This window comes from Aptenodytes patagonicus, chromosome 7 (assembly GCF_965638725.1).
Source record: "Aptenodytes patagonicus chromosome 7, bAptPat1.pri.cur, whole genome shotgun sequence".
In the NCBI taxonomy this organism is placed as follows: domain Eukaryota; kingdom Metazoa; phylum Chordata; class Aves; order Sphenisciformes; family Spheniscidae; genus Aptenodytes; species Aptenodytes patagonicus.
The window spans coordinates 22,541,842-22,613,930 of NC_134955.1; the positions used below are offsets into that span (position 1 = coordinate 22,541,842).

At 40.1% G+C, this 72,089-nt stretch overlaps 1 protein-coding gene across 4 annotated transcripts; it reads left to right on the forward strand.

Moving 5' to 3' along the window:
• The first annotated feature begins 28,842 nt into the window (after nt 1-28,842).
• Nucleotides 28,843-59,786, forward strand: EHF (ETS homologous factor). Of its 4 annotated transcripts, XM_076344330.1 has the most exons (10): nt 28,843-28,941; nt 30,039-30,078; nt 47,225-47,324; nt 49,837-50,082; nt 50,401-50,460; nt 52,850-52,918; nt 53,010-53,078; nt 56,084-56,143; nt 58,626-58,821; nt 59,662-59,786. In XM_076344330.1, the coding sequence occupies exons 2-10, from the start codon at nt 30,058-30,060 to the stop codon at nt 59,759-59,761; spliced, it is 921 nt and encodes a 306-aa protein (XP_076200445.1). In that variant the 5' UTR covers nt 28,843-28,941; nt 30,039-30,057; the 3' UTR covers nt 59,762-59,786. The 4 variants fall into 4 exon arrangements, with proteins under 4 accessions (XP_076200445.1, XP_076200449.1, XP_076200448.1 ...); XM_076344334.1 differs by lacking the exon at nt 50,401-50,460; XM_076344333.1 differs by lacking the exon at nt 30,039-30,078.
• The last annotated feature ends 12,303 nt before the right edge of the window (nt 59,787-72,089 follow it).

Below are 72,089 nucleotides of genomic sequence, written 5' to 3' on the forward strand. Positions count from 1 at the left end.
TTTCAAGGGCGAAAAGTTTACCTTTAGCCCATATTGCTTTTTTCCTTCTCTAAAAGTGTTGATTTACATAAGCATGATTCTTGGACCACCTTAAGCAAACCTGGTATGTTTAAGCACTAGAACTAAGGAGATGCTCACTCTTTCTTTCACGATCATAGCATGTAAGAGGGGCTATCGCATTTTGTTCAGAGCTCTCAAAGGACAGGAATTGACATTCTCACCATTTGCATCTGGCAAAGGCCAGGATGCAGAAAAGTGCCAGGCCTAAAGTCATGCAGCCAACTACTGCGGGTGTGCTCACCTGATTAGGTGGCATCTCTGTCTGGCTGAGCACAGTGCCTCTGACATCCACAAAAAAACCATCTAGGTTCTAGCCCAGATGAAGTTGCATTTAGGTCTGAAATGGCTGTAAAGTGATTTGAATGTTCATGGATGCTTGGCGTTATTAGACGCAACAGATCAGAGACACCAGGAGTGGAGAGAATGAATTGGAGAATGAAATTAGTATATCTAACACAAAATGTTACTTGTTTTTTTTAGTATAAATTAAGAAGAGCTTTAGTCAGCCTGGATCAAAACATCCTTGTGCCCCATAGGTCCATGTTATTTACCAGTCTCTCGAGGATGCCTTCATAAACAGCAAGAGTTAAAAATTTTGGCACATATGACACCACAATGCTCCTGACACATACTATTTCTAACACTGAAAAGACCTCGTCTTCAATATGTTTTAGCTGGGCTTTGTACTAAGATTTTCCTATCTTCAAAAATTTCTCAATGAGCATTCTCATTTGGGATGAGGGGACGGAGGGAGAGCAATTAAATGAGACAAATAACAGAGGCAGAATTTTGCAGGATCCCTTTGGTTTTTGTCTCATGCTTTTCTTTTATACTCTCTCTTCATGTGAAGGCATTTATTTGCTCCATTACTGTGGTGTCAGAGTGCCTCATGAGCACTGTGAACCATGCTGCTATTGTGTGCATCTCACGCGAGTGGTGCTGCACAGCGTGGCCGTAAGGAGAAGCGACTCTGATGTAATGTAATGCTCTTGCAAGCTGTGAATACAAGGAGAAGTGCCTCAGAGGGAGCACCACATTTTATCTCCCCAGCGCAATATGGGCCATGCCAAGACAGACTGCTACTGAGGCTGGTAGAGGGGGCCACCCAGGTGCAGTGTCCTGGCTAGCCATTTCAGAGCAGCACATTGTACCAGGAGACTTACCTTCAGCTACATAAGATGATGTTTTACAAATGCGACTGAGACTTCATGTGTGGGCTCCCATGTGGCAAGGCCTTAGCCCTAGATGACCCCCTCCTTCCTTCTCCCCGCTGCACTCTCCTTTAACTAAATAATCTCACTCTGTTTCCCCCTTGATTCTTTTTTTATTTCCTTCTTCTCTCTCTCTCCACATTTCTTTCAATATGACAGAATAACGGAATTTGCTTCTACCAGTGGGGAAAAATGCATAAATGCTGTGGCAGGTCCGTTGCAAGCAGATCCTGTCAGAAACCCAGTCCACCATGTATGAGGCCAGACAAATGAGTTTGTGCAATAGCTTATCACTTTGTCCAAAGCAACAGTCTGATTTCTTGCAATGTGGCTTTTGCATTGATAAAGCAGCATACAGACTGTGAGATTGTTCAGACAGTAAATTCTTGGTAACCTTGTAAACATCAATAACTTTTTAAATAAGGAGTAACAGTTACTGTACAGAAGGGATCTCAAAGGCTCTGTAAGCAAAATGTCATAGGTATAGCCCAAAGAAATAACTCACCAAAAAAAAAAGTTTCCTCTCCTTTCTATCCCATCCAGTGAAGGTATTTAAAGAAATTCCCAGTTCTCAAGGACGGGGGGAAACCCAAACTTCTCTTTTGATGCAGTGTTGTAGACATGCTTCTGTACTTGTGTCTTCACAAGGCAGAACCAGGCTCTGCTGTGTGCCTTGCCTTGCACAGAAGTGCCTGAGCCTTGGTGCTCAGCTCATGAACAAAGCCTCACAGTTTTAAATAAGATTGACTGAGATCTCGAGAGGAGCAGGAAGAAGTTATTATTGTATTAGCCCATGACAACATCTTTGACAGTTTAAATAAAGTGCCAATCACAGAGCTTTGCAGTCCAATTGGAGAAGTACTGCTGATGAGTGCAAATCGACACTGAAGATTTCCACAGTGCGATGGTTCTGATTGAAATGCAGCTCAGATTTCAACTGGCTCAAATGAACTTTGTTCACAAACTGGGTTCATCTGACATTTCCTCAGTTTATGGCCCATTATTATTTTTATCTCTCACAATCATCGGAGTGAGTCCAAAGAGACTTTGACTTACAGTATATGGTTTGGAAATTGTGCTGGTCGTAATACCATAAATACTAATCTAGTTTTTTTTATTTCAGCTACAGCAGCAGAAAACCTGATTAACCATGTTTCATCCATTCAGAACTGACCAACACCAAACAACTCAAGGGCAACTTGCCTATCATAGCAGAGCATGTGATGAGCACACTAGCACATCTTTATCTCTGCACATGTAGAACTTCTGAACAAGAATCGTGCCACTTTGCCTAGAATAGCAGAACTTTCTGGGAGATCTAGCCAGAAAAAGACGTCCTGCTTAACGAAATGGTGAACTGACTGAACTAAATAACCCTCTTCCTCTTTCACAGAAATGTCCCCTCCAAATCCTGACATACTTCTGAAGAACTGAGAAACAAAAAATCTGAAGGCTTAGTAAGATGCAGGAAATAAGTGAAGCAGTCCATCGCTACCTCATCGACTGTGCATCGCCCCATGGGTTATCAGGCATCTCAACCTGATATCTGCACTGAGGACAAGCGAAAAATGCTCCAAAAATCTAGGTGGTTAAGTAGGCTGAAATAGTACTGTGATGTGATTTCCTTTTGGCTTTCTCAGGTACTTTTCCTAGGGCAGATGTTCACAGACATGACTCTCTGTGAACTTCTTCCATGGCAGCCAGTGGGGAGGGCAATTCAGAGCAAGAACCAGGGCCTCTCCCAGGCTCTTTTGTAGCAAGGGAGGGCTTGGACCAGGATGGCATGACTCTTGGGGCCACTGACGAAATTGTCCTGTACAAAAGAGAGTAACTTGCACAGATTCCTTGCACAGCTGCCTTAGGAGCTAAACCCCCATGGAGCTGACCAATGGAGACGTGAGCATTTTAGATGTTTCTCACATTTCTGCATGTCTAAAAAAAAACCCACCTCAAGGTCTTCCTGCAATGATCTGCTGCTCATAGCCTGCAGTAACTGAGTGTGCCTACCTTCTGCAGCACGGCAACCTAAATGTGATCAGATCATAGGTACATTTGTCTAAACTATCACACTTCTGATAGCACCCTGGTGCTCTGCATTTACCAGCAGTACGAGTAAGTTAGTTACCTAGGCTTTTGCTGGGTTTTATAGCATCTACGCCCACAAGCTTTATCAGTCTCCTGAAAACGTACAGATTTCCACTCTTTTTCTCTGTAATCCCACGTGAAGACACTACTACTGACTAGAGACAGAAGAGTCTGTAAGTGATAACACAATTAGTGATATTTTTAACCACAAGTTCCAAACATCTCTTCTGACATATCATTCCCTTGTATCCTAGGGATCCTCTCACCAGACAGGGTGGGGTTGGAGAATGATGGAAGCACTGACAAGCTCCTTGGCATTGTGTGTGATGATCATTATATGTTAAAGTTTCACATGCTGCACATTTTCTGCTCTAAAAAATTTTTGTGAGAAGCCATTGTTGAATGTTTTCAATATTGGAATTCAAACTGGTGACAGAAAGAAATATTGAGGGGGGGGAGACCAAACCCAAGGCTTGACCAGGGCCCTGGTGATGAAAGGTAGGCAATGCTTGAGCTTTTTTGAGTCCATCTGCCAACAGCTGCTTACATTTGTAGCTGGAGGTGGGTCGGAAAGGAAACATTGGCTCTCCAGCCAGCCCAGCAGCATGGCTTTGACTTCTCTATAGAAAAGGCTGCTTTGCTACATCCACTTTGGTGCAGAAAAGGGTTTGTGCACTTTTTAACTGAAGCAATGGGAGTTACTACATTATGGGAGAACTTTTTGCTTTGTCTTTTGCCTTCTGCTTGACAGAAAGGAAGCAGGGCCACAGAGTTCCCACAGGCATTGGTCTCTTAGGCTGCAATCCAGTTCACCAGGATGGTGAAATGCTTCTACTTTTAGCCACTCTTCTTGTGTAACTATATTAGCCACCTCCCAGTTTTAGATGCTATGAGTGGGAAGTTGTTCCAACAAACAACAGTATGTGGCTGTATCCATGCTAAGGAATGTCGGGGCGGGGGGCGGGGGGAGAGAGACACACACATTTTTCTCATGTCGACAGAAATAAAGGACAAAATGCTTTACACAACCTTCTGTTGTTTTTTTTTTTAAAGGGAAGCAAAAATCAAGGGTTTGTCTTTGACCTTTGAAGTATGATGGACATTCCCCTATAGACTAAGCTCAGAGGTGTTAGGAAACAATAGTGTTGATCGATCTGAGACAACTTTGTTGTTAGAAAACAGTAGCACAGATCAATTTACTGCTATAAAAATTATCACCCTTTAAAAAGATCTTTCATCTGTAAATTAACAAGACCCATTAAAAAAAGCAAAATAAAAGTGCCTATTTCTCTCAGAAGTCCAGATGGCCAATAGTCATGTAGAGGTCTGTGTAGACTTACCAGAATCAAGGATCTCAAATAAAGTCCAGTAAAAACAAGGATTGGAAGGTAAAGGATCTCAAATTTATGCTGACCTGGGAATCATCTATTTGTGTTTGGTATGATTCATGATTTGCCCCACCACCCCACCCCCAAAAAACTTTTTCACCTTTCTGTGTCAAAACCGTGGGAAAATAAGGAAGGTTGATTTAAAGACATGCATACGCATAGTAGATTTATTAGTTTTAACGAATCTGTCTGTGTCTTGGAACAATACATTTAATCATTTTTCAATTGAGGCCAATTTTCCTTTCTTACTCACAGGAGCATAGGCAGGCTTCATTCATGAAAATGGTTCTTTAGGTAAGTCTGAATAAATCTATACCTTTCTTCACAGCTTGTAGATTCTGTAGCTTTGTAAGCTTGAATCCCCTTTATTTAAGGTCATTGCCCTAACAGCAGGGCTGTAAAAGCAATCTTCCTCATGCTTTTTCTCAGAGAATTATTGCAGCTTAATGAGTTAGTCCATGCAGTGTGAAATCTGCTTAATTAAGCTTAAAAGAACATCACCCTACAGTATGGTTGTCTCATAAGCAATAAAGGACATGGGGTCTTCAGGCAGAGAGAGAATTTGAAAGTCTAATCCTGCATCCAGCACCCTGAACTGAAAGGCAGTTTGCGTTGTAGCAGACTTGGCTGAAGCTCTCTCTCTCTCTCGTGCTGCTCTAGGCAAGTTTTGGCGGCATTGTTGGGTTTGGATGCCTCCAGCATGGTGGGTGAGGAAGGGTGACTCTGTGAGTCCAAGTGAGGCTAGCTAGTGTGCTTGGAACCTGATATTTTGGTGGCTGGAAAAATATAACCTTAAAAAATGAGGATTTTTGGCTATCTTTTGAGTAAAAACTGTGAGTCTGATTCTTCTATTTTGGGCAGCATGACAAGTATGTGATTTTATGGTAGTCAGCCTGTGAAGCTGCTGAGCGGAAGGTGCTATGTGATTAAATAACTATTAGTTTTTAGAACCAAGTACAGGGAAACATGTTGTATACTATCTACCTTGGCACAAAACAGAGCCTGGTGCAGATCATATACCTTATCCCAAATCTACCAAGCCAAAACAAAGGAGATGGAAGGACAGTGAATATATCCTGGGAAGGGGAAGCCCCACAGAAAGCATGCAGCCAATTCTGAAAGTTGTGTGTGTGGTGGAGAAGAATGACCCACCCACCCTCTTGACTCTCATGTCATAGCTGATGCCATGAGTTCAAAAACTTTTGTTGCTGTCTTTCTTTGCATAACTGCAGTGGATAATCATGCTGCTGCTGTTGTTGAAGCCCAGCTGCCCCATTTGCCTCAGTGATAACCACTTACAGCAGCACTTTCCACAGGCAGCCCTTGCTGTAGAAAATGTTTCCTTTTACGGGTCCTTTTGTCATTACAAAGCATTCACATTTGAACTAAAAATCCCAGGGACCTTAGTACAGTGGGAAAAACTGTAAATGTTAAGGCAGATTAGTGGCAGAGGAAGGACTGCAGAAGTGGGCATGCTGCGAAGTTTTATGCGCGTGACAGGAAATGGATCAGAGGAAGTATTAACATGTGCTGTTTACACGCTCCACTTTACAATGGGGATGTGGGAAAGTGGCTTTCAGGTCACTACGGCAAATAGGGAACCATTCTGGAAAGATTGTCACTGTGATGCTGTTCAGGATTTTGTAAAAGCAGCAATGGAGTCAGTCCTTGCTTTAGCTCAGGAATTCCTCATTAATGAGGTCCATCAGTGTTGTAAGTGGCGACTGAGAACTATGTTTGTGGTAAAATAGGAGAGTAAGAGGACAAGCAAAGGCGCAGGGTCTGTGAAGGACAGGTATGGAAGCATATGAGTGTAGAAATGAGGAGACAGAGGGAAAAAAGTGACAGCACACATAGCAAGACTTACCTAGAAATCCTGGGAATTGTTGACCCAGTCTACTCTTCTGTTCTGATGCAGAAGCAGCATCTAGATAACACCTGGCAGTTTTTGTCCATACAAACCACCACTGGAGAAGGTCCCTCAGGTTCCCTAAATAGTCCATTACCATACTCTCAGACAGCATGGATCCAGGCTGGAAGGTGGCCACGACAGCAGGAACACCTTCACTCCTGTGGAAAAAAGTGTTTGTTCAGACTTTAGCTACTACAAATGATACAAGTTTTTTCCATTCACATGAGAAATGAGAGCAATGTAGCATCCTCTGTTGTCATGGTGTGGCACTGGGACAGAGCTGTTCCACTTGTTTGGTCAATGCCTGCCAACGGCAATCACACTTTTGGCCTTCTCATGTCCAATTTGTCATCCTATTTGACCTGGCCTTCTGTAAGAGCTCTGAAAGGATCAGACTGCAAGACTATATGACTACAGCTGTGCAAAAATTTGATGGAAGATAGATTGAAATCTAGGCTAGGGTAAATTAGCTTTGCTAAATAGGAAGTTAAATATCATCCTATTACTCTTGAGAATTAAGCTAATGTGATTTTGATGCTAAATGAGAACACTGAATTGCAGGTTTTAGGTGCTTTAGCATACATACATCAACTTTGCACTCTTAACCAATTCACGTCCTCTTTCCTGTATAGGTAAATGACACTGAAAGTTCAGGCAGGAAGCCAGGGAACTGACTGGGAGCTAACAAGTATAATGTTAGTTTCTGCAACTATTGCTATATTTTTCTTTATAGATGGACCTCAGCTAGGATTATGATGTTATACAGCACTCTTTAATTTTCCACTATGCTGGCTTTACAGATCTCTTCCAAACCAACTTTTAGTGAAAAAGATTAGAAGGCACATCCTTATTGCACATACAATTCCTTTTACAACATTGAAATACTGTCAGGTCTTAACATGCTCAGGCTGTACCACAGCCAAGTCAGCTAGTAATCAGTTGTCATGCTTTGAGAACTTTTGCTTGTAAGGTGTGACTGTACATTTCCGTGAGGGAAGAGCTGCGAGTGAGGAGCTCTGGGAGGGTAGAGGCAAGATACAACGGGGATCTGCTCTCCTGCATGTATGCTAAACACCTAGAAAATGAGGACAATGTAGTTGTTCACTTTTGCTGTTGGGATTTTCAATGGTGTTTTTGAAGCTTCATTTTTTTTCCTTTGGGAAATCTCAGAGTTTGCATTAGAAGAGCATTAGCTGTGCTATAGATGAGACACAGCTTATGCCAGTGGGATAGAGGTCTTATCAAAGAGTGCTTTTGCAATGACCAATAATGTAAGATTTACAGCCACGAGGACCACTCATCCTTCTTGCTTAATTTTTTTAGTCAGTAGTTCATATTAAGCATTGTGCTATCTCTTTTTTTTATGTAAATCTGTGAACATTACCATCTTGGAAGGCATCGCTAGCATCTTACATATTTTTTAATATGCATTTCACTTTTCAAACAGGACCATTCCCTTTATTTCTCTATTGCACCTGGAAGAAGTCTTTAGTGCTTAAGCTGACTGCAGTCCTCCTTCACTGAGGCACCTGATGAAGTAAATTTTAGAGTGTGATTCCCATTAAGATAAATCACATCTTTTACGATACATGCATGATTAATTATAGGAAGGTAGGTAGCATCTACATGGTTTATCTGTCACTGCAATATTATTCTTGAAAGGAATACAATAACCATCCATAACTTATAATTTTTAGAAGAGAATATGTTGAAAAAGCTGAGCAGAAAACAGGTTTGGATGGCACAATTTGCTCACAAGTCCTGTTTAAAAAGCGCCTATAGAACAAGTATAAAAGATGGAGAATTACCAATTGCAAAGGCTCCTTTCTGCTCATTCAGCATGTTGTTAAGTGTTCTAAGCTCCAAGAGTTTGACTGTGCTTCCATTGAAATTCTGTCCACAATTTTTATATGTATACATGCCAATGCTTGTTAGTACTTCACAAAATGGAACACTGCTCCGAACCTTCTTATGTATCTTACTCAATCAGCCACAAATGGCGTAACTTGACTGTCTGCAGTAGCCTTACCTGAGATATATAGATGCATTTTGCCACCATCCCTCTTACTAGGTCATTAAAAAACAACAACAAAAAAACCACCACCCCCAAACAACAAACAGAAGAACAACAGTGTGATCAAGGAAGGAATTATATGTCTCGTGATACTGAGAAACCTCCAACTCACTTCAGGCAGAGAATTTTTCAATAAAGCATATCATTAGAAAGTAGTCTAAATTCATCTAGAGCATGACATTGTTACGTACAAATCTCACAGCCTTTGCAGTTTTAAACCACAATGTAGTTATCTTTAACTTATGAAGCTTTTTTGTTTGACTGCAGGGTAGAAAATATTGGTTGCTTGTTTAAAGCCTACTTCCATAAAAAACCACCCAAAATAAAGGAAAAAAACCCCAAACCTCTAGAAGGATACATGCATGTCTGGAATCCACAATGATATGTAAAGGAGCAAGATTACTACATTAAATATACTCAGGCAGTCATTGGTCCCAGGCTGAAATGAGGAGCAGGCTGGACTGATAAAATAGATTCAGCCAGTGAGGCAAATTCTTACTTCTCTTAGCATTGGCTCCAGGTCTGAGTTCACTACTCCTCCTGGAAATTTCTGCTTGGAATATGCCGTTACTGTTTGGCAGATGTAGCGGAGGCTAGGTGGGCAGGTGTCGGGGCCATGTATATTGCCTTCCCAAGCAGGTAGGAACTGTCAGTGAGGCATGTAAGCTCATGGGCTAACCCCCCCTCTTTATGGCTCCTTGTTGCGAAGCAAGATCCAAGTCCCTAGGCAGAAGTTAAGATTTTTTTTTTAAATACTAGTCATTGCATTTTCTGATAACTACTTGCATGCAATACTGGTGAGGAATCTCTCCTTTTCCCTCAAGAAAAGTACCTTTTACCAAAAATTGAGCTATTTTATGAAAAATATATCAACTTCAAGAGAATATTACTTGAAATGGCATTCTTGGTCAAATCAGACAGCGAGGAACCCTACTTGGTTCAAGTAGGTGAAGCTATGTGTCAACAGCAGGATGCATACACAGTTTCTTACAGCAAAAGATGTCCAAGATTATACTCGAGTTAAGAGAATACTTCATCCATTGAATTGTTATTTGGCAGTTAAAAAAAAATGCAGAGGTCTTGATTTGTTACTGAAGGAATACACAAGTGCCAAAGAAACATCCCTACACTTAATTAGAGCGGAGATTTCAAAAGAATGCCAATGTCTGTTGTCAGAACTGTGAAAACACATACACACAGATTCTTGTTTCCTTGTGCAATGCTACTATTGTGTAACTGGTTCCCAGCAAGGTAAACAGCGAAGGTGAGACAGCGAGAGAGAGAGCGTGGACAAACAGGTATTCATTTGTCAAAGCCATTTTGGTGACTGTAACTACAGATAGATTTGATGTGGTACATCCAGTGTTGGCTATAAGTAACCGTTAGGCGTGATGGAGCCCTGCTTTCCTGGAGATGGCTGAAGACCTGCCTGCCAATGGCAAGTACTGAAGGAATTCCTTATTTTGCTTTGCTTGCGCGTGCAGCTTTTGCTTTACTTATTAAACTGCCACGTTTAATCTCAACCCACGAGTTTTCTCACTTTTACTCTTCCGATTCTCTCCCCCATCTCACCAGGGGCCAGTGCGTGAGCGGCTGTGTGGTGCTTAGTTGCCGGCTGGGGTTAAACCACGACAAGCGTTAATTCTCTTCCTGCAACTTCTGTGCAAGGCCTATAGGATCCATTGCTATCATCTGTTCTCTCCCTGATACCTTTTGTTTTTATTTCTTACCAAGATGAGCAAAAAAAAGGAAATAGCTTGGAAGAAACCACATTACGCAAACCTGACAGTCATCTCCTACTAAATTACACACTACTGTACTCAACTTCTTAGACGCTCCATTAATAGGTAAATGCTGTTAAAATCAAAGGGAGGACAAGAAGCTGTGACCCCATTTGAGGAAACAACTTAAAGACTCAGCGCAGCCTGCCACTAATGTAATTGTCAAAGCGGCTGATTTTGGAGTTTCTTTTCAGGTGTCCCTTGGATTTTCCCTGCTATAGAAATGTTAAATGATGTTCACTGACTCAATATCAGACTCTGAAACTACTGCTAGAGGTTTTCTCTTTTCTAAATTACAGAATCATTGGCATTGTGTGGAATTGTAACTCATTAGCCTAATTCTGCTGAATGTTGCACTTAATTCTTCTGAAGTCTAATGAATTATTTGTGTGCCAAATAGGCTCAGATGCTTAGCATCTTTGTGTTGCTATGTTGGTGTTGCAGAAATACTATGCAAATGCTAGACTGAGATCCATTCATTGCAAAACAATCAGATGAGCTCACATCACAATCAAATGAGGCTCACATTTGGCTTCTTGTCTTTGAAGTCTTGTTTTTTTTTAAGAAAGCTTTTGTGTGTGTAAGCTCATGTGCATCTTTCCTGTTTACTTCCTTGTTTCTTTTGAAGCTATTGGCCAGTTTTAACTATATTTGACACATGTAGTCCCAAGGACACCACAGGTTCAATGGTCAGTTGGGGGGGGGGGGGAAGAGGTGACCCTTCAAGTCTCTCAGTAAAGACAACACTGAGGAAGTGTTGCAACATGTATAGGAGAGAATCCAGATGAGACACATCTATAGTTAAGAGTCTTGCTGTGGAAGTCTCTCAGGCACAGCACACACGGGTTTTGAGAGCTGTGCCAGAAGACCCAAATGCACAGGCAACAAGGATTTCTTGTTCTCACTGCCTATAGTGTTGCTTCTTCTGACTTCATCCTTTTCAAGAAATTCAGTGCTTTAACAAATGAAGATGGGGGCGTCCTCTGACTGGAGAGAAGAGGAATGCTTAAATATGTATGAAGACAGAGTGTCAAGGATGCATTTTTCAGAGGAAACACTGAATGTTTCCCACTGAATGTGGGCTGGTATAGAATTGCAACAGGTTCAATCTAGAGAATTTGGGGGCTTTTTTAGAATTAAAGTAATACCCTGATTTTTTTTTTTTTTTTTTTAAGGCATGTCATACCTGGATCTGCTCCTCCTGGGGAATTTAAATCAAAACCATCCTTAAACTACATGTTTCCCCAGACTCGCAGACTCATTTTTATGTTATGTGATGGGTTGCACAGAGTACATACGTTCAGTGAGACAGATCTGTTCTTCTGTGAAGAGCAAGTCAGAGGTTCCCAGAGTTGTGCAAAGTGAGTTAGAGGCAACAGTACCTCCTTCATTCTTTGCGAGGTGATGACAAAAAACCAGAGAGCAGGAGAATCACGGCGTTTAATTTTGGCTTGTTCTCCACCAGATGGCGCTCTTTCCCTTGTCCTGAGGTGGTTGTTCACGCCCAATCAATTAATAGCTAGCCATATTAACCCCTCTGCAGCTCTTTATCTGTCTACACCCATACTGTGCACCGGGATGCATTGCACAGAGTGACCGCCTTGGCCAGGCCCGCTTTTGCAGGTCTGACCTGCAGTTGTGCATGACTGCTTTACAGGATGTTTGGAGTCTGTTTGGTTCTTCAAAACCTTATGCTTCATTGCGAAACTGTGATATTGCAACTGAGTCCAATTGCATTGCATCAGTACATCCCAATGCCTTGTTACCACCATACATATTCACCCTTATGGACAACCAAACCAAGAAATGAGGTCTCCTCTGTGCAGTTCCACACACCAGCATGACTGTTAGAGGTCACGATGTATTAATCAAGCATGCGATTATGACCTGCAATGGAACGCGTTAGCTCTTTGGAAATCATGTATTGGTTTCTCCAGACTAGGTCTGTATCACTGTAAACAAGTGGATGACATGCCAAATTAAAAACAAAGGCTGAGTCAAGCGGGGAACAAATCTGATTTTACAGCATCTACATCCTGTGATTGCCAGAGCACTTGCTGCACTTGCCTTGACACCGGGCTGTCCACTCCCTGCTGAGGGCGAGCAGTGATCTTCCATTGGCCAGAGCCAAGGCACTTTGGCTCACTCAGAGCAGCTCACCAAAGAGCTCCTGTAACTTCCAGTTTTCTCTAGTACCAGGAAGACAGCCAGCAAAGGATGTTGTAAAGGCTTCATTGTCCCTACTAAAAGCTCTGAAAAGTATAAAAAGTTAACATAGTGTCCCATGACATGGCTCCTGTCTTTTTAGATGTATGGTGTGACATCACTCAGAACAGTAAAGGCACTGATGGTGGGCAGTAGGAGTTGTTTTTCTGTAGGACTTTAGTGGTTTGCTCTGATCGTGTTACTGGTCTAGGAAGGAGGCAGGTAAGAGATTGTCATTACGGAGCTAGTTCTTTTCATAGGAAGTTAAGTATTTTATGAGACTGAGAATAATCACTCCCCCATTCACCTCTTCATGAAATGACAGATGCTTGCCCAAGGTGCACAGTGAGTCAGTATTGAATATGTATTCCTGGACTTTAGCTTGCAACTTTATAATGCATATAAAACTTTATTTTTTTGGGGGCTCTGTAACAGCAGCAGATTTAAAGGGGAGGGGGGGAATTAAAGAAAAACTTGGTGAGACCAAATGACTGTAAGGAACCTAAGACTTGTAACTGTTGAGTCCTATCCCCTCCTGTCAGACGCTGCTAGTTCACATAGGTCCTTTCATCCATAGATCAAGCATTATCTTAAAAACAGTTAAGACTTGCGGGAAAGCTGAACTAAAATTCCATTCTACTTCTTTTTTTTTCCACCTTTTAGGGGATAAAAGTTTTTAACTGTGAATAATTTTAATTTCAATTTTCATTTTTTTTCAGATTACATGTTTTTTCATTACCTGTTTGTCTTATTTATGTGCCATTGTGGATATTTAATTTAGTTAAACAGCAAGAAGCATTACATTTGCCTCACTGACAAGCAGCTGAGTCCTACAAATAGCTTCTTCACAGAGTGTCCATGTGCAGGAATGGTGACCAGTTGCATGGACCTTGTGAGCCGTCCTGAGCTTAATTTTCTTTGATGTTTTATGACGCGTCGGATCATGTTATCTGTTGTGAGGTTTGTGCGTCCTGCTTATTCAAATGCCTAGATGCTATAACCTTCATGGACAGATCCACTCAAGCAAAAAGGGGCAAAAATGTACCCCTATGGTGGTGATTATAGTGGTAGAGCCATTGCATGTATTTGTGCCAAATACTTCAAGGATTAATAACAGTAAATCCTATGGCTCAAGATTTGCTTGTTAATATGGATTGGAAAATATATTTCAGTTTTGTCTTTTCCTACCTAGAAGTTTCCCCTTGCTTTAGAACCAAACCATACCCATGGGCTTCTTATCTTCATGCTCCAGCTACTTTAATAGTAGGATGCATTTATAGCAGAATGAAAATTATTGAAAGAATTTAAGCTCTCATCTGATCCACTACCCAAGAGAAAAAAAGTCAGAGTATTTGTGGCTAAATGTGGCTTCTTTCCCATTCAGAGCTGCTTGATTGACCTGTTTCTGGGAATGATTTTTGCCAGATGATCCAACACTACTCTTAAGTGTGAAAATTGATTTGGAAATAGTCACAATTCTGATGAGGATGGCACAATAGGGCTGCAGGAAATACTTGCTTATGATGCAGAAATGCAAATTTTACAGTATGCGTACACAAGAGTTAATCCAAGAAAAAGTGCTTTTATCTCAGGACAGGCACACAGTTTGAAAGTGTGCTGCCCTTCCTTAGACATTTTAATTACAAGTGGATAGAGATAAACTTGTATGCACTCAAAATGATAGCAAGCTGATATAATACTTTGTATTGAGACCAAAGGAATGAATAGCTTTCTCATTACCAATCTCAGGCATGGACAGGCAAAAGAAAAAGTAATGTTACTATTTGGGACAGGTCTAGAGATCCTGCTTCCTCACCACACCAGCCAACTGGGCGCAGTGGCAGGGTAGTTCTGTTGCTGGGCCTGGTGCAGTCTATTTGGAGTCTTGATGTTTAGCAGTAGCACTAGCAATAGTTAATGGGCCAAAAGTTACCAAGAGAAACTGCTTTTGCTGAGTCATAGACTCACATAATATAATGAAGAAGATAGATAGTTTTGCACTGACAAAGAGAGTGGTAGGTTCAGATAACGTCTTAGTTCTATCTCAGCTTCAAAATTAACAGGCTACATAAGCTAGTGCTCGGGTGAGGTGAAGCAGGACTCCCAGAGGAAGGAGTGGACTCTGCCTCCCAAAGATTACCAAGGAACTGCCGTGATTCAGAGCTTATCAGAGCTGAAGTGACAAAACAAGAATGCATCTTCCAGAAAGCCTCCAGCTATGCAGCTCAGATGGGCACTGCTTCTGGCATGGAGCCGTGGTATCGATTGCCGGGCTAGCAGTATCTGGTGTCCTTGAAGTTGATGGCACATGGTTTCTGACTGCCCTCTGCATTTAGATTTGGGTGCTGGGTGTTAGAGGGGTTTTGTTTTTTTTTTCCCCTCCTCTCCATGGACACTATGGTAAAAAAGATCTCAATATATAGGGCAAGTTCTCATCCACCACTAAAATCCTCAGCAAAGAATTTCAAGGGCGGAGTGAGGAGTATGAAGCACTCTGCAGCACTGGCAATGACAGTGCCCCTTGGCACCCACTGAGATGCTGTAGCTCCTGTGGCTGATACACCCTTTTCAGAGGCTGTGAGCATTTCCTGGGGAAATGCATCTAGTTCAAGGTCTTTCAGCCACATCCCTTTTTCTCTCTAGGGCATAAGAAGAGCCAACAAAACTGTAGGTCCTGCTTATTAGCAAAGCTATGATGGGTTTTTCTCTCTCTGTCTTTCTCAAGGGAACCTGGAAGAGTGATTCAAAGAGTTTTGGGAATGTATGCTTTAATAACAACCCTGGACTGTACTTGCTAGTCTTTGCATTTGGCTTGACATTTTGTTTACTATAGTATTTGTGAAATAGGGACAAGCCATAAACATCCATCTAGCTGCACCTCTGCAATGACATGCTCTGACATGCACAAGTATTTTCAGTGGAAGTGTTCCTGCAGCCATCTTAGATCTTTGTGGGTTCTCAAGTCATACAATTAGGGAGAAAAACAACCATAACACGTTACTGAGGTCACAGGATGAATAAGACATTATGAATAGCTATGCTGGAAACAAAAGCTTTGGTGAATAGTCGGTGAGAACTGTGGGGGTTGACAAAAATATGAAAAGCACTTCAAAATAATGAAGCACATGAAAAAATGTTAGCTTGTGGATAATTTCCAGGCAAAAATAGTTTCTGAATAAACTGTTCGATGTCGGGATTTTACTCACCCTTATTTTCATTTGAGCTGTGAATTATCTGGTCATCATCTTGAAGGTAAATCATTAAGTAAAAAAATTAGGGGGGGAATCAATGTGTCAGGTTTACCCTATTTCTCAGAGCTGTGAATAATTGCTTTGTGTTGCTGGAGCAACTGATGGCTTAATCCCCTAAGCTTAAACTTCATACCAGCAGTGTCAGATCTTCTGAGTTGGTCATAAATAAATGTGAATATATCTTCTTTGCATCAGAAATTTTGCCAACAAATACCTTTCTTGGCTGTGCCCTTTAAAAGAGGGCATATACTAACATGCCCACATAATAACTTGTCCATTTGTGACAAAACTTCTCTCCATATCACGTCTTACTGTTGATTCACAACTTCCTTCATACACTGCTGGGATTTTATCAGGAAGTTTCACACAGATGTGTATTTATAAGCTTTTCTCAAATATAGATTTTGAACATTTATGCATTTATTTTCCCAGCATTTGTATAAAATTATATAGTGTTTTACAGGTCTGAACCTGAAAGACAGGTATCATATAACCTGCCTATAGTCTTGCAGAAAGTCTATGGTATAAAAAGAAATACACTCCAGATTTCCTAAGATCAACCCCAGAGCCTTAAATATACAATCAATCAAGCTAAACATCAACTCTGCAGTCATTGGTCCATTGGTATATCTGTCCCTAATATGATAAATGGCAGAAATATACTGGCACAAAATGATGGGGTGAGGTTGAGTGTTAGAATATTTAGTTTTCTCAGTCTTATAAAATCCTAACATGTTGCTCTGGGGTTTTTTCCTCCCTCTGATGTAGATTTTGAGACTTTTCTTAAGTGATGCATCTCACTTCAAGTTCACTTTGGTCTTTCAGTCACTAATTTCCCCTTTCTTCCACAAAATATGAAGAGGTTTGCCTCCTGTCAGGAAATTTCCAAGGGAAGAACAGAATTGGTAGCAGCAATCAGCTGAAAGGATGAACGTGCTTATTACACAAAAGTGCAAGCTTAGCAATTAAATATTCTAAAATAACATTGCAGTTGTTTTTGTACTTTATGTACAGTATTAAAAATAAAATAGTCTACCACAGGTAATTTATGAAAGCAGCTAATAATGAGTTCATTATTGCATAGCAAGCCAATGTTGCAGTCGTGGTTATAGGCCTAGCCAAGGTCTTTGATCTTCTGGTTCATTAATGTATAAATGAAAAGACTTTAGCTTTCATCTCACATTCATCGGCTAATTATCTCAGTAACTGGTCTCAGACAGTTCTTATTCAAGGACTTACCCTTTCATTTTCCATCCTCTATACAGGGAATGAGTCACCAGAGTCATGATTTATTGTCCTTTTGTATAAGAGATTTGTTATTTTCACAGCTCTCTCCAATGGACTCATCTGTCTCTAAAATTTGCAGTTGAAACAATTTGAAAAATACCAGGTGATGTAGCTATTTGCAGTGACACCATTGGATATTAGTTAGGAGGAGCTGATTTTAAATAGGAAAATGCAGCACTTAACGAGTTCAGCCAACCGCAGGGCTGAACTGGGTATCATCTGAGCATTACTGTACTCTATGGACCTCTTTCTCTGCTCCCAGTCGATCAGGACATGAAATCCATGACTGTGAATAAGATTCGATGTTAAGAGGGCATTTAATTCTTGGATCTGCTAGCCTGGGTATTTGAGTGCACTCTCAGCAAATAATTTCCTCTTGGAAAACTTTGTATCAGTTTAAATCTTCCTATCAGCTCTAGGATCTCTACACAAGAACATGGTGTAGTTTAAAGCTTTCATTCACTTCTGAATATTGCAAATGGCAACTTCTATTCAGACAAATTTCAGTCCAAATTATATATAATATTCATATATATTAATATTCATTCTGAATTCTAAATGAATAAAATCTGATCTGGATGGTGATTTTAAAATGTGGTCTTTGTTTTATGCACAGATTGTGTGTTTCACCTTGCATCTCAAAGAATATTAATAGTTACCAAATGGTGCTTAATAGATGATTGCCAGTATCTCTCTCTCCCCCTCTCCATCTTTTTCATTATTTTAATAATAATAACTTAATGTCAGCAAATAGGAATATTAAGTTCCTGACTTAGAACTTGCATACCAAATATTTTATGCTAGGATGCTAAGACATACATCCTGTGTTTCTTATTACTGTAAACAAAACAAATTTCTTGAAGAATTATGTCATTAGAAATTCACATTAAATTCCTATGTTCTGGTGTTAAGATGATAAATGCTTGGAATGGTAAGACTGCTGATATGCTTGCAAGTTCTAGTATAATTTCTTTTTCATTGTATCTTTCAATGAGTGATGAATCCATGTATGAACATATCATGGCTTACCTGCCTTGACTGCCATTGATTTTCCAGGTATGAGAGCTGGTGCTGGGAATGGAGCTTGTTCTATGCAACTATACTGTATGGAGAAAAATGCTGAAGGTGATATTTAGCAATGCTTGGACTCACATAAAATTAACCATCATTTTCATGGGAATTTGCTTCTGTTATTCTTTTTTTTACTATACACAATTGCACATGAACAGGTGGCTGCTTTCTTTTAACTTGTACCCTTATGGACACTGGATTTCACAGTCTCTCTACGCATAGCATTATTGGAGATGTGAAAAGGGATATGATGTACAGTTTAGAAGATGAAGTGACACAGCAAGAGGGATATGACAGTGGATTGTAACTGGAGCATATAGCTGAACATGAGCAGCGCAAAACCGAGCCAGATGACTAGGATAAGCTTCTTGCCAGAATGTGATAAATCATTGAGTAGTCTTATAAAGGAAGAGGTACCATCCTTAGAAACACTTAAAACTAGTCTAGATGATAGACTAGTTACAATGGTAGTTATAATAGTAGTTTCAATTCATGCAATACACCTGATTGATCAAGGAACTGATTTAGAGGGACAAATAAAGCCCTAAACCCTATAGCAACCTGGTCTGATCACTTCTCTGACTGTGGTTTGAGCAGGAGGTTAAATTAGAGACCTCCTGAGGTCCCATCCAACCTGAATTATCATATGAAATAAATATGTCGAAGTGTACAGTGAAGAAAAGAAATATAGAAAGTGACCATACCATTTCCTATACAGTCCATAAGTTGAAACTTCCCCTTTCCCCCACTTTCCCCTTTTTTTCTCTCTTCTTCTCCTTTCCTTTTCTTCTTTTATAAGTCCTGGGCATATTAACATGCTTTCCTATGTAGCTGTGTTGTGATCCAAGAACAGGGGTTTTTGTGCAGTTTCTGTACATATCCAAGAATGCTCCAGTGTAAGCATGTTGTGCCAGTCACCATTTAGATTAGATCATCAAGACCAGTAACTAAATTATATAACCGGCAGTAATGACAGAATAGCCAATTCATTTTAGTAGCAATGGTGCAATCTCCTAGTACAGAAATCGACTTAAAGACTCTGTCCATTCTTTCTTCCAGGTGTGGCTGCTCCATAGGTGCTTCTTTCAGGTATGCTCTTGAGAGGCATTTCTGCAATGTGTGTATGTGTGTGGAGGGGCATGGTAAAGCCACCTGTCTGCTTAATCAGCAGCTCACTTCACTCTTTTGGGGGGATTGACTCCCACTACTAGGGTGATTGCAGCAGGCATTGCTGCCTGTTAATATGTCCTGGCACTTAAATAGAACTACTTTCATACAAAACAAACTTGTAGAATTCTCCTGTGGAAACTACATGTAAGTCAAAGGATTGCCTGCAGGGCATGAGACCAGTGATGGAGTTTCCTGAAGATCACAAGTCCAGCTCCAAGGCTTTCGCTGGCTTACTAGAAGAATAGGGAGCAACTCAAGGAGAGCCTCACTCCTTTGAAATTCAGGGCTGTGTTGCTGTGGGTCACTGAGTCTAGTTTGCAAGCCACAGAATGAGTCCTAGTAAAGTCACTACATTTTTTCTCATTCTTTCCTCCCACAGGTGCACCATGCCAGCTGCTAAAAGCCATTTCAGAAAGGGCATGGCAGAAACCTGGGAGAAGGTTTTTCTTTCTAAATAAATCAAGTAATTAATTCTGAGTAATGCAATGTTGCATAGTAACCCTGTACAGGGGTGATGAAGTGCCAGCTTCATTCCAGTGTTCTACAGTCTTGCAGTGTGCCTTACTGCAGTACCCGTGATACTGTTCACATGGTCACTTTCCATGATTTAACAGCCTGGTTGGTAAAAGGCAAATGCAGCTTTTCAGTCCTCACTGATCAAACAACCACATAGCTGAATAAAATTGGCCGCTTCTCCTGGCAAAAAGTATGTACACATACTTTCGGCTGAGACCAACGTGCTGAATTGAAGGATTAGAAAGATGAAATCTTTGCAGAGTAAAAGGCATCTGGATAATGTAATAGCTACCAGACACGGACAGTCCATCTCAAAGACTAATGCAGCAGAACTCTAAGGACAAATGCTGGACTTCTGTGCCCCTCCAGTTTAATTAGCATGATAAGCGCTAGTGCAATAGTCTGGTATATGCAAGACCTTCATTTATGGGGTTCCCTACTTTGTAGAATATTCATATCTAGACATATCCACTGAAAGTTGGAATGTCTCACAAAAAGGAATGCATTCTTGTTTATAGTGTTACACCTTTTCAAGAGGAGTTACCTCATTAGCAGCATAGACTAGATAGATCTAGAGAGACAAATTGCTGAAAGGCTGTGGCAGAACCCAGAGGAATAATCCAGGCCTCTGAAGTCCTATCTATGTCCTGCTTAGCAAAAGTATCTGCTCCATAGTACAAGTTTTGTAGTGGGAACCAGATCAGTGTAAAATATTTGCTTAGTCTATCCTCCATCTCCAGTAGAACAATATTTACCTTGATCACATATATATTGAACATGTAGATTCCCTGGCAGATAGTGTACTGGTATGTCCAACTAAGGGACATGAAGGAAACTCTTGGGACATATAAGGATATGGCACATATAGCTACTGAAAGATTTCCTTTTAACTGCTAGCAAAGTGAAAGTATAGCAAGGAAAGGGTGTATCGTTTCAATTTCATCATACAAACAAATAAAAGTACTTGCCGTTTAATGGAATTTTAACACAGTTAATCATAAACCTGATATTTGCATCTCATGGGTACTGCACAGTGTGTAGATGTTGGAGTTGGGATAAACTGGTTTGGAAAGGTTTGCCTGCTATAGCTATGTTCAAGGGTTCACTCTCACTCCCCCACTCAGATGCTGGCAAATGAAATCCTCTCGTAATCACAAAGCTTGGAAGTTAGCCTATGAATTGTTCACACCTCATGCTATCTTGCAGGTAGCTGCTTGCTTTGAGATGTCCCCAAAAGATCTGTTCTGGTATGATTCCTAAGGCTAATGAGCCATGAAGGGTTGGGTTTCTAATGTCCTTTGTACCTATGTAGTTCTTAGACCCCTTCATTCATTTCTGTGAAGCTAGTCCAACTTTGCCTTATGGCAAATGTGTCCACTCCCTGACTCTAAATGCTGAAATCTTGGAGGCTTCTTTAATAGCCTTTCCCAAATACATTGAATGCACTCAGCTCACATTTATGCACCAAGACAGACATATGCATAATGAGTTTCTTACTTCATCCCCTCCTCTGTCATTCAGTCATCTAATGCTCACCCACATGCACACAGACATGCATGAAAATGCATTCATACAGAATCTTATTACTCTTCAATGTCATGAAAAGTGAGAAGCTCACATTGAAGAACTTGGTCACCCACATATTCGTGCTGCCATGGGTCTTTACTGGGCGTATTCCTACTTGAGCAATCCAGGGGAACAGCACTGGTGCCATAGATTCCTCATAACTAATCAAATCCATAATCTCCCAGTCAGACACTCTGCACCCCAACCTGTCTGCCTCTGTATTCTTGGTTAGGACCTGTGTTGTGCTGTTCTGTCCTTGAACTGCTTTTGATCTAAAGCTGGACTTAGGTATTTGTGTCCAGGGATGCCCTTAACTTCTCATCTCTATTTCATTTTGCCATGCCAGATGGATTACAAGGGTGATTGCCTTGAAAAGTAGTTGATTACAGTGTGAACAATTTCTATTTTCACATAACTGGCCCTGCCGTCCCTTTTCATTCCCATTTTATTTGCTCTTTGATCTGTCCTTATGACATATAACTGTTCTTTTGGCAGCCTGTTGTCCTTACTTTTTAATTTCCTGCTTTCGCAGCACATAAAAGAAACCATGCATGCTCTCTGTAGGTCTCTGCTGCCTATCTCAACTCAAATCCTCTCTGAACAGCTTTTATGTTTGGGAATGTTGAAACCATTTAGATTTACAAAGACCCCGGCGGGCTGTTAGGCAATCCAACACCCTTAAACTGGGAAAAGCATAATTTGGTAAGAAACACTGTTAGAATCAGCATTCTGCAGCTGGGAGCCACTTACCCATTTGCAGATTTCCTAAAAGGTTTGACATTATATGCTGTATATAAAATGCCATAGCGAAATACAGATACAGAGTCACTGATGAGGACCTAGGTGCAGGAATGAACTTGAACTCTTGTCCAGCCAACCTGCAGTGCTTATCCCCACTTTCTCTTATCTTTGTAGCTCAGTAACAAGATATCCACATGACACAAGACCTCTTCTAAGCTCTATAACTGTTCTCCATTTCCTGTCTCTGTGAATCAGTGGCACCTGGGGGATTGCACAGTGGTTTGTAGTTACATATGATCCTAGGACAAACATACTTCTATATTCACCAAATTTTGGGAGCGAGAGGTGCAATACCCATAAGAATGGTTGTGCCGCTCCTGGCCCCTGTGGTTTTATCATATCCTGGTTTATGAATGTAACAGGAAAACTGTTTGAGCCCTGCTAAAAGTTTATCTCACTGTATTTGTGCTCCTTTGTTTATCTTTGTGCATTACTTTGTGTTTGCATTCAGTGAAAGATAGTTTTATGTTCTCAAAAATCAAAGGTTCTGTTTTGCTTTGGTCCTAGCAGCATCAAGGTGTTTGCTAAGAGATTCAGACCACAGAAAAGACCCATTAGGTCATTTTGCCCTGCCTGTTGTTTTACACCGACTATTGCATAGTTGTGAAGCTTTTTCTCTGAGAGATCATTGTATAGTCAGTATAGCTTCATAATAAATTTTTTGACTCTTGGAAAGGCAAGATACACAATTTTATTAAAAAATGTTGTTAGATCTACATTGTCAAAACCTTACAGAAATCCATGCAACTGCATCAGTTCATAGGGGCAGAAAATAGTCTTATAAATAGTTTCTTACCAATTGGTCCTGTTAACTCCTTACAAATTTTTCACATTTTTCTTTCAAATGAGAAGCAAAACATAAATGGTGCTGCACTGTATTTAATGGTCTCCTCAGTGCTACATATCTTTTTATTTGCCACAGACATTATTTATTAATATTAATCTCTCTCTCCCCATTTCTCATATGAGTTTACTCCCAACAGTTTGAGCAACAATGGAAGATCTTGCACAAAGGAGTGGCTGGATGCCACTGCACTGTTACATTGAGTTGGTTTGACCTGCACACTGAGGAGACCAAAAAAATCCACATAATTAATAATAAGCTTATATTCTCTCTAGGATTTGCATTTTATTTTCTTTTTAGTGTTTGTGTAAGCAATTGATGTTTGCCCTGCTGGTTCATTGTAGCCCTTTGTTACCCTTATCTTTTCCATGGAAAACTTAACTTGTTATTTATAATACTATTTGGTTTCTACCCTGTCCCCATTCTATTTCTCAGTGCAGGTGTCCATGGTTTTTTTCCATGAATCACTCTCTTAGATCATGGACAGTTTTGCAGTGATCCTTGCAAGGATTTTTGCATATTATTTTCCTGCAAGTCCTTAAATTAACAGATGCACACTGGATTTTGCTTGTTCTTTACCTTTAGATTGCCATGATAAGAGAAACTACTGTGATGTTTCCAAGAAAACGTCCATCCCTTAAGCTGCAATGTGTGGAAAGGGGACCAAAGGGTCAAGATAGGAGCAGGACAAGTGGTGCTTAGGTGGTACTTTCTGGCTGGCAGCTGGCTTTGCTGGGGAAGGAATGAGGGGGGGCTCGTTTTTCTCCCTTTGTTCATCAGGTTGTCCAGTATCCCTTCTGAGGCATATCTGGATTTGCAGGACATCTCATTTTCATCAGGAGAGCATACAGAACCAAACGGCTTTATTACTCAATTACTTCCAGTTCATCAGTTCCAGTTTACAGCAAGTTAGGGTCTGTCTGACGACTGGGATGTGTATGAAGAAGATGAACAAATATTAACATACATAGCTGTATTGGTTTAGAAATTGAATCCTCATAGAATTTTATGCAAAGGTGATAGTCTTTTGTGACCATTGCCTAGCTCCTCATCATTACTACCTTTACTTATAATTTATCCAAACAGTGACCAACAGAGCTATAATGGGCTTTTGCTTGAGGCTGAATACATTTGGAAAAATCCAGACAAAATGTTTAAGTTATTTTCTAGACTGATGCCAGCATTTGTTCATTTAAAAAAAAAAAATAATCAATTTTTTCCTCTTTTCTGGGAGAAAAGGAATCTGATTTACAGAACTGCTAAGTGCTAAGATCTGAAATAGAAGTGAATGGGAGCTGTGCTTTCACTACTTTACATAACTATAGAATACTAAGTGCTTTAAATACATGGTGCTTAGGCATCTCAGAATGGATACCTTGAGTTATTAAACACCTTTATCTTGATGTTTTTAGGATTCCCCATTAAAATAGGGATAATAAATTATTACCTTCTCACCTCAGTAAGGAAGCATAAAGATAAATAAATGTTTTGGTATTAATACTGTAATATTACTGCTAATGAATTAATATAATGTAATACTCTAATGTACACCTATTAAATGTTTGTTTACATTATAAATAAATGTGTTACTATAATACCTTAAATACCATGAGGATGAACACTATGAGAAAAGTCATGAGGAAATGAATAGAAGTTTTTAGAGCACATTTGATTCATGTGCAGCAAACACAGCTCAAGGCCACTCCCTGAATGCATAGTATTGGCTAGCTTCTCTTTGAAGGAGTACCATCTTGTCTGTGTCTTCAGTACAGTACCTCCTAACATGTCACAATGTTAATAATGTTCTTCTAGTTCTGTTTCTTGTGTATGGTTTCTAGCTTTTGAATAAGTGATGTGCAAAGATAGGTATTTCAGCATTGGGTATCCCGGGGGTTAAGCCCACGAATGAAACCTTTAGATCTCCTGTACAGACCTATGCTAGTTGTACTGAGAGTAGCTGCTGGGCCAAATGGGGGACTCACTGGAAAATTTGCCTTTTCAGGATGGTGGATGCACAGGAATAGCCTTCCCTGCTGGGAAAACCCCATGAAGCCAGGAAGTGGAGAATGCTTTGTGCAGAAGGAAGCTGCAGGGAATGCAACTCTTCATCATGGAATCCATTATGTGGACTATGATTTTCAATGAGCTTTAAACTGGCTAATTTTGGTTGGATTTTATTTGGAATGGTAAATAGCACACCCTTAACTTAACAGCCTGTTGTAAACAGTCCTTGCTGCACACACAAATATTCCTGAGCTTTCCAAAGAAAAGGCAGGAATATTTTTTACTATGAATACAAAACCCAGCATTTTTTCCCCTGTCTTTTTTAATTTGTCAGAAAAACATACACTATTATGGATGACAATTATTCAAAATTTTGTTGCAAAGCAAATGCCCACGATGGAAAATTTCAATTTAGCTAAACAGCTAAGGGCTAGAACTTAACAAACTGTAAAGAAAAAAAATTACAAGGTCTTGCAAGTCTAAGTAATGGGCAACCTTAGTAATAGGTGGTGCTTGCCTATAACATTGTACACAGTATTGAAATAGCATCAGTTCTGCTCCTTCTGGCTTCTCTAGTGATGCTTTTACAGAAAGTGTATTCTTTTACAGCAAACTTTATGAATGAATTCTGATTTTGCTACAACAGAATGAAGGCAGGAACATCATACCCTGAGTTCTCTGCTTGGCATGTCTAACCTACATATCAGCCTATTACACTCTCCTTTTGATATTCCACTAGAATTTAACAAATGAATCAGAGATTAATAATAATGGAAAAGTAAAAATTACCATACATTTGTTCTCTGTTTTCATCAGGTGTCAGACACTACAGTAACAGACGCCAACTTAAGAATCTAGACAGATTTAGATAATTTCCTCGATGCTTGATGGCTATAATTAAATTAATTCTAGGAATCTGCACTGTCACTTCTGCTATGAATGTGGCCTCCTAGCTCCTAATTATAGAGGTTTTCATGTTTTCTCTGCCACCTAGAATTGTGGGGGGACCAAAATCATGTTAATTTTGTGGCTGCAGTGCTGGAGAAGGATATGCAGAGGGAAAGGTCTGCCTGTCTCCGAAAACCACCTGTAATCCTCTCTGTGCTGAACAATATGTAAGTGTCAATAAGCATACTTGGGAGCATGGGGGCAGCATAGCTGGCCAGGCAGGGCAGTAAATTTAACGAGCCACCACCCTGTGTGGCACCCTGCCTTTGAAAATAGCACACTACTAAATAATGTATGCTGGTGTGCCGGCTAAGTTAGCCTCACCTTGCCCAGACCTGTTGGTACAATGTGCGTTTTTGTCTGTCTGGAAGTATTCTGGGTTTTAGCAACCAGAACTGTCTCTGCCCTTGGGAGCTGAGACAGAAAAGGCTTACAGCCACACAAATAGAAAGTGACATACCAGTCTAAGTACCATATTTGAACCAAATTTCTGCTGCTTTTGCTGGTGTCCTTTCTAGCAGTAGGAAAAGTCTGATTTCCCTTGCTATGTTGAGATCCAGTGGTCACATCCTCCTGTTGTGCTTCTGCATCATATGGATGAGATGTATTTCAGTGTGACTCTTTAATCTCCCATGTTTAGCTCAGTGGGACAATGTAAGAGGTTGAAGATGTCCTTCCTGGGAAGGGAAGTGCTCTTTATTGCTTTTTCATTCTTTGCTTACTTCTTAGCTTTTTCCTGTTCTCCTGCTCTGGATTGATCATTCATGCTGATATGATGATAAGACATTATTTTGATGATGAAAGCTTTAACATAAATACTCACCAAGACATGAACTGGTATGCAAATACTTAGACTCGGTGACATGAATGCTTAGAGAAATCTTATAGGTACTAGACCTGCTTACAAAAACTCCAAACAGTTGCCTAGCTATTTTCAGTGACATCCTTAACCCTTGGTATTGTAACTATGAGACAATACTGCTCTCCAAGATGGACATTTACAGCCTTCCTTCTTCCTCAAGGACAACTTTCTTTGATAGGTGAGAATCAAGGTGAGCAGCCATGGAATTTGACTATAACCTGGGTGGAAAAATGATGGGATCTTCCCAAGCAACACTTGTACACAGGTGCACCTTATCTGTGTGAACAAAAGCAACTCAGGTTTTAATGTAATTAGTGTTAGTGTGGATGATAGGAACAAAGGTGACATTCCTTGAGTCTGAGATCCACTATTTATCTTGACATCAGGTTCAGCATAAATAACATGTATGAAATGTTTCCCCTACACTGACAATGAGCCTTGATTAATAATTAATAGTATGTTTGGATGTTGAAGGACAATTCATTCCTTGTGCTTGGTAAATCTAGCACTGAGAATGCTTGTCAGCATCTGTCGGGAGGGAGATTTATGATGAGCCCTGGAACCAAAAGTGAACAAAGGCTGGAAAATTCACTTCACAGAGACCACTGAATAGTCACTGTATAACAATATTCAGCACTTCTTGTGTTTTATGCATACAAATTAATGAAACCTCAGAACCTTCCTGTTACTACTTTTTCAGCTCTTTTCATGTTAGATGCCTTTTCTGATTAGTGAAATGAGAGACAGATGAGGGTTCATATTTTCGTTTAGGCACCTCGTTTCCTGTTCAGGTTCATGGTTGCAAGCTGGAGGGGTAACTCACACATGGTCAAGGAAAACTTTGGACTCACAACTCTTAGAACTCTCCTGCAAGCACAGATCTTCTGTGAGGAAACAGCCTTTCGTTGCTCTTCACCCCAGTTGACAGCTGAACTGATGACTGGATTAGTGAAAGGCCTCTAATGCAATGCCCAGGCCATGGCTCAGAGGAACAAGAAAAAATATTTTGCCTGACTTCCATGGGCTGTGGAGCAGGTGCCTTAAGAAAACTTTTAGCTTTCCCCTACTGATCTTAACCTTCAGAATTAAAAAGGTTAAAAGCAGAGAAATGGAAAACTGAGCACTCATCTGCTGATTTTCTGCCCTGCTAACCTGCATGTAGCTGAGCTTTTATACTCAACCCCATATACACATACGGCGACGATTTTTTTTCCTCATTTTGTTTTTACTTTCTCTCAGATACCCAGAGAAGCTGGAAGACCAAAAGACTCCCCTTTCTGCAGACTCATGCATTTCACAGGATGCTCAAGGTATGAAAAGAAAGAATTGAGCCCATGATATTGGCTCACCCAGTCCACCTCCCTGCCAGCACAGGGTTATTCCATATCGTGCATCTCCTAATGTTATTTCCAGACTAATTTTAATTTAGGACATTACTGCTTTTTACTTCTCCTCATTCTAATTATAATCTCCCTATCTACCTGAAATAACCTCCATTAAAAAAAAAGGGATGGTCTTAAAAAAACAACTACAAAGAAATCAATCCCTCATCCATTACCAGGTTTTTCTTTTGTTCTGGAGCCACGCGTGTAACCCGGTTAGACCTGTTCTCTTTGAATACTGAAGACTGAGCTGGCCTTATGCAAATGTTCACAACCTCATCTTGGTTGTTGTCGTTGCAGACCCAATCAAATGAACAGGAAGTGACCTAAGGAATTTCCCTATTGGCTGCCTGAGTGTTCAGCAAAATGTTTTAAAATTAATATCACATCCATTTATCTTCACTCCTGGGAGTCTTTAGGAGGCATAATCTAGTACGTGTGTTTACCCAACCTACTGTTCTGTAGACAGTTTTCCCATTGCCTCAGTTAAGGATTTCCACTCCAGAATCTGCAGCTAAATGAGGTAAGGTGTATGGGGTATTTTTTTTTTTTTTAATATACTTCCTTTAAATTAATACCAGTGAAAATTAAAAAAAAAAAAAAGAGAAGAAATATCTACTGGACTTATGCCCACCCTACCAAGCCCCTCCCTTACCACTTTGGAACAGCAGCTAAACTCATTTGATCAAAAGGCTTTTTAATGTTACAATAAAGACTTCTGTTTTCCTATTTTGAACTTCTATCTTCCTTCTGTTTAAATATTTCTGTTGTGTTTATGTTTGATTGGGGCCAGATCTGCTGCCTTTACTTACCCAGAATGTCATTGACTTTGAATTGAGCCAGTGGCTTCGTCAGGATTACTTAAAGTTTCCTGAGGATCCTTTTTATTATGATGTATCTAATAATATTCTGGGTCCTAAATCTGCTGCTTTTGTACACAGAGTGGTCATCTTTTCAGTAAGGCAAAGGGCGAGAAAGTGAACCTTCTCAATACCATTGAGAGTGCTGATGTTGCAGAACTGGGAGACACTTTACAATGACAGCGTTTCTGTTGCTTTTAGTGATGAGGATGTTGATGGTGATTGTGCTGATAACAAAAAAATCCTAAAGTACATTTATAATTTGGCATGGTTTTATCCTCAAGGCAATTTCTTGGCAGTTCCTGTGGTGAGGGGGGTTCTGCCGATCTTAGTCCCTTCTAAGCTAAAGCACCACACAGAACCCAGCTCAAGCACTGGATAGGTAAATACAGTGTGAGTAGAGGCCTGCAGTGTCTTTGCCTGTTTAATTTTTTTCTCTTCCAATAGTAATTTTATTTGAATAGAACCAGAATTGGCCCCTTAAGGTATAGACACAGCTGTTTAAGTAATGGTAGAAGTGAATGTAAAGAAAAAGTTGTTAAAAGTCTATGTTGATTTTGTAAAATACATGTAATGGGCTTAGTGATAAATGTTTGCATTTCACTGCATGAGACATTTTAGGAACATACTCTTGTGTATATGGTTATAAAGTTATTGAATTTCATCAGTAATGTGCTTTTGGATTACTTCATCTAAAAATATGATATGTCACCTTTGCTTCTAAAGTACTTCCAACTATCCTTTTTTTCCTATTCTTTAGACAATGAAACCAGTTCATAATGACAGAAATGAACCTTGAGGTAAAAGTTTCATTTAGTGATTTTATTTGTACTTTTGTCACATGGGACTGTGTTAAATATACCTATCTTGCACCAGTATTTCCTGTAATTTGCGAAAACTTTAGTGGAATTAAAAAATGCACTCCTTTAAGTTTTGTTTTGATAGCAAATTTGTGAGTAGCAGTTTAAGCCAGTTTTCTGACATCTGTTTTGCACTGTAGAAAATACCAGAGCTGGAAAATATAGCAGTTTTATATTTAATGCAAATGCAGAAATGAAAGAAAACAGTTGCAATTAAAACTAGAAAAACAACAGGATTAAGGTGTTTCACCAACAAATATCACAATTAATGACAGTTTAATTCCTGGCCCTTACATTTTTCAAAACCAGAAGTGATTGTTGCGATAACAACATAGGACTTCCGAGAATTTTTCAGCGTTTAATTGCGTGACTTGAAGTAGAGCTTATCTTCTAGAAAACTTCGAATCTTGAAAAAAAAAATCCAGAAGTCCAACAATGCGAAATTCACCAGAACTTTTTTATGTGCCTCAGCAATTAAATACCATTCCTATAAAAATATTTTATCTCATTTTCAGGCTGATGTGGTCTAGCTTCAACATTCAGCCACCTGATTTTGTTGTCTTTTGATGGTTAGTGTGAAGTTCCCCTGGGTGGAAAATTTCTGTTCCTTCTGTAGGTAGCTGGGGACAAGTCTTTCCTTAGCCTAGTCTTTGATAATTGTGGAGTCCAAGCTCCATAGGCTATTCCCTCTCATGGAAAAAATTACACTACAGTGAAAACTTCTAGGACCTCAACCTGTTCCACTGTAAGCTTTTCCATCCTTTAATCACTTCAATGGTCCCCTCTATTTTTTCAAAATCTTCTGTGAAATTTGGATGTCAGGACTGGACACAGGCTGTAGGAACAGCAGTGCCAAACACAAAGGTAATATGAGTCAACATACTGAGAGTTCAGGGTCAGGTGTTTATAAAGTGTGCCCAAGGCTTTCTTAGAGTCATCGTCCTCCAGACCCCCTTTTCGCCTTCAAGCATTGGTCCTACATGTTCAGATGAGGTTATCATTAGTAGAGTTGATGTTGTTTGCTTGCATTTTTTTTTATTTGTTTCTAGTCCTAGTGTCATTTGTAAAGCCTGTAGGTATGGTAAAGAAGTGTATTTTTCCCAAGTCATAGTAGTAAAGGATCTCGTATCAGACCACAATAATGCTTTGTTTGCCCCTGCCCAAATTAGGTAGCCCTTCACAGCAATGTATAGGGTGACAACAATACATATTACCCCCAATCATGGTGAGATCAGGTAATAGAACGTGGTCTGTTTAACATGGGATATTATTACCCTCTTGTCACCTGAGAGAATACGCTGTGGTATTGCCATAGTAATTTCATATTACTTCAGATATTCTCAGGGTATTGTGAGTTTTCAGCAGTCATGGAAACAGACAATAGGACAGTTGGACAAAGTCAAAATTAAATCATTTGGCTCCCACTGAACTTCCTTTTTTTTTTTTCATTCCCAATGAATTTTATTGTTAACATCAGTATTTGTTCTGTCTGGGAGGTGCAAGGTAACAAATTGCCATGGAGAGAGATCAAACTAGAAAGGAAAAATCATCCAGAGACACAGATGAACAGAGATTAGAGAGGAAAAAGGAGGATATCTGTAGGTGTGTCTGTGTCCAGACGGGACTGACATGTTAGCCTCTTGCCTGTCCCACTGTAATTTGCACCAAAAAAACCCCTCTGAGGATGAAATTCTACACCTGCTGAAGAAGTGAATATTTATGTACAATTCTCACAGAAGAGGATTAATGATTTTATTGCCTCAGTGAACTCAGAGAACTGTCCATAAGCCATAACACATTTCCAGAATCACCTCTTACCTTCCCTCCCTTGTTCACCCCTTACATGCTCTTTATAAACATGTCTAACTTAGTCTCAGGACCAAACCATTCAGTCTTCTCCCAGGCAAACTTTCCACTGACTGGAGTGTAACCTGGATCTATTCTGTGGAGTCTACAGTTATGTGCTTTCTGTTGCTGTTTACTTGCTTAGATTCAATTCCCACACAAGTGTCCGAGCTCTTTCTGCAATACGATGAATACCATCTCTGTGAACTGGAGCGATGACCTACTGCATGGAGAGACAGGTTGGAAAGCAGGTGCTAAAGGACAGACCTGTCTGGCTTAAAAATTGGTCAGTGCGCTGAGACCAAGATACAGATAGAGATGAATGACCCCTTCTTATTCTAATGGTAATGTGACCACCCTCCATAGGTTTTTCTGTGGTCTTGCAGTGCTCTCTTTCTCATCAGCCTTTCTACAGTTGTAAAGTAGGTGTTCTTATTGAGGACTAGGCGTTCCAGCAGCAAGCAGCACATAAAAAGAAAAGGGTCACAAGCTTAATTGTCAGTTGTCATTGCTAATGACACATGATGTTAGGATGCGGTAGAACCAAATATAAAGGCTTTGCTGTACATGAGGAAATGAACAGAAATGCTAAAGATTTTTGTAGCTTGCATAGTTTGTGATGTTTAGTGAAGTAAAGTCTCTGCCCAGTCTCACAGCTTAGTTACTATTGAACTTTCAAGCATAAACTCATGGAGTTTTCTTCCAAATACTAAGTGCCTTGTGAGCACCAGTGAAGTCCGACGCCATCTTCAGCAAAGTGCTCTGGCTTCAGCTGCTCAGCCAGCCTAGTGCGCAAGGGTGCTTCAAGATCTCTAACCACAAATACCTGCTTCTCTTTCTCCCTGTCCCTGCCTTCAGCACACTCTGCAGCTTACATGTATTTTGGCCCCTGATGAACTAAGGATTTATTTCAGTAAGTTTTCAAGAAAAGAAACTTACAGAGTTGGTAAGGGTGAAATTCATAAGTAACACGGGTGATAAAAAGGATAAGCAAAGAAGGGTTTGTTCACACAGCTGGTATATGGAAAAGTAAGGATTAATTTGGTTTCTGTGGAAGTCATCAGAAGTCTTTCTTAGTATGAGAGCTGCTTTGAGCTCTACTGGGCATGCAGCTTGCACCAAATCCCTCACTGAATGCCTAAAATACTTGGGACATTTGTTGGTCATTGGTCTATAGACGGGTGAGAATGAGTAAACATGGAGTCATGTAGCCAGTGGAACAATCAACTGGCATTTGGCATTTTGCATGTCTCCTTCTGAGGAAGAGCCGTCACAGGCTCTCTTTCCAAAAGCTGACATTGCATGTGATTATCATTACCTATTCCTCTGCTGATCTTGTGAAATATGCTCCACAGGAAAGAGTATGAGAACTAGTAGACAAAACAGCTAGCTGGGGCTGGATAATCACTGGTTATAGACCAATAAGATGGGGCAATAAAAGAGAATTGCTTTGCAGTGGTGAAAAGAAAGTCATTCTACTTAAAGGATCTGCAAACATGTAGAATAAAATAAGAGTTCCTGCCTATTATGACGGAAGGATACAGACATAAACACTTGAGATATTTCCTCAGCTCCCAATCAGATGTAGCCAGAATAGTCTCCTGAAACCCTACAAGACTGTAAGGGTTAAGGAACTATATGTAAAAATATACTCTATTGTCCAAATTACTAGTGCCATCATCAGAAGAATTGTTTTTGCTTTTTAAAACTGCTCTGGGTTTTCTTTCATCTAGCAGTGAGCAGGTAACTAATTTATATTGCTATATAATTAATGAACCTGTGAAAAACTGCCCAAGATGCTATGGTCAGGAATCAGACTAAGTCCATGATATAATGATTACCCCCAAAACTTTATTAATGATTTTTACTGAAACATATAATTATTGTTACACAACAGTTTAGAAGCTTGCATCTTGATGATGCACTTTCAAAGTACGCTTGGTTAAGCAATTGTCTCACAGATTGGCATGGCTATGGAGGGACTTTATCAGGGAGTCAAATTCTGACACATTCAAGGGTGCTGTTCTCATCTTTTTTGCAGTGGGACCTAACACACTACTCACACAAAACAGACTTTACTTGTAATATTCCCAGGCAGCTGCCCTGACAGAAGATGAAAAAGTTTTAGAAGACTGAATTAATAGGTGATTAGATGAGTAAGATATCCTTACTTATCAAAAGTGGGATGTACAAAATGAAATAGATATAGTTTTTCCTTCATTTAATGACTTGTAGATATCCTTACCCTCCCTAAGACTTTTTTTTGATGGAGCTGTAATACATTGTAAGAACAGGTAGCAACTTCTCTTCCTTCTTTAAAAATCTCAAATGAGTAAATGTATTTGGATGATAGTCAAATTGTAGTCAATCCAGTAAATTTTTCTTAGTCTGCCTGTAGCCACACCCAATAGGAATATAGTCACACAAACATACTGCACTAAGTACACGCACATGCATATCCCTTATCTCCTGCACAGGCTTTCTTGCTTTACTTTTTAAAATAGGAATTAAAATATTTTCCCCAATTTCAAACAATTTTGTTTGCTAATCTGAATAACTCCTTCATTTAATCCTTTAAAATGCAAAGCTATTTGTATTTGGTATATATGTGTATTTTGTCAGTAGGTATAAATGACTGACAAGAGTTGTCCTGCAGCAAGCAAGGGGCTGCTCATACCAGAAGGCCTAGTCCGAGCTGTCTGCAACTTCCACACCTGCTGGTTTTGCCCTGTGCTGCAGTAGTTTTTCTCGCAGGAATACATGCATGGCCTGAGAGCTGGTGTGCCCAGGGCTGCCCTTCCCCAAACCCTGGACTATGAGCAGCAGGCCTGCAGCTCTAGCACCAGCCAGGCTCTTCTATACTAGTGTTGATATAATAGAGGGATGCACAGACTCAAAGGTATTAACATAATCAGTGCTACTATACGTGTGAAAAGCTAACAGAGCTTTGGGTCATTTAGAACCAAGGTATCAGCCTGCCTTATGCTATGACACATCTTCAATATTAAAAATCTTATGAAGATTTAATCATTAAAGATAAAAAGAAAAGAAGAAAAAACTCCCCAGCACCTGAAAATAGCTGTTATAAGGACCTCTGTTAACACTCCCTTCCTAGAGCAATGTTAAAGTTGGTATAATTCACATGGTAATAAAACTCCTTTTGAAGAAAATAGTTGTTTGAAATAGTCCGGAAATATTTTTATTGGTTTTGTTGGTGGAACCTGTTCCAGTTACCTTAAGGACAAAGTGAGATACATACCTGTACAGGGGAGCAAAAAGAACTGAGGGAAACAAGCTTTTTTCCCTCTTTCTGACTTCTCCATCCTCCATCCTAGAGATCAGCCACAAACTCCTCAGCTGCTGTAAGACCTGGCACTCTTGTACCACAGATAGCTAATTGAAGATGATGTTTTTGTCTATTTTACTGGTTACAGGCTTATGGTGGTGTTTGAAAGAAGCTTCCTTGGCCAGGACAGCCAGTCTGATTAAGTAGAAGGCAAAAAAAAAAAGGAAAAAAAAAATGAAACAAAAACTAAAAAAAGAGGAACAAACGAAATAAGGAGGAAGAGAAGGAACAGCAGCAATAAGTGAAAGAGGAGAAAGAGGATCACAGACTTCACATCCTAGGTAGTGTTTGAGACAGTCAAATCTGGTAGTCCGCAGAGGCTGCATTTCAGGATTACTGTGGTGAGGCTCTGCAGGGGGTTCCCTAGTGACCATGTGCACAACAGCCATGTTAGGCAAGTTTATTGCTTCCAGCCCAGCTGCTCTGTGGTGACATCACTGCCTGTTTGCAGTCATATCTTGGTTTGGTATTTGACATTTTCTGTCTTTTTATGAACAATTCTACATAACAGGCTGAGTTGCACTTTTGTTACTTGGACAACTTGAATATAGGTTTTTACATGTCAGTTGATTGGGATGGGGATCCTCCCTCTCTGTTGCCAGGGAACTTACTTTTTAAAATTCCTTTCTTTCATTGTGATTAAAAAAAAAAAAAAAGGAAGAAATTGAGAAAAAAAGAGCCTTGAAATGGCCACAGTTCCACAGAACACAAATTTTTAATTTCAGCCAGCTCTACTTAGGAATTTCTAGCTCATTTTCAGGATCATACATAGGTCAAGGGCAGCTTTTTTTATTTAGTACTTCAAATGCAGATTTAATTGTTTGGCTAACTTAACATTCAAATCTCTACTAGGCACATAATAGCCATGAAGCATAGAAGAATCTTGGTTTCAGTTTGAACAGGTCTCTTTTTTATAGAAAATTCTTTCCTTCAGAAAACCCATGATCATCCTAACTTATCTGCATGTTGAAATTTTTGCTGGAGACGTGATGCAATGGATAGCAATGGAGCTTGAGCTGGAAGATATAAGTTGAACTGACTTGTCCATTGACTTGTTATATGACTTAAGCAAATAATTTCAGCTGTGTGTCTCAATTTTCCTGTTTGTAATAAGGAGGTAATGCTAGTTCCTTCCTTCATTTCTGTGCTTTGTGCTATTTACTGCCTTTGCTATCTGTGTGGACTCTTCCTTTCCTGCTCTATGGTTGTCAGTGTTTCAGGAGTTCTTCCATCACCGTAGATGCTTTTACAGTAAATGAGCCCTGCAGGCTTAATTTTCAGAACTTAAAAGTAGCCCAGTTCCCAGATGAGTAGCTACTTCTCATGGACTACATTTTTTTTTATTTTCTTTTTTTTGTAATAGTAGATTAAGGATTGGAGTGTGCATATTTTCATATGGGAAAGCAAACCCTCCAAGTGCTTCAGGTTTTCTTTATCTCTCAAGAAAGTTCCTTTACTGCTTAATTTGTTGCTTTTTCCTGCTAATTTTCGAACCACTGTGTCTCAGCTGATTTTTCTTTATGTATTTTGTATGGTACCTCTTCTGACTTAAGTCTTAGAACAGTGTGTTACTTTGACCTGTTGAGGTTTCAGCTGATGGAAAAGTACGGTATTGAGCTCTCCTCTGACACCAGGCTATTCTGTAGCAAAGGACTATTTATGAAGCGGGAGAGAGTTCATGTAAGAATTGAAAGAGCACATTTGTACAAAACCCAAAGGGAAAAGCTCTATCGTCAAACCGGCCCAGGCTGTTGAGGCAGATGCCTGGCTTTGCTCTTTTGTTTATATTCCAACAAATCAAAGCTGACCTGTGTTGTTATCGGAGTAGAGCAGCAGGTGCAAAAAAATAACTCTGCTGCCAACTCAAACGAAAGGGTAAGACTAATACCCCCTGGGAGGTATTGTGAAGATAACAGAGAGCCATGCCAGCAACTGAATTAACGGCTGTATTTACGGTGGGTTTTACTTAATAACCTGCTCCTAACACTGACACATAAATACTCCATTGTATTGTTTAACACAACCACTGGAGAAATCAATGGAAACAGGATGGGCAGCTCCTGCTGTGCCAGGTGAGAAGGAGCAATGCCATGGAAGCGTTGCTCCTCTAACCACAGGCAGGAGAGAGGAGGAAGCTGTTCTCGGCTTTTACAAAAGTGGGGAGACATTGTTTCCTACAGCTTCTTGCCTTACCTATAGAAGGTGGCTGCAGAGCAAGGAAACTTAATTCCCCCCCATTTTCTGGTTGCTTTTCATGAAGGCAGGGAGCATAAATGAGCCCCAGCATATACGTCAGCTACTGTCCCAGTGCCATGTGTCTCTGGGAGGCTCAGAGCTTCCTCAAAGTCCTTGGTGTGCGGGGTGAGTGAGCCTGCTGCTACACCCAGGGGTGAAGCAGACAGCTCTTGTGCAGCCAGTGGAGTGGGATGCCAGGGCAGTGGTCTTGCAATTTCTTATTCTTTACACAACAAATACAATATGAAGAAACCTAATGGATATAGCTGGGCTCCAAAGAAATGTTTACTAAACACACACCAACATGCAAGCCTGAATGACAGTCAAAGTAATGGGCTGACAGCAGGTTTCTGAAACAGGGTCAGTGAGCTCCATTGAACTATTTTAGTGATATTTTCCCTGCCACTTGGGGACACTTTCCTTTGCAAACCGCTGCCCACCTTGGGATACTTGGTAGTCTAGAGAGGAATGCAGAGGGAGCAGGCATCCTGGCTGGAGCTATCATGCAGGTGGGATGGGCGAGTCCCAGCTTGGCACTAGGGAACGCGGCTGACCTGGGCAGAGGAGTTGCTGCACAGAATGATCCTTCCCACCATGAGCCTTGCACTATCTCTGCTATGTCTCCTCCTTAAAATATCCTTTTGCTATCATGCTAGCAAAAGAGTGTGATCATATTGTGGTTAGTCAGGCAGTGGATTGTAAGAAGGTATAAACACTGCTATTGACTGGGTTAGTCCTCCAGCAAGCTACCTAGTTTAGGATAAAATGCTTTATGCTCAACTTCCAGCTTCCCCATCCTAGCTAATTTGTGCAGTGCCCCTCATGTATTTAATGAAGAAACACAATTAGTGTGTTGATTGAATGAATCAATTCATGTAAAAAATAGTAGTCCCAATGGGAAAATTTGCATGTTCCCCAAGACACTTTCCTGGTTTTGGTCTCCATCCCATGGTCCTTATTCTGTTTAGTTCTCACTCAGAAACCAGCCCCAAAGAGGAAACCTGCAGTTTCCAAGCAGACGCCCTTTATAAAAACAAAATGTATGAAACAGAGTTTACAAAAAGGAAAAGAGAAAAAAAGGAACTTTTTATTTTGGAAGTAGGCAAATTAGTGGTTGTTACTGTTGAAAACCAGACTAGTCCCATAACAAAAGAGAAGTGCTGGTGGTGATAGTGGTTAAAAACTTCTCCATGAAATACTGGCTGCTGTGGCAGCATATGTCAGAGTCTCTGTATCTGAGTGACTGTTATGTCAGAAACACTTCAGCACCTACTAAGAGCCAAACATGGATACAAACACAATTATTATTATTATTATTGTCATTATTCACTAATAACTGAATAGTCACACAGGCTACATTAATACTATGGAAAGCAGTTCCCTCGATATGCTGTTAGTCTTTAATGCAATGTAAAGAGCAGCTGTCATGGAAGGTAGAGGGAAGTGGTTGTGGAACCAGAGCCAAGGGAAAAGAAGATGTTAGAACACGATGGTAATATTTTGTTAGCTGATGAGGTTCTTGCCTAATTATAGGCATGTGGCTTGTCAAGCTACAGGGGCATCTAGAGTGCTTTTCGGCCATTTTTATATTTAGTGTATTGTAAGCAAAAGAAAGCTGTTTAGCAGAAGGAGATTAGGGAGATGAGCTGGCTCCTGGTTAGAGGAAGGATGTACCAGAGATAGAAAGGACATGAAAAGAGGTGTGGAGTTGTTCCATGAGGTGTGGTATTAAGTGCTGAAAGAAGAATAAAGAGCAAAGGCAGTTTTTCCCATTATTGTGTTTTCCAAGACTCTGTATCCCTGAGGCTAGAGTGATGAATCTGTGGCATATGACTTCTAAATATTCAGGAAAAATGGCTGACCCAAATTACCATGAACTTGCTGAGGTGGTGCAGACAGTAATGAAAGGAGTGCCATACGCCAGTCAAAGCCATGTTTTGCAGTACGAACTCTGAAGAATAAAAGAAGAAAAAAGCCTGCTGTTTTTGCCAGTTTTTAGCGAATATATCTACTTGTTCCAAACATTCTAAGGATATGTTAATGCAAAAATGACATGAACATTCCTCACAAGAAATAAAACCTTTTCTTGACTCGCTCTTGTCTTAGCTCCATGACTAGCAATTCCACTAATAATACACAGATCTGTACATAGATCTTCTGCAAGAGGAGAATGAGCTTTTTGACAGTAAAATAAATGATATTCTTTTTTTCTATTCAAAAACTAGTGGCATGGCAAGAAGAGGCAAATGTAGCCTGTGATATGGCAAGGAAGCATGGATCCCAAACACTGGATCCTTGTTAAGTGGCAGGTTCCAGTTCACTGTTTCCTCTGCTAAGGTAACATAACTATGGGTAAAATTTGAAGAAGTACCAACCTTTGTCAGTTAATACTGTCAGACACCTCTATGCCTTGAGGATTTTCTGTTCACAGTTGGCCTTCTGTTTGCTTCTGATTTAGAAGAACAAAAAACCCCTCTTTTAAAATTCTCCCTTTTATTTTCATTATACTAATGAGTACTTTGAAAATTGAAGTCTGTTCATATGAAGATTGTTGATTGTGAAAAAAAGGGGTCAGAGGAAAAAATAACCTATGAGACTTTGCATATCATCAAGTAAATTTTCTCTTTTTTTGCATTCATAAAGTGAACTTTGTTCTCTTTCAAAAAGGAAACTGAACTATGGTTTTGTCTTTAAATTACATTGTTAAAAGAGAGATAAGAACCAAACCCAAACCCTGGAGCTCAGATACAGATCTAGATCCTAACTTTTCTACCCAAGCTTCTCTTTAGTTAAAATATATGTGCAAGATTTTGAAGCATCCATATGAACATGTTAAAACAATCACCACATATCTCTTACAAAAGTTGCCTTGTAGTGCATCATGAAAATCAGATCTTTAGTAATAAAAGATTCCAATCAAGTTTTATTTGATTTTGTTTATCATGATCCTATCTGTAATGTAGGTAAATGTTAAATGCTCCTTTTCTATTCATCTTCCTTTGTCTGGTCTTTCAGTTTACCTTCATATATACATTTAATATACCAGGTTCAAAGAAAACAAAAGAATAAACCTAACTCTTCCTTTCCAAAAGCCCACAACAGTAAATGATCAAGGTCTCAATGTAGTCTCTGAAAGCTCAAGAGTCAGTTTTGCACATGCAAAGATGGGTTTATGCAGGTGAACCACAGCTGTATACACCAAAAATATAGAAGCATAGGAATGTACAATTCAGAGAGGTGTAGAAGGGAAAAAGATTAGCCCAAAACTGGCATCCTGAATACAACGAGTTTTGGAGATTATTTAGGAAATTTTCTTATAAAAATAATTCCTTGAACTTCACACTCACAATGTGATTCAGTAAACACATTTTGTTACTGTGGCCCAAAGGTACATATGATGGACTAAAAATAAAATGCATCAAGCACTCAGTATGTTATACAACAAATATTGAGTGTGATCATAGTGCTTCTTCATATGAACTTTCTTCAAATCTTTCAAAGAATTTTGAAACAAATGGGGTATGTTTGCAATGATATTAGTGGTGAGTCCTGAGATTATCATCAGTCAGGCCAAGCTGCATAGGCTGTCATCTGAATGGTATCTTGCAGGTCATAGCAAAGTGGTCCAAAGTTGAGTGTTTTGTTGTGAAGTGGATTCCTGCTGGGAATCAGCCTGCAGATGAGTTGTTTATTTCGAGGCTTCTCTCTGCTTTTTATTCACTAAAACAAAGGGGTGGAAACAAGGAAATGTGTGATGGCTACATGTGGATCTACATGGCCAGAAGAGATCCTAACACACAGTAGAAAAGGTCATATCTGAAAGTGAGCTGTGGCAGGGATGATATCTTATCTGGGAGTTTGGCACAGACACCAAGGATGCACCTGGACCTTTGCAAAATAGACAGGTAAAGATAACAGGGCATTCTTAGGGTCAGCCATAACTGTATGTATAGGCACACTGGCTTAGAATAAGACCCTGGAGCCCTGGTAGTAATACACATTAAATGAGAGAGAGGGAAAAAAAAAACAACCAGAAGACCCAAAGCTCACAGCAACATGCAAACAGGCTCTCAACATTCATATATTCAATTTGTGCCTGCCCTTACCACCACTGGACATGTAAAATAGGTGGTTGGAATGCAAAGCAACTAATTGATCATATATATTACAAGTACAATGCATTTATGTTCCTGAAGTAACCGTGTGTGTAAAGCAGGTCCATGCTTTGTTGTACATGTCCTTTGTTTCTGGTGTCTTGAAAACTCGGCCCACTGGGTTGTCTTTTGATTTTTCAAGAAAAAGATTAAAATCCACATTCTGTTCCTCTGCAGCTGCAGTTATTATGCGGTATCATTTATTTTAGGTTGCTGTTTAAGTGCTTGACTGTAATCCAAGGTGCAGTAATGATCTAAAATATTTAACATACTCTGTAGATACTTGTTCCATAAACTCCAAGCCCTGAAAAGCAGGGATTGTGCCTCCACTGTGTACATAACATACTTCAAAGAAAATAGACCCAGGTGAAATCTACATTTGAAGTTCAGCCATGATGGTAAAAGGGGAAAAATGGGGAAGGATCCCATAGGTAAATATGCCAAAAGAGATCCACCCTTTTGGACACGCCAGGAGGAGCTGCACTGAGCTTGTCTCGGCTAGAAGTCACTCTTAGACTTTGCATAGCTTACAGGTGGAGTCATAGTTTAATAGTGTCAGTCAGTTTTGCCTTAGCCATCTTTTTTGTGTTTTGCATAGAGTACATAGCTTTACAAACCAGAAGGCTCTAGGCCCCCTTCCCCTATGGGCTCCACACCCCCTCATATTTGTAATTAATGAGACCCTTAGTTCAGTTCAGTGTTGTAACATAAGCAACCGTACAAATCAATTTCAGAACAATCACTCTGGTTGTAGTACTTTAGGATTCACTCGTTTTCTTTGTACTGCTTATTCACCTTTTATACAGAGTTCAGCATTTTCCTGTCATTTAATATGAGATGTTCTTAAAAGATTCTGGTTCAAAGAAAGGAGAAACTCATTATCTGGATGTTAAGACTCATTGGGTTGAATGTGCAAATGGGGATCAGAGTAATCTATTTTCAGAGCACACCTGTAGTGCAATAAAATAATTTGCATAGAGTGCACTATACAGTGTTCAAGGTTCAAGGATTTGTAAATATGTTTTTCTGCAATGCTGGATTTGCTCCATGGGCAGGCCATGGTTCCTTGCTCTTTCCATTACCGTCACTTACTCAAAGTGGTCAGGCAGTCAAGAAAGACAAGAAGAACAGAGCAAATGACCTCCTGTTACTGCCAAGTTGCTAGGTTGTGGCTTGGACAAAGCTCCTCCTCCAGTGACAGCTTTCACTAAGAGAAGCCTTCAGGGTTTGGTCTTTGAATACCACCTGATATATTGAATGTAGGCAAAAGATTTTTTTTTTTTGATGCATTCATCCCTTCTCATACGACTGTCTCTAGAAAGAATGTTGCTGAATACCAGCACACAACTATATTTAACCTTGCTGATTGAGTAAAGTGCCATTTGCTTCCTCTCATAACTGTGCAATGTTCCTAGTAGGGTTATAAGATTATACTCCACAGACGACTACTCTTCAGTGGAAAAGAATGGAAATGTGTGTACAGATACCTGCAATGCACACACACACAGAGTCGTGTGTGTGTGTGTGTGTATATATATGATATTTCATGTGTGCTTTCATTTATAATGTACCATGTCTTAGTAGAGAGACAGATTCCCAAGACCTTGATGTTGTTTTCCAAAAGCTCAGCTCAGCTAGAATCCATTTTTAACATGGTTTCCTGAGGAAATGAGGCTTTTGTGGTTATTCTGTCTGTGTGTTGGCTTTTGCATTTGGCCTGTAACAATCTTTGAGTCCCATCGCTAATTTTAATTAAATTTGATATGGGGTAGAAGTCTCAAAGATATGAAGTTCTTACAGGATTAATGAAAACTGGCTGCCAAGTACAGGAGGAAAATCTATTAATACTCCATCTGAAAGAAAGAGTGAAGCTTGAGCTCTCTCCTTTGAGACAATGAGATATTATGAATGCCCCAACCGTGAGAAAAACTTCAATCAGCGCTCACATCTAGACACTAGAACATCCAACCACAAGATACGCATTCATAGGAAACCAGGCTTCATTAGTTCCACCGTTCGCTTTGATACATGGCATATGATTAAAAGAAAACTGAACATATTATATGTCCTTCCCCTTGAGGCTTCACACCCTTTAACCAGGTTTGTCTGTACACAAGGGAGATTTGAGGATTTGGCCCTAAACTAATGAAAAGCACGCCTCTTCCAATATCCTGACTCAAAATCTTTCCAAGTATGGGATGAGACACTACTATAAGCATAATTCTGCCATGAACTTGTATCAAAGAAAAGCATATACTGGATGAAATGGAGAAAATCACAGTTTAGCTTTCATAGGGAAAATATTCTTGAGCATGATGCTGTACACTTCCAAGCAAAGACATGGAAGTTATGTTAGTGGGACTTTATACTCACCCTGAACAAAGTGCTAGAATGATTTCCAAATAAGGAACACCCTTGCATTAAGATAAAGGAGGTGACCTGACAATTTTCAAGTCACCAAAAAACTAGTACCTTGAATAATACACAGAACTTCGGGAAAGTTTGGGTTAAAGCTAAATCCAGTCCTGTTCCTGTGATTAATGTCATATTGCAAATTCTTCCTCTCATGCACAATTGTTCCCACAGGTGATATGGAAATTAATTAAGTTATTCTGGTTGAGATAACTTACATAGCTTTCAAAACCAGGATGTATTTATTGATTAATTTATAAACAAAGTTCCATGCACATTATCTGAAAATACTATTAAAGTTTAGGAATACTGTGGAGAGCAATTGTCTGCTAGACTGTGTTGGGGGAAGAAGATTTTAAAAGAAAATAATTGAAATCTGAATCCAGGGAAAAGGCGTCAGAGTACTTCTCAGATCTCTAATGTGCATTGGTTTTGGTCACTGCTGGGGTGGAAAAACTATGCAAGACACATGATTTGGTTTATTTAACTATCCATAGCTTCAGTTGCTGAATCAAAGTGTCATAGGATCTTTTGGTTCGGAAATTCACCTGATTAGTTATGAAGAAAGCAAAATGAGAGTTTATCTGAATTGAATTTTCAGGGCAAAATTACACAGGAGCTTGAACACAGAAATCATTTCATTTCGTATGCACACATTTTCCCTGACACATTTTTGTTTGCAGAAGTATCAGGCCTGAAAATTATGTAGAATTCCAGAAACTGCAGAAGTTGCAGAAGACAAAACCACATAACACAGTACCTGAAATTCTGAGATGGCTTCTGAAAATATGACTTCAGAGCAATAAGTTGAAATTCAGTATTAAGTGCATACTGTAATTTTTTAAAGAGAAGTGACTCTACCAACCTAAGTTCCTAAGAGTGTTTTGCTAATCCTCAAGTTTTATAGTTTTCCCAGAATAGCTGGTATTCTACCTCACCTCTATTTGATACTGTAATAAGGTCTTTGTCATTAATACTTCATTCATTCATACCTAATTTTCTTAAATGATTAAAACCCCAGTTAAATAAATAACTTGATATATCATCAACCTGTACAATCTCAGAAGTGTATGTATTGACTGTCAAACATGCATTATTGCTTAAAAGTTCTTATATATCAAGTATATGAGATAAATTATATTCATGTTCTATGCTGAATATCTTTATAATCAGTATAATAAATTTAAATGCTTCCTTACACTTTCTCCCTCACAATACTAAGTCACTTGGCTTTAACATGGGACTAAAAAATGTCTTCTCTTCTAACTTGCATAAATTTACTGACTGATATGACAGTCATCTTTTATTTGGCCAGGGTGGGACAATAGGTATCTCTCTTAATTGTTAATATTTTATACCCCCACATAGCTGCTATGAGAAATTAAATTCTCCTTGCTGGTGGTCACAGATTGGCTAGAATTAAGAGTGGAAAGCAACTGTTAAAACATTTATGGTTTGACTTTGCCATCTGTATAGCTACAAAAAAAGGCCCTGAACTAGGTTATACTATAAAGCACCATTCCCTGTGACAAACTTCCTACGGCTTTGGCTTTTTAAGCAATTCTCAGTAACACCTCTCTCTCTCTCCCTCTCCCTCTCTAAATAGATATATGCAGGAGGGCGGGGAGACACTTGTAACTTTTAAAAGTTACATAATTTATTTTAAATGACAGAGGAAAATACCAACCCAGGTCATTTTCAGGCTGTTCTTTAAAACAAAGGCTGTGAGTGTTTCTATTGACTCCTTTTCTTCTACCAAAAATGTTGCTGGTTATGAGCTTGTAAGGGGTCAGGCTGTGCTCTCAATGGAAGTTTTCTCATTGGTCTCAGTGGGTAAACAGCCAAGACCAGTGACTTTAACTTTCACAAGCCCATTTTGTATTTCATCCTCTTTTTAATTCCAAGGTGAATTCTAGCTGTGCACATGCCATCCTGATGTCTAATGTTTCTTTTTTACAGATTTTGCGGCTTTCAATTTAGAATATTTTTGAACAACGGTTTGGGTTTTTTCTGTGTATTTATAGAAGAATAACAACCTGAAGGCTTTATAATATTTAACAAATTACTTTCCCAAACTCTTGAAGAATGTCTATGGTTATAATATATATATTTTTAAACTTTGCAACTTCATACCACTGGAAGATAATGTAAAATATCAAGAATACCTGTAATTGGGGAATTTTGTATACCTTCACTGGAATGATTAAGCATGTGATAAATATGTAACATTTTTCTAAAATATCATATAAGTAGGGGGGGTTTTTTTACAGTATAAATAAAATAAAGGACAGTTTTACTCATGGTGTTAATGCTAAGATAAGTAGAAATGAAAGTTTGTGTCACTTAAAAGAGGGAATGCTGTCTTGGGGGGTGGTGTAACTCCAAAATGTTTCTATTATCACAATGGCGGTCTTATTTACAAGATCTTTGACCGTCTGATTTTTTTGTGGTTTGAAATGTATGGTCTGTGATATTTGTTACTGAGAAGTGTTACGGACGCTGCTGACACAAATCAGCTAAGAAGCTGACAAGCTATTCCCTGTAATGTTACCTCCCTGTAGCATTAACTTGTGCGTCCTTTGTGAGGGAGTTTCTGAACATGGGTTGTGTCAACTGTATAGTTTCATTTGCAGTTATTGAAAAGTCTTTTCTCTCTCCTAAAAAAAAAAAAAGAAAATAAAAAAAGAAAAGCATGTTTAAACCACATTTCTCTTTAAATTAGAAAAAAAAAGTAAAACTATTTAGTATTTCATTTCTCAAAGCTTGGCAGTTTTCCTGTATTGCTCTGTCAGGAGCCTTGTCTTTTCATTCGGCTTCATTTCGGATTACAGATTATTCATTTATGGATGGGCAGCTGTAGAAACTTGCTTCTTGCATATGCAAATCAATCATGGTAATGTTTATCATAAGAAGATTTTGTGGCAGTGGAAAAGGGGTTGTGGCAACATGTTCTTGATTTCAGTTGTATCTTCTACAAATGGAATTGGCTTCCTCACTTCACCTTCAGTGGATTTTTTTTTTTTTTTTTTTTTTTTGCCATTTACCTCTTGGACTAGACACCGCTCACTAAGCAAGCTGTTCAATTCACTTACAGATCATGATTTTGGAAGGAGCTGGCAGAATGAGTATCAATTCCAGCAGCAATCTACTCCACCAGCAGCCTTCCTGGACAGACGGATATTCTACGTGCAGTGGTAGGAGGAATTCAACGGCTCTGAGCCATGTTTTTTTGCGTGGAGGGGGGAAGGGGCTACTACACCTTTAAGCATGCACAAGTATTATTTTTCAGTAATACTAATTTACTGGAGTTTCACTTCTGGTAAGAAAAATTTCCATTTGTAAAAAGCTGAACTCACAACACTAAGTTTCTGAAAATGGCCAGTTTATGGTTCATTTCCTTACTGGGTCTTTTTCTTAAGATGAAGTTAGCGATGTTGAAAGTGCCAAAAGTTCCCTCTCCTCAGTTCAGCATTCTTTCTCTCTTACCTTTACCCCTCACGCCTTCTCTGAACCAACATTACTCTTCAATACTAATCACCCCTCCAGCTTTCCAGGGGAATAGTCTTTTTGCTCCTTTACTGTATTTGCTTTTTCAGCTCAAATTACTAGATAGCTTTCTAATTAGACTGGCATTAGAGCACTAGATAGCTTGTGATCTGAGAACTTTTGGGTTTTTTCTTACTGTTCTCTGATTATATGGCTGTATATATAAAAATGTGTTCATATATATACTCTCCCTCAGTATAGAGATATAAATATAGACATATATCTATCTATATATAGTTTGATAAAATTTTTAAATTCTTTTCATCACTCAATCAATACGTAAACCTTAAAAGCTAAGCAAACACATACTGCAGTTGTCCTTCTAATCCAAATAATTCTGCAATAAAACTTACAATGAAAGTTCCCATTCAATGAAACTCTTGTTCTTTTTTATGTGTAATTTCTAAATACACAGGAATACATAAGCGTGCACTTAATAAATGTGCCAACCTGTCTGTAACAGATTCATGGGGAAAAAAGTCCTGGCTGAGTTTCATTTTGCACAGGATTTCATGAAGGGAAATGGTGGGTTCTATTTTCATGTTTCCAGTGTGAAACTCCTCAAGATTCACTTATTTTTCAGAGGGACAGGAAGCCAAAAGCTCAGACCAGCCTCTACAATCATTCACCACTTCAATTCCTTTTACCTAGCTACTCTTACCTCACTTAAGGCTCTCCATTTACATTAGGAGTCTAGTGGCCTCTGAAATTCCTTTAACCTTCTGACGTGATGGGAAGACATATCAACCTCCTTTTCAGGGAATACTTGATGGCTCCATCAAATCTTTATTCTCTGACATACCACACTCTTAATAATTTCCACACTCATTCCCCAAATCCTTCAACAGGAGGATGAGAAACAGTCCTGCAAACTCCCTAATTTACTGACACAGACCTTTTGGGCCAATTTTGATAAAGAAACCTAAGTAAGTGTGGGGCTTTTTTGTGTTTACCTGGAAACTAGCATTGTGCGCTGTATCTCAACTGAGGAGACCTGAGGTCTAGTGGGACCTGAAGAGAGGTGATTTCCTAAAATGTGCTAGCTCTGTTGCTTGTAGTCCTCTAGCATTATCCACTGTTGTCAGTATTTCTCACAGCTGTGTGGGTAATCTTTTTCTTGGGGAGACTGAGAATGGACTGGTGCCACATCCTGGAGTGGGGCTACTGTAGAGCTAGGCCATGGCAGTCTTTCATCCTCCCATAATTCAAAAGCCTCTGCAATCTCTCATTCCCTCATCCTTAAACCCTTCATGCACTTGTGAGCATTTTAGCACACCACTGTCTCTGCCTGGCATACTACATTGTCCTCCTTTCCCAAGGAACAAATTGTACTGAACTCCTTCTGCCAGCCCTTCTGTGAGGGCAGACCAAAGCAGTCCTGCCTTTGCTCTTATATAATTATCTTATCCCCACAAAAAATTTCTTTCATTTGCACACGTAAATTATTGTTGTGCAATGACATACAACTGAGAGCAGTTTAAAAGATTGCCAGGAAAAGATTCAGACATCCTAACAAGAAAATTGGGCAGCTTCTGTAACTAAAAATGAGTTTTACAACTGCGTCCAGAAATCACCTTACCTGACTACAGAAATAATGTGCATTCATCAGAATGCAAGCTCTATCATGAAGCTGTGGGTCATACTGATAGGCTTTTACTGTGGAGCAATATAAGAGTGCCTTGGCTTTTACCGTTCTTTGATTGAATCCCACAATTCATATTCAGGCCTTATTAAGTCCGTATTCAAAGAAAATTTCCATGTCACATTATGAGGATTTTGCAAGGCTTTTCCATCATTTTCTGATGCACTAAAATTATTTTCCCCCACAAGGATCAACATACTTTTTCAACAGTAATTCTGTAAGGTATCTTCCATCAAAGAATTTTGGTGTATTTAGCCAACATTAATAAATTAATTCCTACATACTCGATCTGCCAAGAAAGGTATAATGTAATAATTCCCAGTTTTTAACTGGAAAACTGAGGCAAAAAAAATAATAATACCTTCTCCAGAAATAGCTACTGAGCTAGTGTTAAGGACTGAGAAAAGAATCTAGATCTGTGGATTTCCAGGGCATGTAATTTATCTATAGACCTTTCTTGTTGTTGACATAATCCCATGGTGCTAACAGAGACAGTAAATACCTATTTCCTTTTCCAGTTTCTAGCAGCTTCTATGGAACCCAGTGGCATGAAATACACCCGCAGTACTGGACTAAGTTTCAAGTCTGGGAGTGGCTGCAGCACCTCCTTGATACCAACCAACTGGATGCCAACTGCATACCCTTCCAGGAGTTTGATATCAACGGGGAACATCTGTGCAGTATGAGCCTGCAGGAATTCACTCAGGCAGCTGGGACAGCAGGGCAACTGCTTTACAGCAATCTTCAGCACCTAAAATGGAACGGTAAATAGCTATTAGGCAGAGACACATGTACCGTGGTCTGAATTCTGGGATCTTCAGAAATAGCTTACATTCCCCAGAGACCTACTTGGCAGATCTCATTTGCTATGTTTGCTCTACTGCTTATATCTCATTCACTGTATTGCTAAATTGCTTAGATAAGACATAAGGCAGAAGTCTGAAGGACCTGGGGAAAGGCTATGTTTCCCGCTCCAAAATTAGCCCTCTGGCTCAGCTGTAGCAGTTGCTGCTTGGAGCTAATACCTTTGATTGTTCTTTGCTTGTTGTCATACGTCCTATCTGCCATATGCTTTCCTGCAGGCCAGTGTGGAAGTGACATGTATCAATCTCATAATGTCATTGTGAAGACAGAGCAAACAGGTGAGTAACAGTTGGGTAACTTGTCTTTTGATGGTGACAAAAAGGGGAAACTGTCCATTCCAAAAGAGAGAGATCAAAATGGCATTAAATGAAATGGAAAGTGTGTCACACAGAATAAAACGAGTAACACAAATATCAATCATATATATGTCTACTTTTTGAAGTTTCGGGTAGTACCACCATATCTTAGTTTGCATGTGGCCTCTTTTCCTGGGAGAACTCTGTGGTATCAGCAGTCTATACTGATGTTCAGTGTTGGAATAGTTTGCAGGGCTCAGCGAGTGCAGCTTTGTAGAGGACTTCATTCTATGCTTCATTCAGCAGATTTCGAAACAACTATTTTCACAGTATTCTCAGTTTAAAAAAAAGGGGGAAAAAATATTTTGTTGTGAAGTGCTTTGTTTGAAACATGAGGAAATTTCCAAACAAAACAACTTTGAGAGAAAAAAAAGTTACATTTCAATTTCTTCACATGCTTCAATGAAACTGAAATTCAGGTAGTATTTTGGTTTGACCAAATCTGCATTTTTCTTGTGGCAGTCTTTTTTTCCAGTGTGTTCATAGCTAGATCCCTTTCCTCCCAGGACTTTGTTTCACCGAGAAAAGAAGTTCAGCTCAGTTCATTCTGCCTATTCAGGCACGATTATTTTCCTGGTTCCTTTGCCAGAGCACCTCTGTCCATAACCAAACACTCTCTGTCTCACTAGTCCCAGCCTCTTTGTATGTGGGTGTGTTCCTGTGCCACGTTTTAATATCTCCTGGCAGAATGAATACAGATTTGTAGCGTGCGATGTCTCTGGCAAATACTGCCAGCCTGTTTATTCAGCTAACCTGGAGGAGCCCAGCCAGGGACACTATTCACCTTCTCCTTGCAGCAGGCAAGCATTGCAATCTGCAATCCACTCCTTGCCTGTGCCCACGTAGTGTGGGTGATGTGCAGGCAGCAGCCTCAATGCTTGCCATTACTACAGTAATCCTTTAAGTCCTGATTTATGAGATCTTGGTATAATATTAGTTCCTCCTCCCACTAGAGATACACAGTGCAGTACCTCAGCTGCGCACCCTGGAAAAATCAAAGCCCAGGACTAACTGACGGTTCTCCTAGCTGTGCTGAATCAGGAATGGCGTGGTGGGGCTCTGGCGATGCCAACCATGGGCAGTGGGAGTGAGTTTAGTTTCTGCATGGGGAGGAGCAGGTGGTGCAGATTGGGGCTGTTGGCGAAGGGACTCCTTGTAAGCCAGCAGGGACAGGGCTGGTTGGTTTAGAGGGGAAGCCTGCCTCATCCTAGTAGACCGTCACTGTTGCAAAGACATGGGTACTGAAAAAGACCAAAACGGGAAGACAAGCTGCCTCTCCATGTTCTGGCTAGGTAAGGCCTGTTTTCAGAGGCAATATTAGGCAGATCAGGTGTCCAAGCAAGCAAAGGGTGTGTGCTATTGTAGGAACACAAGCTCTGGGTACCCAAACATGGAGCTATTACTTAGCATGCCTGCTAAATTCCTATGTCATAAGTGGTAACTCAGCCAAACATGATGATTTACCTATAACCCATTTTTGTTTTTTTTTATTTCATTTATATGAACATGAAAAAAATTAAGTAAAACCTAGATTTGAAGCTTACATCTCATCCTTTCTGACCTGGATTCAAAAGAAAAAGAGATTTTTAAGGCTTCTGACCTTAAAAACACACTGTGAAGACAGTAATTTCCTGATCAATGTACAGGTCATAAAGACAATACTTCCTTTCTGCTTACATTGATCCATCTGACCAGAAGGTCACTAAAAATTATTCCTCTTTAATCATGAAGGTGGTTTTTATGTTAAGGATGGGGACCTGACTTGCCTGGAATAAAATGGCCCTTCATCTAGCATTAGGCTTTGATGTTTCTCACTATGTGCTTACACATGAAGCTCTGTTTCAGAGGGGACTTTCGAGTTCTACCATTATAGAAATAAATACTCATTATAAGCATCCTCCTGTTTTACTAGATATTTGAGAACACTTTCATCTCTATGGCACCAAAGCACCGTCATAATCACCAGGGGCTGAGAATTCAGGACTGGATTGGGTAGAATTAAAGTTGATCTGGCATAGAAAACCTCCTTCAAGGGCAGGCACAGATGATATATTAGCCAGGAAAAGGAAGAGCCTACTACATTATTTCTCAAAGTCAGTGCTTTGTGTAAGTACATTTGCCTGAGTATGCAAAACCCCATCCATAATTTGAGTGAAAGGAAATAATTTCATGCATAACCCCTTCACGTCTTGGTTCCCTTCACAGCTCTTTTTTTTGCACATTTCTTATTCACTCGGTGCTCAATATTAACCTCTGTGCTAAAAAATATTCTTTTAGTGATCTCATTTTCCTTTTGGTCCTTTACCTTCAGATCCGTCGTTAATGGTGTCCTGGAAAGAAGAGAATTACCTATATGACAGTGGCTATGGTAGCACAGTAGGTAACTAACACCACAATACTTCATGCATTTCTGAGATGGTTTTATTATTGTCTGAGGCTATTACTTTAAATGTCTTCTTTTTAATTTCCAGAGCTATTGGACAGTAAAACATTCTGCCGTGCTCAGATTTCCATGACAACACCTAGTCACCAGCCTCCTGGTAAGGAACATGTAATTATATTGTTAATTGTTTGTCACTTATCCCAGAGCTATCAACATATAATAGTCTCTGTGGTCTTCTGTGGTAGGATTGAATCTGACCCTCCAGTAATTTTAAACCAAGCAATACTGATTCTGACAGCTCTTTTAGCTATCATTATTACAATAGCTTGCTTTAAAGAAATGCTTCTCTCTTCTCTCTGTCAAGACAAAGAAGATCAAATAATCTGTGATCTCCACATATCTTTTAAAGTGACTGAGTCAAAGGGGAAGATGTTAGTGTCAGAGAGATGAGATGTTCCAGCTCCACCACACTTTTCTGTGGTGTAGCTGGATATGGGTAAATGAGTGCCATATTCATCCCCAGAAGTGGCTGCGTTTCCCTAGTGAGCCAGTGGTTCATGCTGAGTAGGTTGCTAGGTTTGGGGTTGGCCTGGGGGAGCTGTCGGGCAGGCACCAAGCCCTCTGCCCAACTGCACCATCAGAAGGGCTTCCTACTGGAGCCCGTCTCAGCTGACAGCAGGGCAGGCACTGCACGCCTCTTCACCCCTCCACAGTGCTTCCACGAGAAGAGATACAATCTGCCTGCTAAAGGGCAGGAGAAAGAGCAAACCTGCTTACCGTAGTGCCCAGCAAAAGTGCAGTCTGGACACATGTGTTGGGGCGCTCTGTGGGCCATGTCCTGGGGGCAGGTGCCAGGGGCGGAGGTGAGAGAGCAAGGCAGTGGGAAAAGAGGAGAGCAGAGATGGCAGGGGAGTGAGAAAGGGGGGAAGGAAAGGCAGGTCCTTCTTAGGAGGCAAACAGACCTGAGGGAGAAAGCAGTGGAAGTCATGGGAGGATTAGAAAGGAAAGCACACTGCTGTAGATGCAGCCTCGCAGGCGCTATCTCTGCACTGGGGGCAACCCTGTGCCTCTGCACGCGGGTGGCAGTCACAGCCTCTGTGCCTGCCCGTTCACTGCATCTCCCAGCACAGCTGGACTTGCCAAGTGACATACAGTTTAAACTAATGCACTCAGTAATAAATTAAAAAAAAAGAGAGAAAGCCTGACCAGAAGAAGAAAACCACCAAACCTTAAAAAAAAAAACCCAACCAAACACTCTTTGCTTTCTCTGCCTCCTCCACCCACTCTCACAAGATGGCTACCAGGATTTCAGAGCTCTCTGACAGGACTGGGGACCTGTCAAGATCCTGGCACGGTGTGTTTACCTGCTGACTTCTTAAGCCTAGAGCTAGGGTGGCACGCCAAGGGCACAGCCTCCTGTAAAAACTAAATTTGTATATCCCGTAAAAAAATGGCTCATTCCGGAATCATATGCAAATACTGTGCAACCTTTTGTCAAAAGTTTTGCAAGACAGCTTTGTTGAAACTGCATCATAACTCTTTTCATCTGTCAGGCCCCAGCCTCCTACATGGCATGTTTGAAACCGGTCTCCACGTAGGAGTGGAGGCAGAGCGGGAGGCTATTTATACAGCTGAAATCCAGAATAAATCACCAGCTAGGCAGAAGGCAACTGAACTTCCAAGAATAAATCTCCAGCTAAGTGGAGCATAACAAACATTTGCAAGTGAATTGTGGAATTTTAAAATGAGAAGGATTTATATAAGAGAGCAAATAAAGGACTGGGTCCTGCTGTCCTCGCCTGGAGTTCCCACAGGCTTTTAGTAACATTAGGGGAATCATAATCTGAAGAAAGGCAGTGAAATAAGCCTCATTTTACTTTTTTCCCCCCAAGCTGAGTGATGTTCAGGCTAGTTCCTGCTCTTTGAGAGTGGGAAGGCAAAATGGCTCAAAGCATGTTTGCTGCCCAGGGGTCAAGGACAATAATTATGTTAGGCTCAGAATAGTAGAGGTTAGGCTCATCCTCAATGACCTGTTCAGTTTATGTTTCCAGTTATGTATGAATAAAGCAAGTGTGTGAATAGCTTGGCAGCTACCTTTTCACATACAGTTGTTGCGGTTGCTTGTGCAAATCTGACAAGTTTCTATGCAAATGAATATTTCCTGTGAGTTATTTTCCCATGCAAATGCCCGGTTTCCATGAAAAGTATGATAATCGTGCATTCATAGAAGCTGGGAAAACGTGCGTGGGACCTTAAGCTTTGCTTTATGAAATTCAGGCACAAAGTATGCTGAAAAGCAAACACAGAAGGGGCTCCCTCTCAGGACTATCCCACAGGCTTTGCAAGACTTAGAGCGATCAGATGAAAGCTATTCATTAATGACAAGGGCAGAGCCAGGCTGCGGCGGTTTGAGGGCGGGAGGGTTGAACGTGCAGACTGAGAGGTAGGTTACAGTCATGAACAGGCGGAACTTTTCTTTTTCTTCATTTCTGAAGAAATGCTTGTGCCAGAAACCCTATTCTTCCTCTGGCTGGCTGCAGGTGATAAAGCACCATCGATGAGAAATGGCTTGTTTCTATGGCTCTGAGCCACAGAACAATATATGCTCGTCCAGCTGCCAAAAACTCCTACCAGCGCAGCCCTGTTCCCCCACCCTGCTCCCCCCCCAACAACAACACTTTGCCAGTTCATTATATTTTAGTCAGGTAGGTGTTCTGTGCATTGGTACCAGCGCATACATTTCACGTTAGATCATCTCTTCAGAAACAAATAAGCTCCCAAAGATACATGCTTCTGCAAAGACTAAGACATAATGGGACAATTCAGGATTCCTTTTATAGACGTGATCATCTTATTTCTCTCTCTCTCACACATAACACGAGGTGAGGTATTTGTTAATCAAATTTGGGTTTCAAAAGCCAAATGTTTACCTCTGCATTCATTCTTTATTCATCAATGGTCTCCTTGTGAAGTGTGCTGATTAACATATAGTGCAGAAAACAAAAATCTCCCCCTTCCTCCTCACTTAGATTACCTTCTGAAAAGTGATTATCTTTAAAAGAGATATTTGTTCTTTTTTGTGGTTTTATTTCTTTCAACCTGCTAGTCAATGGAAAGCCTTTAATCAAATTTACAAATAGGCTTCATTTTCCTTCTCTGCAGATTCTTCAGACGTGAAAAAATCGCAAGATCATACCCCAAAGTCCCACACCAAGAAGCACAGTAAGTTGACATCCATGTTTATAGTGGTTGGTTGACTGAAGGAAAAGAAACACATTAAAAGCAAATCCCCTTCAGGAGTGAAAAGGAAGCATTTTGAAAGCAAAACTAGTTAGATCGTTATTGTGATTGAATCCTCCAAGGATCTGACTGTTTCTAGTACTGTTTGCTTACGTTATTTTTGACTCAGTATCGTTATACTTTTCAAATTGTTTTTATCAGTGAGAGCTTATGGAGAAGCAACCAGAAACCAGTTGCCTCTGCCCTATGTTGAGATGGGCGGGTGGACTGGAGTAAAGGAAAGGAGACCCAGGATTAAATAAGGAAGGTCTGTGCGTGGGCATGGCCATGGTCGTGCCTGTGCCTGCTGGGGGCAGCATGCACCAGAGACCCTGCTCAGCATCTTATTGCAGAACTTCTCACACATGGCGTCACGAGCAAGCACCTGCCCCTCAATCCTGCCACCTTCTTCTCCTCTGATATGACAGTGTTTCCACTCCCCTCGTCTGCTTTTTCTGCTAGTTTTGATTCAACCTGACTCTGAAGACTGTTTACTATAATTGTGATTTCTGGATATAGTTCCATTAATGTACTTTAGTGAGATTTTTATGCTGAAAATATCTTGTGTATGTCTTTTGCATCCTGTGTCATTCCCTATTTGTAATAGAAAACCTTAATATTGGTCCTTCACTGCATTTTGTAGCATTTGATTTCATCCTGTTTCATTATGGTATCCAGATTATCTGTCTCTTCCTGACTTCTCTTCTTACCCTGCTCTGTGACTTTGCCCAACCAGAACTCCTGAACTTTTTATCTGCACACAGATATTTTGTTTCTTTTTTTGTGTGTATATCACGGTTGCTAATGAAAGGATTAGATAGGACTGATGTGAAGACGGACCTGTGAAGAACTGAGGTCACTTGGTTTGTTCAGCTTAGAGAAGAGAAGGCTGAGGGGTGACCTCATCACAGTCTACAGCTTCCTCAAGGAGGGCAACAGAGGGGGAGGTGCTGACCTCCTCTCTCTGGTGACCAGCAATAGGACATGAGGAAATGGAATGAAGCTGCACCAGGGGAAGTTCAGATTGGACATTAGGAAAAGGTTCTTCACTGAGAGAGTGGTCAGACACTGGAACAGGCTCCCCAGGGCAACACCAAGCCTGTCAGAGCTCAAGGAGCATCTGGATGAAGCTTCATCACATGGTTTAGTTTTAGGTAGGCCTGCGAGGAGCAGGGAGTTGAACTCGATGATCCTTATAAGTCCCTTCCAACTTGAGATATTCTATGATTCTAAGAACTCAATCACAGCCTTGGAATATGGAAAAGGCCATCTTGCCATGCTGGGGTAATCCCATACATTTCCAGTTTCTTCAGTACTGCTCTGTATCATGATCTATTGAGTATGTTGCTGATGTCCAGATAGACTAGGTCCACCACATTTTATTCGTTCTAGAAAACAATTATAATAACAAAGAAAAATATTGGATTAGTTGACTGAAATCTACTTCTACTCATGTTGCATTGTATACTGTTTTCTATTTACCTTCACATCTTTGACTAGCTTGTTTCCTTCTTAATTTGGTCTAAACCCTTGCATGCTTTTGAAGTCAGACCAAAGGACTGCTATCTTTCTGGCCCACCTTGTCACCGTGTTTGTTATTCTTCATTCATAAACTACTACATCTGACTTGTTGGATTTATTTAATTTTTTTTTCTTTTTGACCTGGGCTTTCTGGTGCCATCTCTACAGTAACAGTGGGATGGATTTGTGCTTAAACTGGGAGGCCTACCTGTTGAATTTAGAGATCTCTTTTTGCCTTTTCTGATATCACAGTCAAATTTTTTTATACCCTTTTCACATACAATTTTGGCTAGCCAGTTTTGTCACTATTCATCTATTCACTTTACACCTTCTTACTTCTTTAAGTTTATCTAAGAGACCTGGGACCAAATACTCATTGATGCGGAATGGCATTTCACCTCCTTTGCCTTCTGTCTGTCTTTTAAATGCATGGAGATTCAGTGCCTGCTTCACAATTATATTGGCTGATTCATGTACCACATGATTATATCAGGTTACATGCCATGCTGTAGAAGAATATCAGGAAAAATGGGCAAATGAGATGAGGGGAAGACTTAAACATGTTATCTTCAGGGCAGAAACAATGCCAAAGGCAGAAGGAAGCAGTGGGTGGTTTGGACTCTGCTTCCCCTGGTTGCCGGTGCTCCTACCTGCCTGCCATGGGGCTCAGACTGCCGAAGGCTGACGCTCATCTCCAGGCTCAGTGTAAAGGCTGTCAGTGTTTTTTGCCTATATATCTCCAAGGTGGGGGTCCTGCGCTCCAGGAATCTGTCCAGGAAGCCTGTCCCTACCAAGTGGTCACCATCTGTAGATGACACACTGTAAGAACATCACGTAAAAATGACAAGCATAGCCTGGAGAGCTCTTTAGACACTCCCTCCTCCTGCCCCCTTTCCTCTTTCAGACCCTCGAGGAACTCATCTTTGGGAATTTATCCGAGATATTCTTCTCAATCCCGAGAAAAACCCGGGATTAATCAAGTGGGAAGACCGGTCAGAAGGTGTCTTCAGATTTTTAAAATCCGAAGCTGTGGCTCAGCTCTGGGGAAAGAAGAAAAACAACAGCAGCATGACTTATGAGAAACTCAGCCGGGCTATGAGGTGAGCTGAGATGTTGCTGTAGAAGACCGGGGCACATAAAGATACTACCTGAATGGAGAATCTGGTTGACTTTTAAAAATGAATTGTCAGCAGCACCAGTTGCTTTCTTTGGCAGCTGAGTCTCTCCCACTAATTTTGAGATTGTAACATTATGTTCTTCTTTGTCTTTTCTTTCCCCTCCTGTTTCTGTATACTATAATATATAACATACATGTGTTATATATATAATATACATGCTGTTGCTGTCCACCCAGCCAACCAATGTAGGAAGGAAACATGGTTGTAGCAAGCTGAAAATTCACGTGCTACTGAACTGGAAAGGATTAAATGGCCCAGTAATGGCCAGAGACCTTGTTATTTCCTGCAATGTTCAGAAACTAGACACACCGCCCACCCATTATCTTAAAATAGGTTTACAAATTCTATGTGAGGACTTTCTTTGCTCTTTGCTTTAACATTTTGAGCATTTTTCCATAATCTATGAAAGTTCAAAATGTATTTTTAAATGGAAGCTGAGATTCTTTCCTGGTCTGATTTCAGATCCTGGCTTATCTGGAAAAAAAAAACCCATAAAATCTTGTAAAAATGTGTTATAAATATGGCAATATGCTATGACCTGAAATATAGTGAAATTCAAACTCAGAAGAAAATTAATATAAAGTGAAAAGAAGACATCATTTTTTTTCTTCTCTGTCTTTCAGTTATAATAATCTTAGGTATTTTATATATATCAATAGAAAATAAAGACTTTTCAGCTAGCTGAGGGATTGCCTCAGCAGTGGCCTTTTAGGACCGTAGGTGAATTTAATCTTAAATCTTTTTCTGTTTTTATTTTAACAGATACTATTATAAAAGAGAAATCCTGGAGCGCGTGGATGGTCGGAGATTAGTATATAAATTTGGAAAGAATGCCCGTGGCTGGAGAGAAAATGAGAATTAAATATGTCAAGAAATAACATTTAAAACACCTGGATGTAAATATTCAAAGACTATTTTCTTATATTTATGTACCAAACCGGGGTGAAAAACCAATTCTACTTCTGTCGGGAAGAAGGAACATTATCATTACTGGTGTTAAAATTTTTTTTTTTAAGTATGTCCTGTATGGGGAAAAAATGTACACAGTTTTCTGTGATATAAAATAACATTATAGAATTATGATTATTTTTCCCCTTCTTGTGAAGTTTTTATCTTTTTTTTTAAATCATACAGGCATAATGTGATTTATGAGTCATGCAAAGAAAGGGAAGGAGTGAAATACTAGGGCATTTAGGGAGTATGATAATCCACTTTGGAAGGCAACTATAAGTGGAGGAAACACTAAAGCAGCTCTGAGCCAAGTAGTCTTCTTCCATAGTCAGCTGGTTTATAGCTTTAATTGGCCAATATCACTTGTTCCTTCCCTCCTCTGATTTCTGAGTGTTTTAACACTTCGCTGGCTTCCAGTTGCTTTTGTTGAGTTAGACGGTGGGTTCCTCTTCAGTTAGCTTATGCCAGCCACAGAAAGCAGTGTCTCTGCAAGATGGCTGTCAGCATTTTTTTGGAGAACCCATACTACCTCCACCACTGAGACCTTCTTTTGTAAGCAGAAGTTTAGGACCTGACCTTACCTGGTACTGAGTATCCTCCCTAATCTCAAAAGGGCATTCAGCTCATCCCAGGAAAAGGGCTATTTGTTTTTAACTAACATCTTTGAGGTGAACTGCAGGAAGAGAGTCAATCTCAGGGACCAAAAGCCTTCAATCATTGAAGGAAGATGATTGTTTTCTGACTGGGCAAACTTACTAAAAGGCACTGGTTTCCCAGTAGAAATATTAATACTCCTCCCACCCTCTTATATTCCTAATTAAAGCATTCAGATCCATGCCATATGAAGCAGTGAGGAGATGAGCAAGCAGAACATATATTAATCCCATGGCATGAGGGAGCAGTCTCCCCAGTTCCTTCAAGTCATATGGTCCTCCTGGCAGGTCAAGTCTTAACTGGACAGATACTTTCAAAAAACCTTTGAGAAATGCAAAGCTCCATTGAAAGTAAAATATTAGTTCCCTTTGCTTTTCTCAAGTCTAACTCTATATTGCATTTGTATTTGTCAGCTGTGCTTGGGATTCTTAGTTGGAGAAAAACCCACCAACATAAAGACACTGAGATTTTGGGGACATTCAGATCTGGGTCAGTATTTTGGGCTCATCTCTTGCAGTGATATGCAGAGTCTGAACACTCATTGGCAGCTTTTTCTTTCTCCAAGTCAAAAATGCTTCCTGCTGGCACCAAGCTCATGCAGAACGTGGGGAAATAAAAACTAGAGGAGGCAGCACTTCACCAGGTCACTGGGTATGTGAAATGTGGGAGTTGAGAAACAGGATTTTCTTGATGATATTAACAGAGGTGAAACCAAGATCAATTCCAACTCACTTTTTCAGGGATGGGGAATTTGGAAAACAGTAACAGGGGCTGAGAAGTCCAGGGCAGAAAAAAAAAAAAAAGAAAATTAAGGATATTAAATCCATCCAATATCCATTTCCTTGGGCATCCCCTGGATTTGAATCCATATTAGCTTGAAATGCAGCAAGGTGCAGCTGGAGGTCATAGGATATTCCATTTTTTTGTTTGTCTCAAAAGGAAATAGAGATGAAACCAAGAGACAACAGAAGTATCAATACAAAGGGTATCAAATGTGCTTAGCAACAATTTGTAGGCAAACATGAGAGCCTAACTTGTTATCTACACATGTAGGGCATGTCAAACAATAACACTAGCCAGAGCTGTCACCATCAATTACCCATACATGACAATTTTTACTTTTCATAACCTGGGTGGAGAGAGGTTCATCTTATTTACAAATCAAATAATAAGCCTCTGTACTTCAAAGCATTTTTTTCTCTCAGTCTATCTCTCTTTTTTTTTTGTTTTTGACTGACTGTGCTAGCCTTGCTTGCTTTTGCGCAACTCAATAATTTCCTTTTTTTAGCTTGATTAGCTACATTCCACTTCCTTTACCATCATTTTGTAGTTCATAGAACCAGGCCACCAGACGAGGAGAGCACCTTCACTTTGCTCCAGAGACCGTTCCTACCTGTCCCCCCGCCCCGGTTATTTGCAGCCCTTTGCTCCATGGTCTTCACCCTCCTCCCTCCTCCCTGCCCACCCCCCCCCCCCCCGCCCCCAATCCACACCTTGGGTGAAAATCTGAAATCAGTGGTACTGTCACAAATCTGCAATACTGTTGTACCTTATCTCAGGTTAACATACATCTTAACAGCAACTGACTGTAATACCTTCATAAAGCTGCTTTCTACCAGATCTCTCACCAAACTTCTTGGGAGATAAATTGAACTTGTGGTATACACGCGTCACCACTTGGTTACCGAGCAGCAGCTAAACCTGCTTTTAAAGGTTTTGAAAGATAAAGCTTTATTTAGAAGCATACTGTATAAATCTAGAGAGTGATTTATGCTGGGGTGCAGTATAAATGCCAGTCTGCCACTGTCACATCCTTCAGTACATGGAAATCGTGCAAGTTTCTATGCCCACTCTGCAGAACTTTTCAGATTAGGTACTTGTCATTCAGCATTACAATAGCACAAAGTTGGAATAGAAGCCGGCCAACATTTACTCTGTTTTACAAATACATTAATCTTTGCCTAAGACAAACATAAAGGACTGTTTAAAACTACAGTTCTTGCCAAGGACAGATGCAACCAGCCAAAGGGAGTCTTTTTACCAGACCTAAGCAAATGGAGAAAATGAAGAGATGAATGTTTATGTAAATTACTATTTAAACAAAAAGCATTTCTGATTGCTCTTTTATTTTATATTTCAGAGGCTGAGCAATCATATTTTTAGATGTATCCTTTAAGTTAGCAGCTGCTGAACTGGTAGCACCATGTGTATAGATTTTTGTTGTACCATAATTTTTCGTATGTATAAAGCTCTAGATAGGAAAGTATATTATATTTATATTGTTACATGCAAATCACAATGTCAAAGGTGTTGGCATGAGCACTCTCAAACTATATTTTCTGCACAAAATTAGAGCAACTTACTCTAAAAACATCCTGAGAAACTGTATGTAGGCTGGTGAACTACACAGACATTAAAAAGTTTAGTTACATTTTCATCTTTCTTTCTGCAGCACATTGCATAATTTCTGCTTGCTTTCTCACAGCATCATCTTCAATGTATATGTGTGGAAACATATCCAGGTTAGATATTTCACTATTGCCATTGTAAATCTCAGCTTGGAGACTATGTATCACAAAATGGTTCTCAAGACTGTTTCTATTTTTGTGGATATCATATAAATTCAAATAAAACACTCATGAAATAAATTTTCTGATGAATGTTTATCTTCACTTTTTTATGTCTTGCGATTGAAAGTGACTAATATGAATTCTTTCAATATTGGAAAATATTTCAATATTGGCAAAAGGACTGATGTAAATACCACAAAATCCAATAGCTTAAATTTACTAATATGCTGAATAGCCCACCTATTGTGAAGCTACTGGATTTCCAAACCTGTTTTGTCTCACAGGCCTCGCTGGACTACTCAATTATGTCGACATAGCTAGATTGCCTTTCTTGTTCAGCTGCTAAACTTTACAAAGGTCTTACTTCAGCACTGATTTAACTTCAAGGTAATTTGAAGTGTGTGCAAGGGCTAGGCTGATTAAGGATGCCATTACTCACACTGAGCATTTCCTTTACTGAATCAAAGCATCTAAAACTATGAAATCCTGTCCTTCGTGTTATTTCTCCATCTAAGTGGTGCTACAAAACCACTCAATGAACAAAGAGAACATCTGTCCTGATTTCGTCTGCCGCTTGAGGGAAAAAAGTGAAAACCCCTATAATTAAGAGAAAGTCAAAGTGGACCCGTATGGCATTTATACTCTGTGGGGGATGGTGGCTGTATCAGTACGGTGCAAGGGTGCAGTGCATAGACCTGCAGTGAGCCAACCTGTAGCCCCTGCCGCTGTGCTTGTCACTGTGCCAGCACATCTGGAGTTGGGCTTGAATCTCAAACTGGGAGCTTCACTCCAATGGGACAAATCACACCATCATTCTCTATAATCTGCAAATGTGTTTAAATTTAAGCAAGCAGGTGATTCCACTGCATTTGAAATTATATCTATGGATGTTTGATGATGGTGGCTCTAAAAGTGTTCAGTCTATATTGAATCAGCCTATATTCGAACTCAGAATTTCAAGGGGCTCCAAAATTATGTCACCTAAATAGGAGAACATGTTTGAATTTTAGACACAGGTACAACCCCCATGTTTAGCATGCAAAACTGGGCCAGTGCCCTGAAAGGGTTGTCATAGTTTGAGAACTTGGGAGTTCCAAGCCAGGTTTCAAAAGGAATTGGAACCAGATTTCAAGCAAGTTCAGACTGAATTTTAAATAAGCATACATATGTTTTCCAGTAAATGGTCAAGCCTTTTGTTTCAAGCAAGCTGAGGCCAATATTTGAGGCAAAACCAAATGAGAATATTGTTTGGAAACATGCAAATAAACACACACTTAAAAAAAATCAAAACTCTTCTTTGGTTGTGACTTAATATCAAGCAAAACTTCAGCTTTCAGCTGCATTCTAAGGCCATATGAAATAAAAATTCAAGGCAATATTCAGAGTTTGCAAACCCTATGTAAACTGAGAATAAGAGGAGTACTGTAAACAGAGTCTACCAGGCTACATCTAAACCTGATAAAATTTGTGGGCATGTCTGCATCAAGGACGAGTGAGAATTGCTTCAGGTAAGTGAAATCAGGTACTGCAGAAAGAAGAGCACTTAAGAATTACCAATACTGCAGAAAGAAGAGCACTTAAGAATTACCAATACTAGTAGCTTCCAAGAAGTGTAAGTGGGATAATTATAATAATTTGAAAGATAGAGTATCTATCTGGATTTTCAGCATTTGCTCCCTTGCTGATGGAGCTTTGCACGGTGCTGTCTAAGTCCTGAGCTTTGTGCCAGCCAAGAATTACCTCCAACAACCACTCTTGCTGCGTTTCCCCAGATATTTAGCTCCTTCAGTCACCTGACTCTGTTTCAACACATGAAAATGTTAGAGAAAATAATATGGGGCAGGGGGAGAAAAAAAAAAAAGCAGGAGAAAGAGACTGAGTAGATAGCCAGGTCTTACTGTACCGAACAGTTCTGTGTGGAAATACAAAGGCTGTATGCACAAAAAAAGTTGATGACATCCAAGTCAGTCTATTTATAGTCTTTCCATCAGAGGTTGGTTGCAAAAATTAAACATAAATTAGTGTTTACAAGTCTAATTATAACTGGAAGGAGAACAAGAAATTAGAGCAATACGCCTATGTGCACTGCATAATCTTGTGAGCCTAAAAAAAAATTTAGTTATGAAAGTAAAGTGACTGAAGCACTATTTCTGCTGAAGAATTTCCCTCCTCTGTTTTCAGAATGGTGTGATATTCTCCTTTGCTTTCATCTCACTTTGAATTTTCAACAATAAGATTCAGTCTCAACACAGGGAATGAAGAGGGTGATGAGTGACCTGTAATGCTATAGCAGGTATTGCAAAACAAATAGGCAAACTATAGCTTCTTCTTCCTAAACTTTTTGGTTCTTTATTCAGCATTTATACTGTTCCTGGGAACAAGGTGCTTTGTATGAGGTTGGGGATAAATTTAGTCTAAATATGTGATGTCACTAAAAGGAAAAGGAAAAATAAAATTATTTTTAAGATTGCAAATGTTTCTTTTTCTACAACTGAAGTTCTAATGCATCTGCCCCAATCAGTTACTATGTCATGTAGTATTATTTTCTTGAGATGAGACTGTTAACTTGAATAGCTAAATCTGGTTTAAAAGGGCTGATTATTTCTGTGAGAAATTTGAAACACGCTCAAGTATTTGCATTTTAATTTAAGTAAACCTGTTTTGTTTCTGCAGGAAAAGCCTAACACCAAGATGTATTTTACAAAAGTATTTTCATGTTCAAAAGCTCTCATTGGCAAATTTTGTTACTGAAAACCAAAGAGCTTTCCAACATACCAGGAAACTAAGCAACACAAAATAAATCAGGAGATTTTTTTTTGCCATTTTATTTTTAACTTTTGAGAAAAGTTTATGTAGTAACCTTCCTTTTATCATTTTGTTTCTGCCATTATAGTCATTGCACTGGCAGTGAATCTGATTTAATGAATGGTGTCACCCTTTAAAAAATATTTTGTGTTTTTATATCCTATCAAGCAGATGAAGACATAGGGAAATTTTAATTACTGACAGCACCTGTTGAATATCTTTCTCTGTAAAGTAGACACATATGTTTGGGACATATGCATGCCGACATACCCTGCATGGGATGTTCTCACAGGAACTGGCTTGCCTAAATGTCTTAAAGAAACTGTTACATTAATCCGATTTAACTAAAGATCTGTTAAGCAAACCATTCAGCAACAATAATGTAAATTCAAACCTGGTGAGAAGTCCCAAAAGCAGCCAGACTGTCAAAGGAAGCTCCAAGACACTTTTATACTTCTCCAGTGACTCAACTGTTTTTAGAAGTTACAAAGATAAACATAGAGTTGTGAGCAACTTTAATCACAAAGCTCGAGACTGTATGAAAATCCCATGCTCACTACATTGGCATCAGTAGCTCAGCATTCAGCTGCCCCTCACTGGAAAGTTTGTTCTGGTTTGAGGTTTTTCTAGGAGAACCCTATTAATGAAAATTTCTGGGTAAAAATCAACTGCACCTGGCAGTTGAAATTATATTTTGCTTGAAGTTTTATAGTTCACAGCGGATCTGACATAAGCAATTATATTTTTTCATTAACATTAAACTAATTAAGGATCTGCCCCATGAATTTTACATCCTGACAGATCATTGCTGTTACCTTGCTTACCTTCCTTTCTACCACAAGACCTCCATCACATTTCACTGTCATCCCCAATGCATGCCCCTAATATCTATTTGATGCAGGGTATTTGATCTAAAGTGTTCCTTTGAATGCTAGATGAAAAGTGGGAAAATCTGGATACAACCTACAGAAATCTCAGCACCGCAAATTTTTTTTCCTCTCAAATCTTGTCAAGGAACGGGGAGACAGGCTGTGCCAGAAGTGCAGTTTCTGTTCCTAGAGCGGGCCTGCAAGGCCTGCTCAAGAGCATACAAAACATACTTTTGCCCCATGCCTTTACAAACAAGATTGCTGCATATGCAATACTTCTTGGCCCTGGGGAAGTAGGAATGCTTCGTAAGTATTTGTCAACTGGTGTTACACATTTTATGTATATCTCGTACTTGATTTTTCATTTGTATCTGAGTCTGCAGTTTTATGCCACTCTAGATGTTGAGATAGATTCTTCTTCCAGTAATTTATTTCAAGTGATTTATTAAGTCAGTCAGATCACAAAATGAGACTAGCAGGTGGACTATTTATTGCAAATATCACTTATCATGAAAATAATTTTATTTCCATTGGCAGATGTTTCTTGACTGATCCCAGATTTTTACATAAGTATATGATATGCGCTAGGATTTCCTTGTTTCAGGCTATGGGTATTTCAGTGAGGATTGAATGCCTTTTTAAGCAATGGTTTCAGTACCAGTGATACATCTTGTGAATTTTGCAGAGGAGCTTCCCCTCTCACTCAAAGAGTGGTGAAGAGACCATCGTAGCACGAAGATTATCTGAAAGCCTCCTTCTTGGAACTGAGGGTGTTCGGGGCTGAACACAACACCTTATAAGCTGCTTTTTAAAGCTGCTTTCTGAATCTTGAAAACTTCGGGTAATAATGTGAGCTGCAGCATTGTGTGGCAAGGAGATTATTGTGCTTCACAGCTCTCTAGGGAAGGCTGCAGGACGGCTCCGTGGCAACCTATGGGTGAGGAGAAGCTCTGCGTTTATCCAAGTTGCAGCCTCTGGAGACTGTAGGATTCACTGTGTACAGAACTTTAGTGCCACTGTGCACCCTCATCTCCCAGGTTGCGGGTCCTGCATTTCTCAGATGTGCCAGGCAGATGTAGGCTGAAGATTTTTAATATTCTTGGAGAAGGACCCCAGATGCTGTGACTGTGAGCACTGCAGAAAGGTTAGGAGATTGATGGGACTGTTGAAGCTCCTGGATGTGATGCTGCCACGAGGATGCTGAGACACAACCCTCCACTGGAGATCATGAAGTGTTCTGGGAGAGTGGACTGCACCTTCTCCGTCAAGTCTTGCCAGTTTTGCTCACTATTTGTCAGCTCCTGCCTCCAATCTTTTCTCCCATCCCCTTTTCCCAAGTGGGGTGGTTAAAACATTGCTGGCTGTACCCACAGAAACTGCTTTTTCCCTGGAAGGGAATGTAAAGAGTTTGTCCATCAGCCCCCTGGTCTTCTGAGTTGGCTTTCATGGGCTAAGACCAAACTGGCCCTTTGGCTCTAGCTCACACGGTTATCGGCTGTGAATTTGCCAACTCAGGGAAATTTAAAAGTGCAAACCAAATCTGCGACCAGGGGGTCTCTTACTGAGTCATTGCAGTTTAGAGGGAATGGAGGATCACACCACAGGTCTGATGTTGCTCTGTTTCCTGTAGACTACAGTACTTCTCCTGGACACAGTCATCCCACCAAGCCTGTGCCCAAACACTGACAGGAGGAGAAACAACATTTGCCACCAAAGACTCACAGACTGCAGTCTTATGCTGTCTAAGATCCCTGTATTTTCAAAGAAAGCTTAAATAGACAGACAATTAATTAAAAAAAAAGGGGGGGGGGAAACACCTTGAATTTAATCCTTCTCATGGCAGATACAATCATAATGTCAGGTAATTAGCTTTGCCTGAGATGAAGATCACTCATTTTAGGAGTATATAAAATCTGTGAGTTGCGATGTGAGGCAACCTGCAAGTCTCCATGCATCCTTCTAGAGTTCCCTCTGTACTCTTATATCTCTCTCTAAATCGTACCTTCTCTCCTGGGGGAAGGCTCACCAGAGCTTATCAGATTCAATTACTCCTGTTTCATATCAATGTTCTCATGTGAAACCAGAATACAAATAAGCCAAGACTACCTCCATACCCCCAAACAATTACAAATGCTGATGATTCACCAGTTATTCATGCCAAACCAATATTTTTCAGTATTTTATAGTTCATGAGTGAAACATTTCAGCATGTTCAGGCTGAAATCATTGGCATGCCAGGAGGCATCTAATAGAGAAGGGCACTCTGCACAGGGATGCATAGCATATTCAGCAGCTGTCATGCAATCACATACGGCTTATGGACACTTCGCTTTTCCAGCAGTTTTGAGGGTGAGGGGATAATAAAAGTTATGTTTGCTTTCAAGGAAATTTAGAGTTAGATGATAAAGTTAATCCAATCTATTACCTTGCTGCCACTGGAAGAGAGACACACTTTGCCCTTCCACCTCCCCAGACTTATCCCTGGCGCAGCTTGGCACCTGCCTGCTGCTGTGACCTCTGCCCAGCCATGCTGATCCCCATGGCTCTGAAGCTGCCCGATGGCCCTGCAAACTGATGCACTTCTGTAGACCTCTGATCGAGCTGGTGTGGGTGACAGAGCAAACCACTCCATTGTGTCAGCTCCCCTCATACCCGCCCCTGTCAGCGGCTGCAGAGGACTGGCAGCATGTCAGATGGAGCAGTTCTTTAATTTTGCTATAAAAACAGAGATCAGGGTTGGCAGTGCTGAAAACGTGAAGGATTGGAGGACTGCAATAAATTTTAAGGCTCACAATCACCCTTTGGCTCCCTAAAACCTGAGCACACTACTTCAATGAAGGAAAGTAATTCACATGCTGGGCTGTGTGCTCATACTGGTGAGGAGCAACCTAGTGCTATCAAATTTAAGGGGGCAGAATACAAAGACACATTGTCAGTGTCCCAGGATCTGAGCAAGCACCATCTCATCCCAAGTATGTTCTGTTGCCATGAAGTTTGGTGTCTGTGAACAGTTGTAATGAGACCTGCCCTTTATCTTGGTTTCTATCATCAGATGTAATTTTTCAATACACATGCAATGAAAAGTTATGTGCTGGAGTTTAAACCCCTTTTTTCTGTTGTGTAGAAAAAATTTAATTCACTATGCACACATAACCCATTTGTTTATACTCAAGTTAAGAGCAAAGCCAGCTAATAAGCTTTGCTGTCACCTTTAATAAATGGTTTCACAAGCTAATAACTCCATGCAGCTACGCCCAAGGGCCATCAGCATTTTTAAAGCCTCTTTACGTTTCAAGAAAAAGTCACACTGTAACAGCCAGCAGCATTGTGGAAGAAATATTATAAACTGATATTTTAGTTGGACATCAAGGTTACGAGTTACAGGGGATCTGTGGACAGAGAACCTTTAAGCAGATCCCCAGCCCCAAAAAGGATGTACACCAGCAAGCCTTTCCTCAGCTTTGAGAAGGGCAAGGCTGGAAGTGGGGCCTTATCAAAAGCATATGTCCCAGCTCAGCCACCATGTGAAACACCTTGAGCTTGATTGCAGATTAATTTATTCATAGCCTGTTTAAGCTGACTTGGGATCCCTGCTGAAAGGGCAGCTCTGGCTTCTGGTTTTCTTGTCTTATTGCTCTGTGCCTGTTGTTGGCACCAGTACTGCTATATAGGCCGGCCCTACTCACTGATAGATCCCAAAATTAGTCTGAAATGAAAAAGGGTAGGTTTTTTGGTTGGATCTGCACATTCTGAGGTCCCAAGATCATCAGTCACAACTCAAGGGAGAAAGTAGAAAACTGCAGTCAGAGGAGCGGGAGAGGGCTTCCTACCCCTTTAGCAGCCATTATGTTGGCGTAAGTCAGTTTGTGAAGCCTCAAGGGATTGCCTGCTTCATGGAGAGGACTAGGGGGGATCTAGCAGGTGTATTATGCTTTGATAAATATAGCAACACCTTTCCTTAAATTTTGTATGGTAATGAAATAATTTTGTGTTTTACTTTTGCCATGATGTTTCTCTGGCCTTAAGAGTGCTTTTGTACGCCTAGCAAAGCACAGGTCTCCAGGGACCTGTGAGATTGGGGTGTGACACTGGGGAACTGCTTCCCACTCCGCCACCACTGAACACAAAATGTGGGAATCCAGGATGATTGCAAGCCTCCTCTGCTAAACAGCAAGGACGAGTTTGTTGAGGAGCTAGTAACACAGGGTATTAGTTTGGGAAAGATACCTCCCACCAGTGAGTGTCCTCACAGGATGGTGAGGAGGTCATGTGAGTCACAAGGATCTCTGAAACTCTGGCATCCATGCTGCCTGGGAGGGTATGTACAGACCATGCTGCTCGGGGAGTAAGGGAAGAACGGGGATCAAAACTACTGATAAATGGATTTGGGTGTTTGAGGGTTTTTTGGGGGGGTGGGAGTGTATATCACCAAGATGAAGAGATGGGTTATAAGTGGTGGAATATAATTAAGAAAAGGAGAAACTGTGAAGATGAGTTCTGGGAATAACTTCTTGATTGTGCAGCTTGTCCTTCTGAAGGGCTGGTTGTGTAGCTGGAGGTGCTTGGGCTGCAAAGCTGCGCTGTGCTCACCGTGCTGCAGTGCACAATCAGAATTAGAAACCATTATAACTGTAATGACTGAAATTGCAGTGTAATGCATCTAGTCCTTTTGAACTCTGGATGCTGCATTTGCATATTAATATCTGTTAACAATTACCTCATGTTTCCTAAGGGAAGTGGTTGAGGTCCCACCACTGAGCACCAGTAGGGCCTGATTTTCAGAGGTAGTGAGCAATAACCTATCCCATGAAAAACCAAGATGGAAAATAAACTGCAGATAACAAGCTGGTACCGGCAGAGGGGTAGGATAGGTGTGACCTATTATGTTTTTTTCCATCTCAAAATTTTATGATTTGGCTGTATGCGTTCACCTGATATGCTAGTTAAAATAATAAAATAAAAAAAAAAATATTGTGTGATCAATCCACACAGCTCCATTCTTCAGTCAGTTCCCACACCTTAATTCCACAGCCCATTCAAAGGGCTCGGTTGAAAAAAAAACCCAAAGAAACCACAAGTGGAGTAGATTATCCAACACTGCAAAGACTTGGTTACAGACAATTAATTTATTTGGGCTAGATTATTCCCTGGGCTTACACATCTGTCCAAAGGAGCAAGGCAGAATAAAGCATCTCCCACCTAATGCTGAGCAGCAACTACATGTTTGGATTCAGGTGTGATGTCCAGGTCAGGCATCTGTTCTGCACACGCCTTCCCAAAAGCAAGGGCGCAGGGGTCAGGTGGAGTCATAGCGATGCTTCTCTGGCTCAGGTGGTGGAAA

What these genes read in the sequence shown, in the direction of transcription:
- EHF (XM_076344330.1), top strand. Translation starts at nt 30,058, where the DNA reads ATGACAGAAATGAACCTTGAG. An exon ending in TGTGAAGACAGAGCAAACAG is followed by an intron (nt 50,461 to 52,849) that starts GTGAGTAACAGT and finishes CTTTACCTTCAG; the next exon opens with ATCCGTCGTTAATGGTGTCC. An exon ending in TGGCTATGGTAGCACAGTAG is followed by an intron (nt 52,919 to 53,009) that starts GTAACTAACACC and finishes TTTAATTTCCAG; the next exon opens with AGCTATTGGACAGTAAAACA.